At 41.3% G+C, this 72,089-nt stretch overlaps 1 protein-coding gene across 1 annotated transcript; it reads right to left on the bottom strand.

The window, feature by feature from the left end:
* Positions 1-18,293: 18,293 nt before the first annotated feature.
* On the bottom strand, positions 18,294-53,859 carry fam20ca (FAM20C golgi associated secretory pathway kinase a). Its single transcript, XM_054607671.1, has 10 exons — positions 53,253-53,859; positions 52,393-52,577; positions 49,239-49,317; positions 24,074-24,166; positions 22,032-22,147; positions 21,397-21,577; positions 21,154-21,263; positions 20,921-21,002; positions 20,596-20,655; positions 18,294-19,535 (listed from the first exon to the last, which is right to left on the bottom strand). The coding sequence occupies exons 1-10, from the start codon at positions 53,801-53,803 to the stop codon at positions 19,277-19,279; spliced, it is 1,716 nt and encodes a 571-aa protein (XP_054463646.1). The 5' UTR covers positions 53,804-53,859; the 3' UTR covers positions 18,294-19,276.
* Between the last annotated feature and the right edge of the window lie 18,230 nt (positions 53,860-72,089).

The raw sequence follows: 72,089 nt of genomic DNA, 5'->3' as shown, positions 1-72,089 counted from the left end.
AACTGTTGCCAGCCTTGGCTTATTCCACCACCCAGATGACTCTCCTAGTTGTTTTTCAGCAAGAGCGATGTGTGTGATTGTTTGATGGTGCTTTTTGCTAAAAAACATTGACACAGATTGTGATATTAGCCAGCTAAGCTAATTCATTCTAATGCATCTCCTACTGCTCGACTGTGATCCAGCCCGGATAAGTGTGTAGCATGCTTTTCTGACTCGCGTTACAGATCTCTCTGGCCGTACAAACCCCTGTCCATTCTTCACTCCATCCCTCGCTTGTCTCATCCATCTCCTTCTTCACTCTGCGCCCCTCTATCCTGGTCTTTTTAGTATGCATTGCAGTGTAGCCTATGGCAGCAGGTGAGATTCCATGTGTATGCATGAGTCCCTGTCTGTGTGTGTGTGTGTGTGTGTGTGTGTTGTGTGTGTGTGTGTGTTTGCTGGCATGGGTTAGTGAGCATGCATGTGTTGGCAAAAATAGTGTGATGCATGTAAATCCAGGCCTGTGTGAGTGTGTTCCTGCATCATAAGGTGTGTTACGGTTGAGTGAGTTCGGACTTGATCTTGATTTTGCTTGCATGCACATGCATGCAGTCACAAACATGAGAGGAAATCCAAACTCACACACACACACACACACACACACACACACACACACACACACACACACACACACACACACACACACACACACACACACACACACACACACACACACACACACACACAGAGAACACACTCTTGTACACACTGCTATATTGTGGCAATACAGATGGCTTCTCCACAGCCCAGCTGTGCTTTGCGCATATTTGCGTGTGCGTGTATGTGTGTGTGCATTTCTGTGGGTGTCTATACATGCGTGCACATGTCTGATTGATTACTATTCTTACTCCCTCCCAGGTGCTTCAGCAGCTTTCACTATCTGTTCTCCTTTCTTTCTCTTTTTCCTTCCCTTCTTTGAGTAAAGCCTCCACACACATGGTTTTATCTCCACAAAAGGGATATTAAAGAGCAGAAAAGCCTGGCAGCTTTATTCTCCGCCTTCATTATGTTTTGTTCACTATGGTGGAAATACATCCTAACAAGTTAGATAATTGCTGATATCAAATTATAATTTAATTTAAAATTTTGGCTCAGGTCTATCCTTTCCTATCTAAGCCTAAGGTGACTTTGTGTTATGTGTGTGAATATGTGAATGTGTGTGCTTTCATCCTGGCTACCATGGCTACGGCTAGGTCAGTCGATAGACATCTGAGTGAGAGGTCATTAGCATCTCCTTCATGTTTTATCTGCATGAGAACATTAGCAATTAGACAGATCCCGAAAATGCGCCTGCCGCCCCTTGTCTAGGTGACTGAACACCACACCTTGGGATGTGGCTATCGTCTAGATCACCAGCCAACATGAAGTCCGTCTCTGACGTCTGAGCCATGATTGTTTGTATGTTTTTCACTTGGTGTTTTGTTCTTTGTCTGGAAGTGTTTGGTTGGATAGGCACAGCTCACCATGTGAGTTGTGTACTATTGGGCCCGCTTTTTTGTTTTGTGCCAAACCTTGACTGTTAGTTGTTAGAATTTGACGTGCGTTTGACGTGTGTCTCTGTGTGTGTGTGTGTGTGTGTGTGTGTGTGTGTGTGTGTGTGTGTGTGTGTGTGTGTGTGTGTGTGTGTGTGTGTGTGTGTGTGTGGGGTGCATATGTGTGTGTTTCCAAGGTGATGGGCCAGCTCTGACAATAACACTCTGATAAAAAAAAATCTCCTCTGCCCCCGCATTACACCCACCTCCGCAATGCCGCAACCTCGTTCACAGAGAGACACATGAGAGAAGAGAGGAGGAAGGCAAACACAGAGAGAGAGAGAGATAGAGAGACAGATAGAGAGATAGAGAGATAAGAGAAGGAAAGCAAACAGAGAGAGAACAAGGGATGAAAAGTGGAGAGATACTGAGCAGTAAACAAAAATAGCGACGGAGGAAGAGAAACAGTAGGAAAACAAACTAAAGGAGCGTCAAACAGATCATTATCACACTGAATGCTGCTTTTGACTTTGTTTACCATCCACATACCATTGCACATTGTTACCCCCGCACACACACACACACACACACACACACCTCCTATCACCAGCACCGCAACGCCCCATTGTCTGTGCCCGTCAGCGTAGCCAGAGTGGCCCCCATACCCAGATCTGGCATCGGGCCTGTGCCCACTACCAGAGCGGCGTTCATTCACTTCACTGCCTATCTGGCTGGCTGGCTGGCTGTGTGGCACTGGTTGCTATGGAAGCTAATTCACAGGCAGAGAACTCACTTTGTGTCCATATCACGGAGGCAGTCAAGCAAGACGCACACACACATGCAGGCACGCACGCACACATACATGTTAGCAGACACGCATATGCAACCTAGCAACAGCACTGAATGTTGGGTATGGGTGATGTACTCAGTGGGGACTCGAGAAGGGATGCAACGATTTTTGTGGAAATCATTCACGTTGCCATCACAGACTTAAAGGCTGCGATTGATTAACGGCTGGTTTCAAGTTCAAGAAAAGATAATTATGTATGCGTGTGTGTTTGTGTGTGTGTATGAGGAATGTTTCTGCACCTGAGCCACGCAGCCCATTGACCTTATACCTGCCCGCTGGATGGATGCACGCGCTTCTGCTTGAACTCCTCTGTTACACATATCTGTTCACCTGCACGTGGGGGGGCTGAAGAGGTTTAATAATATCATTTCATAATGAATTCATAAATGGAACTAAGTGTCTTAGAAAAGGTTAATTGTGGGCATCCATCTTATATCTAAATGTAAGGGAGGGTTCGATGTAAGGTTGTGTGTATGCATGTAAGTGTATGTTCATGCCTGTTCATAGGACCGGGAATGAAATGAGAGACGCATCCATCTAAGCCTCAAGTGCTTTCCCCTGAGAGTCTCTTCTGTTCTAATACACATCCTCAGACAAAACACAAATAGATGGCACTCACGCACTCACACACAAATATATTCACGTGCGGATTAATACACTCAACAACTTAACATACATACAATCACATCCTTCACCCCTGCACTGACTTTCAGTGTACTCACACAGACTCAGTTCAGTTGGGGTCATGGAGGTTCTTCTGTCTGTTCTGTGTTTTTATCATTACTAACATTAATTATAGTAATGAAAACATACGCTGCATAATTGATGAAATGCCAAAGAAACATAAAATGTGTTTATGTATGTCTGCACGTGGATACTTATTCAGGCTATAGTGGGTGTTTAATGTGTCATATCATGGCAGAGGATACATTCCTCCCTCTTGGTTCTTCTATCTGTCTCTGTCTCTGATCTCGCTTTTTTTCTCAAGGTTTCTTTCTGGATTATGTAACTCCAGCAGCTGTTTGAAGGCACAGGAGGGGGGTAGGTGGGTAGAAAAACTTTTCAAAGGACCGTTGTTGCTGCGTGATCAGAACACAGGAGAGACAGAGCAGGTGACAGTTTTTGGTTCCAGTACGATTCGTGACAATTGCCTCGTCCCATCACACGCTTCCTGTGCACTCCTTGTGTTCCACTTCTCGCTTTTCGCCTCTCTCTCACTCAAAACATGCACGAAACAATCTGCATCTTCCACTTTTCGCTGTCCCTGCATTTGTTCCCCAGATTCATCTTTCACTCCCTCTACAGCTCCCTGATCTCTGCTTGGGCTTCAATCTGTATTTCTTCCCCCTAACCTTATCTCTTCTTGCTTCCTCCATCTGCTTCTCTGCCCTTCTTCTTCACTCCTTCCAGTGTGACTTTCATCTCTCTCCCCTGAAATCTCTCTTCTCTCTTTGCCTAATTTGTTTCTTCTCTCTCTCTCTTTCATTCTCTGTCTTTCTGGCAGACAGCTAAACAGCAGCGGGACAGGCTTTACATAGCAAGGCACTCACTTAGCTAAATGCACACACACACACACACACACACACACACACACACACACACACACACACACACACACACACACACACACACACACACACACACACACACACACACACACACACACACACACACTCAAGTCTCTTAAAGTACGCCTCAACTAAAATTACGGCCTTGCTTGCCGGTTAAAGAGCTGAGCAGCTGTGCAGGCAAATAAAACTTGCTCCGCAATTGCACACTCACCCCGAAAACTTTAATAATAATAAGCACGTATCATTCTCCATATGCTTGCATAAGAGCGAGTGCGACTGGAGTCACTGTATTCTAGAAAGCCCTGATTATGCATTTCTTCTGCGTCACTGCTGCACACTCATATACACAGCATAGCTAGTCTGTGCAGTCAACAAACACTTACCTGTTTGTGTGATTTCCCACTGTGGCAGATGTGTGATTTTTTTTTTGTTTTGCTTTGAATATAAAATAGCCGGCCAGCAGTCTCATAAGCACTATTTCGCAAACAAACACTTGAAGTGAGACTTCATACTCACACATACACTTATTAGTATGGATGCGTGCAAATGTGTTCATTACTGATCTTTTACAAGCATGATATATTCGTCTCTAATGAGGCACATTTGATCAAATACTCATCAGTGATGAAAGATGCTCCCCTGCCTTCCCTAAGTTCCCCCCCCTTTCCATCTATCAGGACCACCGGTGCAAAGCAGTTTTTTTTTTGTTGCAGTGATGCTGGGACACTGGGAGGAGTGCAGAGAAGGAAGCGGGACAGAAGGAGAGGGAAGAAAGGGGGGAGAGGACAGATGATGAGAGGAGGACGAGGATGAGAGACATGAAGGACAGTTGATGAACTGCACAGAGCTGGACCGCAGCCAGATCCTTTTAATGAGCAAAGTGCTGCATCCAACACCTCGCAACTAATTACACACACACATACATACACACACACACACACACACTTTCTGTCGCACACAAACACACTCTTGCAGGAACCTTATTTTTCGCTTTCCCTACTCTGCAGCATCCTACCATCCAGCACTAAGTACTCCCTCCAGATCAAACAAGCGGCACACAGTAACCAGCATACAGATGAGCCTCTCCTCTCTCTCTCCCCCCCCCCCTTGCTTTCTCTCTCCCTCTCATCACAACCTCTGTCTTCTCCCTGCAGTAACCCCTTGCTCTTCCTCTCCAGTTCCTCCCCCTCCGTCTCTCTCTGATGTTCCTCACTGACGGAGAGGGAAATACATCAGCCCTCCGTAGACAAACACACTGCGCTGACACTGTCCTGGCTAGTCCAATAAAAACATATTACCAGCAAACTGCATTAGGCCCAAGTGCAGACACACACATACATACATGTATGGACACACACACACACACACACACACACACACACACACACACACACACACACACACACACACACACACACACACACACACACACACACACACACACACACACACAGTTGTTCATGCAAGGAGCTACTGTGTGTAATAAGATCTAGGTTAGCAGCCGTTCTCGCTGGAACAGTTTGTACCCGCTCTCTCACGGTGCACTCAAGCTCCTGATGTGTGTGTGTTGGGTTGTATGATGCACATGCAGCAACGGAGCATCACTTGTGTTTGTGTGCGTGTGTACATGTAGTGATGTTGGAGAAAGATGATAGAGAAGAATCAGTGTTTGTATTCTGTGGTGTCTGTTTGTATTTGTATCAGGGATTGGGTGTGACATCATGTTGCAGACCGTATGTTTACACCTTTGTGAGCATGCGTTGGTTTCTGTGTGTGTGTCTGCTGTTTGCCACAGATAATCCACAACAATCCAAGCAGGTACTGGAAATGACAGAAAGGCAGAATCTTATAACTTTCCGACAAACATACAGAGTGCGTTATTTTTCATAAACACAGTGGTCGCTCGTCCGATTACCCAAATTATACCACAACTGCGACACACTTATATTCATATTTTTGAGGCAAAATGTTATTATGATGTCCATATTTTGAAGTAGTTTGAACTTGCTATAGCCGAACCGAGATCCAGTGATAAGGCCTCTACATCAAAGTATCTGAAAATATTGCACACCTGTCTTCTGGCCATTTAGAATTGAATTTAACTGAATGTCAAGTGCAATGTTAAATGTAAAAGCAAGTCTGGAATACAGTTTAGGCAATTGACTAGGGGCCACAGATTATCAAGGGCCTTGAAAGCCACAATTTGTGTGGTAATATACACCACTATAGAAAAATCTCTAAGAGTCCTAAGATGCCCCCTGCACATTTTCCCATGGGGGCAAAAATGAGCTATTTCACCCTCTAGCAGATTAATCCGGCACTGTGTATATGATATGTATGTGTTCGTGCTAAGCTACCGTGCTGCTGTTGAATCATACAGTTATGGTCTCTGCATCAGTTAAGATAGTTAACAAAAACAATGACATCAATGGTTTCAGGGAACACTTCCTACTATTTATAAAAGGAAACAGGGACTGTCATCCAATATGAATACGAACGGCATACTATGAGTCATAGGTGGAGTGTCCACATTCATTAGCAGCTAACTGTGTGCGTGTGTGTGTGCGTGTGTGTGTGTGTGTGTGTGTGTGTGTGTGTGTGTGTGTGTGTGTGTGTGTGTGTGTGTGTGTGTGTGTGTGTGTGTTTTGTAATGACGGTGCTGAGGTCCGGTCGCTCCCTACAGCCCTGCTTGTGTTCGTGGCAGTTCTCTTTAATGAGGGACAAACAGTCTCTCTCTCCGTCTCTCTCCCTCTGTCTGCCTAATAACCCCCCACAGTAAATAACCATGAGCCTCCGGGGCAATTAGGTGGGCACTTGAGGCTTATAGTCTGGTGCTCATAAGCACGCACGCGCACACAAACAGTAAATACGACAATCTAGTTAAAAATGGCGCTGGAGTAATTGAGAAATTGGATATAAACAAAAGGGAGAGATCAATGCAGAGACGGCAAGATTAAAAGTCAGAGAGAAACATAGAAAGAAAGACGACCATGTGATGTTTCAAGTCTCTAATGATGATCCTGCCTTGTCCTCCTTTTCCTTATCTGTTTTTAATTTGAGCTGTTGTTTCTCAATCTCTCTATCATTGTGCCTGGTTCTGCATTTTTTCCTTCCATCCTCTCCTTGACCTCATATATTTGTTTTGGTCTGAGACCGAGAGACAAGAGGGGAAGGAAGGCAGAGGAAGGGAGACGGGGGAGAGACTCAGAGGGGAGCTTTCACCTTTCATTTCACCACAGCAATGAGTTGCCAATTTCAGTATGCCCTTTACTGACCATCATGCACAACTACACACACACACACACACACACACACACACACACACACACACACACACGCACACTGAAACCTGTTCTCCACACGCCTCCCAATCTCCATGATAATCAGCTTCCTTTCATTGTGTTGCATCATGCAGGAAACCCGCTGCTAGTCTGAATATGTGTGTGTGTGTGTGTGTGTGTGGAGAAAAGTCAGAGGAAAAGGAGAGTGTGCTTTAGTTTGTGTGCATGTGTGTGTGTGTGTGTGTGTGTGTGTGTGTGTGTGTGTGTGTGTGTGTGCAGCCCCTTGTCTCTGTAGCAGCAATTGCGTATTCGAGAAACGTTGCCTTGCCAGGCCATGCTGTGCCAAGCCAATGGGCTGGCTCTTGTCTTATCTGTTTCTTTTGACGAAAGAAATATTGCTTTTACACACACGTAGTTAAAGACAAACAAACACACACACACACACACACACACACACACAAAAAAAATTCATAGACACAGTGCAGTATACAAAGGACTCTACTGTCAGCTAAAAGCATCATATCTTCTGGAAAAGTGATTTATATACATATTGTAGGTATTTGTGTACTATTGTACTTGAAATTCTAAATATATTGTTTGCTTTAACTATATGCAAAGATAGATTTCACACACACACACACACACACACACACACACACACACACACACACACACACACACACACACACACACACACACACACACACACACACACTGTTTATCCTGGTGCAGATGTTTACGTGTTGATGGCGGCCATGTCGCCGCATTGCAATAGGGGATCAGTCTCTCATCTTCCATTCATATATTCTTCCTTCCCTTCACCTCTTATCACACTCCCTCTCCTGCTCTATCGTTCTTTCTCTTTTGTGCACATTGTCACACACACACACACATCTTTCTAGGCAAATACAAACACACACATACACACACACACACACACACACACACACACACACACACACCACCGCTGTTCTCTATCTCACCTCTGTTTTCTCTCCCTGACACCTCTCTGCGTTATCTCTGTCGTAACCCCCTCCTCTCTCTCTCCCTCCCTCTTCCCCTCTCCCTCTTTTTCTCTCTCCCTCCCCCTCTCCCAAACAAACTCACAAACAGACCAGCATACGTACACACACACACACACACACACACACACACACACACACACACACACACACACACACACACACCCTTTTGCTTTTTTTACTCTCCCTCTCTCTCCCTCTCTCTCTCTCTCTCTCTCTCTGTCACACCTCTCTCTGTCAACCCTCCTACCCACCTCCCTCCCTCTGTCTCACTCTCTATCCATCTCTTTCATCCTCTCTCTCTCCCTTTCCTCGGGCCGAGCGAGGCTGTTGGTAGCATCAGTTTCAGTCAGCAGTGACACTGCAGTCTCAGTGCATCTTTTAATGGCACACTGTAGTAAAGCCGCCTCTGAAGTGAGCCTATGCAGCATATTAGACACACACACATACACACACTCTCTCTCTCTCGCATTTAAACACACACACACACACACACACACACACACACACACACACACACACACACACACACACACACACACACACACACACACACACACACAGGATAAGTAAGCATCTATAACTTGCAGCATGTATCCCTGGTCAGCACACATCAGGCGAACTATAAATAGCATATATACGCTTTTAAAGCAATGAAGAAGATGCTCAGTATCACAATGTTTATCACAGATTTTTGACAATTCACCACTTTCTTTTTTTACTCATACAGCACAACATACAAAATACAGCAATACATATAGAGTAACGGATCCATTTACAAAGAGTAAACACAGATTAGAAGAACCAGAATCTATCTTCGTCACTGCTTTCATAAGATTAGTGTGTGTGTGTGTGTGTGTGTGTGTGTGTACAAGTGTGTGTGTATCTTTCAGATTTCTCCTTATGCAATAAGCAGAGTAAACAGCATGCCATGACACATCGTTGCTCTGACATAGCGTCCTGTTCTAGCACTACGTAACACATCCTTGGGCTCAGGATGGAAAAAAAAACAAACAGACAAACAGAAAGGTTGCAGCTCATGTTTACCTGAATGTTCTCCAATGTGTTTTGCAAGCAGATGCAGTATTTTGTAGTACATTTTTTTTGTGTGTGCCTGTTGTTTGGACAGATGCTGGTGGAAATCAGGGTTGAGGCAGGTGTCTGGTATTGGGAGTGCGTGTTTGTGTTTGTGTGTGTGGGAGGCGAATGTTCCTCCCATATGAAAAGCAACCAGTGAGTGAAAATAGAACACAATCCCAGGAGGGTCCCTGCTGTCCTCTATTCAGCATGGACACACAGACGCACACATAGACTAAAACACACACACACACACACACACACACACACACACACACACACACACACACACACACACATACACGCCCCCCTCTTCCATTCTCCCCTTGCTCTCACTTCCATCTGCACAGCACTGCTGTCCATCTTGTAAACCTGCTAGAGGAGAAACAAATGACAGAGGAAAGCATGGTACCTGTGTTAGGGGGTCAGCCGTTCTCTCCTCCTTTTGTTGTCCCTCCAATCCACCTCTTGTTCAGCTGTTTTGAGCCGAGCTGAGCTGAACTGAGCCGAGCCGAGCCGAGCGTACAGCGGCGAGGCTCAATCCTTTTACCCTGCGATGCTGAAAATGGCACCAGTATTCCCTGATAGCGGCAGCCTGCCTGCCTGCCTGCCTGCCTCTCTCTCTCTCTCTCTCTCTCTCTCTCTCTCTCTATCCCTCTCTCTCTCCCTGCTCTCTAGCTCGCCTCCCTCCTCTGCTTGTCTGCTGCCATGTTGAGTGCACGCAGGGCGAGGGGCGGGCTGAAATGAGAGGGGGGTGATGGTGCTGGAGGAGAGGAGGAGGAGGGGGAGGTGGAGGCGGAGGAGGAGGAGGAGAGAGCGAGGGGGACTCAGGGGGATAAGAAAGCAATTAGAAGACAGCCCCTCTTCCTTCCAGTCGGGAATGTATAATGGAATTAGCTTGGGGGACGATGGTGGTGGGTGTTTTGAGGGGAGGTGAGGGGGGGGTGTTGGGGTGCTCGGTCCTGCAGCCTCTGCTGCGGAGTCAAGCAGACTGTCCGACAGCCACCGCGCCCATATGTGTGTGTGTGTGTGTGTGTGTGTGTGTGTGTGTGTGTGTGTGTGTGTGTGTGTTTGTATGGGAGAGAGGGAGTGCAGATGGGGGGTGGTGGTGTGGAGTGATTGCCGTCGCACTGAGCGTTTGTGTATGTGTGTCAGGGCTAGAGAGGGAGAGAGAGAGAGAGAGAGAGAGAGAGATTGCTGATGTACTGATGGGAGGGAGGTATGGAGTGGTTGAGCTGTGGGACCACCTGCTCCTTGCTTCCCTGTCTAACTCTCTCTCTCTCTCTCTCTCTCTCTCTCTCTCTCTCTCTCTCTCTCACTCCTCATGCTCTCAGAAGCACCAGGCAGGAGAGAGAAAGGGCGAGCGGCAGCTTCAAATCCCTTTTCTGTCTCAGGTTTGCTCTCGCTCCTCCTCCCCTCCCTCTCTCCCTCACTTTCTCTCTGCCTCGGTCTCTCTCTGAGTGGGTGGCGAGGAAGCTGCTTGTGTGTCTAGAAAAAAAACATAAACGGTGTGTGTGTGTGTGTGTGTGTCTGTGTGTGTCTGTGTGTGTTTGTGAGTCATACTCTGAGTGTGTTTACTCATGTATGAAAAGAGATGACCAAAAAATCCCTGTGTGAAAGACAGCGATAGGAAAAGATGAAGGGCCGCAGTGTGTGTTTTTGTGTTTATGAGAAAATTAGATAACAAAAGGAAGAAGGACAGAATGGGTTTGTAAAGGTGTGTCTGCATGTGTGTGTGTGTGTGTGTGTGTGTGTGTGTGTGTGTGTGTGTGTGTGTGTGTGTCTGCTGCGTGTGTGTGTGTGTGTGTGAGGGAGATAGGGAGAGGGCAGTCTTTTGATGGAAAGGGACTGAGGCAGCCACTGCATGGGGGAGATATGTGTAGGCCTATGCGTATGTCACTGATTGTGTCATGAATGAAAATAAGGAGCAAGGGAGGGGGAGGGGGAGGAGGAAGAGGAAGAGGGGGAGGAGGAAGAGGAAGAGGGGGGGAGTTGGACTGTGATTCTCCTCCCACTCAGCCATCTCCTCCTCTCCTTTCCTCTCCTCCTCCTCCTCCTCCTCTGGAGTGACAGATGAGGGACCACGAGCAGCCTGCTCGGGCGCGCGTCAGTAATTAGCATCCTCTCCTTGTGTTCACTTGCTGTGTCGTGCAAAGAAGTGCTTTTGTCGCAACGCACCAAGCCGCCAGAGCGTCACCTATCTCCGGCCACTCTGAACGTCTCTCCTGCAGCCGAGGGGGGTTCACGGCCCCCCCCACACACCCTACTTCTCTTCCTCCATGCCGTACATGCAATGGCCCGTGATCGCCCCTGGCATGCACGCACACACACGCATGGCAGGAAGGACAGATGTGTACACACACACACACACACACACACACACACACACACACACACACAACCTTGGCTTTCTCACTTTCCACAAACAAATGTGTGCCGGCGCGCATTGGCAGTTAGTCAGTGGCACAGACAGACAGACAGTCACACGAGCACACGCACGGTGGTTCAAGGGCAATTGATTTGGAGTTTAATTTCTCTCCCGGTGCTCTTGACGCAAAAAAAAAAAAGAAAAAGAAAAAAGGATGCGCCTCCGTCTGACCTTGACGACAGACAGAGAGAGTTTTGTCTCTGTCGCCCAGCTCACTCTGAAGCTCTGGCACACACACACACACACACACACACACACACACACACACACACACACACACACACACACACACACACACACACACACACACACATCTTCACCTGGAAACGTTAAATCCTATGTACTGTTATAAATGAACGCTTTCCATCTGCTTTCTTATTATAGCCAACATAAGGCTATTCCTAATTTTAGCTGCAGCCGCGAAATAGTCGCCTTTCAATAATTCATGAGTTCAGACACAGAGCCGGCTCCTTACTGGCAAGCTTATGGGGGTGTGTGTGTGTGTGTGTGTGTGTGTGTGTGGGGGGGGGGGGGTCTAGGCCTGGGTTTTCAGAAAAGGGACAGTGAATTGTTTCATTATACATGAGAGCGGGTGAAGCTCGTAAAGTTCTCAGTAAAAATGAAACAAACACGCTCACTTGATGCTTTAAGGAGAGGACTCTCTGACAGACAGATATGGGCCTCCACCTTCCACCTTGTTGCCTGCTCGGCTTAAACGCTGGAAACAACGTCAGTCATATATATATATTTTTTAAAGTGTTGATTAGTATTTGACAGTTTTGAGAGAAGCACCACCAGATGCATGAAGCCAAACTATGCATATATATATGTACGTGCTCGAACCGTTTGGGTGAGCTGTCCTCCCCGGGATGCATTTGTTTTGATCAATGCAGATCTGAGTGAAGAGTGATTTTGCCTACAGCGCTGACATCAATGGAGATGGACAGGGGTTAAAACCGACTGCCTCTGAAAGAGCGTTTGAAAGCTCCTCTCATCTCAGCTCGCCATACGCTCTGACGCACAGGCCTGTTCGTGTGTATATAGTTTGTTGGGGTGTGTGTGTGTGTGTGTGTGTGTGTGTGTGTGTGTGTGTGTGTGTGCATGTTGCATGTTCTCAGGTGTGTTTTCCACTCAGATATATCAGCAGGAGAGCTGTCCTCTGTGTGGTGAGGCCTTAGAAATATTAAGAGGTGTTCAACAGTTTCTTTCTTTACACAAAGTCATTTGATGTCGGTGTTGTATTTTTAAGGTCTTTTAACGTTGAAGTAGTCCATGTAAATTTGGCTACTTATTAGTGAATTTGAGGGGCCTCATGATATTTTTGCGTATCTTTTTTTTGTTGTGAATCTTTTTCATTTTTGAGATTTACTGCAACTATTTTTGTTTTCAAGAAATGTGTGTGCCAAGTGATCGAGGAGTGGGGGAGGTGTAAGGTTCAGGGTCACCGAGGATTCAGCCACACACCTTGGATCAATGGGAGGCAGGGCAGGAAGGGGGTTGCTCTCTGTTGCCATAGAGACCGGAGGACAGTGGTGTTGGATACTGTTACTAGGCAGGAGAGGCTGCCTCTGAATCAGCTGAGAGAATGTGGGGTGGTCTGCTGCTGTGGAGGGTAAACAACATTAGGGCTGAGGGGGGAGTGCTCAGGAATAGTGTCAATATTCATGCTTGGATTATTAAATCTAAAAAAATAATTCATATTTGGTGAAAAAGAGAGATTTTGGAAAATTGTTCAAGTGTGTGCTATGTAAAAAAAAAAAAGTACCAATTAATACAGTCAAATCTGACTTATTAGAACATAGAATGATAATGGCAAGGGCTTTTGTTATGGTTATTTTTTTCAAATCAATCAATAACACCTGTTTAGTTTTGCCTGTTCCTAGTGCACAACCCAGTGGTCATTGCTTTGAAGTGCATGAAACGTTTATGCTGTTATAGCCTCTCGGCCCTCTGAAGCCCTGTGTCCTTAAGTTAAGGTGAAGGTTAACTGTCAAAATATTCTAGTAATTGCCTCAAAAATCTGCTAATAACCTTAATTCAGATCAACAAATCTATGACAGAGCTGCAAGCCTTTCAAACGTGACCACAACATTTTGAGTGCTTAGTGATTTAGGTTAAACCCTTTAAAGCCTCTTGTGCCCGAGCTCTCCACTCAGAGCTGCGGTACACTTGTGCCCTCTCCTGGGGAAATATCAGTTTACTTTCTTTTACTGTGAACAAACCAGGAATAATGAATGCAGTGCTAAAACAATGCCTGAAAGTTTACTGTTCTTTAACACTGTTGCATGAAGCATATGAGGGAGATTTTTTTTTTCTCCTTGTGACTTAATAGTTGTACACCAGTTGAAACCAGTTAAATCTCACGAACGCCTGAAGGGAATTTCTTCTAATTTAGCACCAACGGCTAATGTGTGTGTTGCAAATGGTTGTTGCTTGTTTCCCTTGCTTTGTGATAATGTACTGTACAGACTACATACATGATTCTGTTTATATAGTTTCTCTTGCTTAAATCTGGTTTGTTAGGTAATTAATCTCTGCGTTAGAAACACAGTTTCATTATTTATGTTTTTATTTACAACACACGATGCGCCTTCTTCTGTCATATCCGCACATTGGCAACTGGTTTGATACTGCAAAATTATTATTGTTTAGCAGAATCATGTAATTTTTGGAGGTGGAAATATGCTACTTATTTACTCAATGATTTACATTTTTGCAGATCTATATTCATAGTTTCTACAGTGGTTAATTAACCTCTATTTGTTCTGTAACATTTTTCAATATAGCATTGTGATTGCTGGAATAATATTGGACATATATTGGAAAAAAACCTGATTTAAATATATAAATATATAAATAGTATAAATAGTTCAAAACAAGTGGTGTGTTCGTGTGTCTTTCTTCTTGAAGCAATTCATAGGCTAGAGCTATTTTTAAAATGTCTCTCTTTTTAATGTGATACAAGCTTAATTGATTAATTCAAAATATTGATTAATGACTAAATAAATGGAAATTAATTGAAAGATAACTTATCACCAAAGTTGCTTTGAATGTGGTTCAACTTGAAATTAATTGAACTCAAAATTCGGATGAACTTATTTCATCGATTGGATGGATGCAGGTAGACTGGTATTAACACGGTCAGTGGGAACAATGGAAGTCTTTAGGTTTGTCCATCTTCTGCTTATCTTTGTCATTTTATTCATAAACATTACGCAATTATCCACTTTACAGTGTTCATTTTAACTACACAACAATAAATGATATATGAGTGTATTATTGTTGTGTGTGGTTTTTTTTTACCTTGACTGTCAGTTGTGTTGCATGTCAAGATAGGTGCTTTTCTTTGTCACACACTTTTAGATATGTGACCTCAATGGAGGACATCTGGCGAAAACAGCAACATTATACAGACCTTAGAGAGAAGATCTCCTCTGTGATGAAGCTCTGAGGAGGGATATTCAATTCATTACCAGCTGTGTGGTATTTAATGGTGTTGAATATTGAAAGCATAAAAAACTATTTGAAATTCAGTGGTCTCTTTAGCTTTTTTCAGTGGTCTCTTTAGCTTTTTTTTTTTACATCCTCTGATGTTCAGAAATCCAGAATACCTCAAACTGACTTAACAACTTAAAAAGCTAATTTCTGTAATTTTTGTAAAAGACACAAAGCTTTGGGGGGGAGCAGTAGAGAGGATAGAGAATAGAGAATAAGACATCAAAGAGAGGAAAGATTGACCTGAAAAACAATACCGTCTGTACACAGCAGGGAACTGCAACAATTCTATACATGAATTATTGTGTCTGTATGAGTTCCCACCCTCCAGAAAACGCTGGAGGAGCAGCTTAAGAACCACAGGGAGGCTCAGCTAGGACTCCTCAGAAACTCAAGGAGAGTAAGGAAACACCAGTAAAGCATAATATTGTATTTCTTTATTTATTTGTTATTGAAAGTATTGTATGCCAAAACAATTTCATAATATATGTCATAAAAAGGGCATAAAAAAAGTAAATATAGTTTGCTAAAATAATGACTTGAAACTTCATTCAAAAGTATAAGAGTTTTTTACTTTCATGTGATATGAAATATTGACATACTATGGTTTTACTTTATGGGACATACTACACTCTGACTTGTTATTACTATTGTCCTAATTCTACGTATTATTCTGTGACTTTTTGATTTATTTTCGACATACTATACTATGACTTTTAATTACTTTTTAAACAGACTTCTTGATTTCTTTTTTCAACATTCCATACTATGAGTTTTTCATATTTATTGTCCACACAGTATATTGTGACTTTGTGATATACTATGTTTTGACTTTCAATGCTTTTTTTTACATACTTTTTTGTCGTACTATGTTATAACTTTTCTGACATACTATGCTTGGACTTTTAAATCAAACTTAAAAAAATTCTATAATATGACTTTTTAACCGATAGAAAATTAAGAATATTACTTACTGTGACTTTTTTCGACATATCATACTATGACTCTTTTTAACGTAGTATAAGATAGTTTTTTAGACATACTTTGACATCACAGAATGAACCTGGGATGCTTGGGTGAGAGACTGACATCTTAACCACTAGACCATGGTGAAAGTACTATTGTACTTTTCGAGATAGTTCAGTATCACTTTTTTATACTATACTATGCTTTTTTTCGACATACTATACCATTACTTTTTTATTACTTTTTTGACATTCAATATAATTGCTTTAAAATGACTTTTTTCAATGTAATATTCTATAAAAAAAATTCGACATACTGTACCATCACTCGTTTTTCAACATTCTAAACTATGACTTCTTTTGACATACGAGTTTGTGTGATTTTTTTTTAGACCTACTATGCTAGGATTTTTTGACATACTGTACCATGACTTTGTGTTACTGTTTTACACCTACTGTACAACAACTCTTTTTGACACACTATACTTTGGCTTTTAATAATTTATTTTGACATACCATAATATTACTTTTCATGACTTATATACTATAACTTTTTTAGATTCAATATCATTTTTTTTCGTGACTTTTTTTTGCCATCCTGTAATATGACTTTATTTGACTTACTATTCAAATTTTTCAAAATACAACACTTAAAATTTTGAGCTATGATTTGTTTGAAGATACTATACTTTGACTTCTTTAACATACTATACTATCATTTTTATATTACTTTTATAGCTATACTATATTACAACTTTTTTATTTACATTTTTCGATAGACTATACCTTTTTGAAATGCCACACTATGACTTTTTTGATGTATTATACCATGTCTTTTTCATGACTTTTTTGACTTACTTTATTGTGACTTTTTTGACATATTTATAATACTATGATAACTTTCAAAAAAAAAATTTTTTTTCCACTAAACTTAACTATGACGTTTTAATTTTCTTTTTGGACATGCTATTCTATGATCTTTTTAGGATAGGATAGTATGTAAGCGTAGGTAGCTAGCAACCTTGTGTTGTTTGTTTGTTCAGTCTCTGACTGACCTCATAATTCACAAGAAACTCCATTTCTCTCTGTTGTTTTTCGCCAGCTTCTCTCCTTTCACATCTTGTCCTCCATTATATTTATGAAGCAGGTTCATAAAAGACAAAGGCAACGGTTGCTGCTGAGCAACAGACACAACAAACAATTTCCAATTTTCCTGAATGTGTCTTTTTTAATGTCTTCTATCCTCCATCTTCTGTAGTTTGGGGGTTTTAGAGTTGGACATTAAACCATTCTTCTGAGCTGATGGAGAGTAAGGCTAGAGGTGTTTGAAGTGGACAGGGAGCTTGAGCGGAGGGGTCCAATGCTGCTTTCTGAAAAAAAAGTGTGTATGTATTATAGAATATTGTTGATCCTCACTTGTTACTCGTTACTCACACCTTAAAACAGGACACATGCATCTCCACCCACACATATAATCATGTCCACAGCCACTTACACAATGAGCATTCTGTCCTCACTTTTGTTTTTATTGCACACTTTATTCATTAAGTAAACAGATCTTCACAGTAACAATGCAATAGCAGAAAACAGAAGCAAATCACTGTTCAGCTTTTTAGGTCTTTAAAGTATTTATGGGTATGTACAATGAGAATGTGAAAATCAAACAGTGAGGTTCACCCTGTAATGTGATGAGGCATTTTCAAACCCTTTATCAGCCCAAAAGGCCCAAAGCACCTCCATGACTCGAGTCCAACAACTCAGGCTTTACACCATTTGAAGCTCTATGAATCCTGTCCATACTGCCAACCCAAAAACATTCAAGTACTGTAATTCTCTCATTGCACAGGTACCTGGTCGGTCAGTGCACAGGACTCTTAGGTGGAAACTAAATGGCACAACTTAATGTCAGAAATCATATAGCTGTGTTGTTATCCTATGATGTGAACAAAAAATTGTATTTAAAGGAATGACAATTTAAATAGCATCCAAAATGCTAAGGTAACTAAGGTAAATATATCCCAAAATATAAAACAACGTAACATAGAATTCATTAAACCACTCTTATTCTTTGTGACACACCAATAAATAGTCATTTGAACATGAAATATCATAACAACTGTAACATACAAACTGTAACATTTTGTAATGCATTCATTGTAAAATGATATCATAACAGACAACTCCAGATGTTTCAGGTCTTCGTGTAAGAAAAATTTGAATTTGATGGAAATTACCATTTAATGAATGAGCACTGGTCTCTTTGCATTATTTTTGGTTCGGAAAATACTATTATAATGTAGTGCTGTTGTACTGCATGTTGCGCAAGCTAGACTTGCAGAGAAGATGGGAAAGTAAAAAAGAGAGATACAATATCAGAATAAGGCAAAGTGAACGTACTGTCTGAACTACAGTGTCAAATATACTTGCACTCAGATTTATGCTGTTCAGAAGTATGTGATTTTCAATCGGTCTGTTCCGAGTGTGTGCCAAGACAAAAATGCTTATGAATATAGATAAAGAGGATACACTGTTTGGAAACTCTTATTCTCCTGGTTGAAGTTGGTTTGTCCCAGGCCTGACATGTTTTACAAAGAGAAAATAAAAAACCTTCCACACTTTTTCTCAACCTTTTCATCCATCGTAATAACTGATAAAGCTTTTTTTACTGACCATATGCTGCCCAAGTCAGAGTACGTTCTCATTTGGTTATGCAATAATATTATAAAACACATAAAACAAACTGATACCCTCCATTTTCAAAACAAACAGGATAAAATCTGAACACAGCAGTGGTTCCTTTCTGTCCCATACAACAAAAATACATCTGTATCTAACAAATACAAAGCCTCTGTGTGAGCACAGTCTTTCATGGCATCTGTGGTCCCTTCCTTCTTTTTTAAACACACTTGAAAGCAGTTACCAGAGAGGCAATGATGGCAAGTCTTGGAATTCACTGAATTCAGCTTGATATCAGAGGCGGGACTTTTGGTGCAATCCCATTGGTCGAGCAGCCACCGACGTGGTCCATTGTTCATGTGTCAATGGTGGTTTCTGTCCCCTCAGAGTCTCGCCCTCACTACCTGTGGCCTGGGCTCCTGTGGGTGGCTGTGTCCCCGCCTAGATCTTCCTCCACAACATTAACATAACCTTCTTTCTCTATGCAGCCTGCCAGGACCTGCAGCACCAGCCGGAGCCTGCGGTCCAAGGCATGGAGGTGACGCTGGATGAGGATCGGGGACAGTCGGTCACGGAGCAGGGACTCCCCCATCAGGGAGCTCAGCTGGTACTCCTCTTTGGCCAGCAGCTGGAGACGCAGGTAAGAAGATTTCCTCACCCTGGAAAGTGTAATTAAAGAGGATATTTTAAATTAAACTCTACTCTCTAGTATTGCTGTATTTATTCCTACCGTGAACATGTATATTAGTTTAACTTTCTTGCCATTTTTGCCTTTACTCGATAGATGCGTGTGCATGGAATTAACAGATGTATTTCTGCAGCACACAGTAATTGTTTTACAGTCCTTTACATCGAAAAAAATCTGATCTACACCTACAACTGAAGTGTAAACTCATGGCTTCAGCAGAGAGAGAACTAGGGGTGCAGCACCTTTATATCAGATATATCAGATGACCCGCCTCTAAAGCATTGTTTCCCATTAGGAAACAATGCTTTGAAGAAATGTTTATGTTGTCTCATTTTTGTCTTATTTTCTTTATGGCGTGTAAATGATCTTATTACTGCTGTGATGCAGTAAAATGACCCTAAACTAAGCTTTGTACCCTGGTGATGTACAGATTTCAGTGAAATATAAACAAATGCATCGTTTCACTTTTTCTAATGTCATGGTTACTTTAGCAAAAGTCAGCAAGATGTAAAAAAGGTTAATTTATTTACTGTACTCTAAAACCCATTTTCATGCGCCCCTCGGCGAGCGCTGTGCCCAAAGTTCAATCCGGTTGAATTTTGAACCGCGCTCAGTGTGAAAGGCCCATTAGGAGGTTTTCTCTGATGTTAAGCATAGTGTCATTTTTTACCATTGAGACAATATTTTGTAAATTAAGTTGAGAAGCCTAAGGGTAGTGCAAGACAAAATCTCACAGTGTCCAAAATTGGAAAAGGGTTTAACACATTTCATAGTAATCTTCACATTATACATAAGACATAACTTTTGTAGATTCGGGACTGATGGTGGTGATGGAGCAGCAGGCAGGTCACAAATACATTACAAATCATTGTCTGTGCGATATTGATTTCCAAAGAAGATCAAGGCAAGGAGAAGTAAATAGAAGAGATATCTTGCTCTGGTGTGGAAAGGCTGAAGGAAGGACTGACTGACTGAAACAATAACCCAACTAAAAGCACCTAAGAAACTCCCAAACAACAAACAAGTCTGACCTGCAGCACTGGCTGAGAGGCACCAAGATGGAAAGCTCATCATGGGAGTGTTTTCCAAAACTACAAGGGAGAAAGTAAGGATCAAAAGATGGCTGCAGAAATCATCACAAACACAATGTTAGACTTTGCTATTCATCCTATTCCTTCACTGATTCTGATGAAGCTTCTCGAGCTTCATGAGAAATGTTTAAAGTGTGTAGATAGGGAACATTTTAATTAATCAATATTTTACTATAATATCTCATAATTTGCAATGTCACATGTTAAACTGATGTTAAACACAGCCATTTTCAGTGGGTGAAATATTTTGCCGTTTTTTCTTTACCCTCTTCCATTGTCTAGGTGAATAATGAAGGTGTCATTTCCAAATTTCTCAAAAGTTTCATAATGGTGTCGATCCATGTTACCTGAACAAGGAGAGAGCAAAGTGGGGAGTTAATGTGAAGACACTGTAGTTAATGATATCATGATTAAATAGAGGCCTAAACATGCCAATGATTAATCTGTGAATGCAGTATATTTATATTTATGTAATGTCATTCCCAAATTTCCTCTTACCCATCAAGAAGTCAAAGATGGTCATATCCATGACATCCAGCAGTCGAGTGCCTCGGTCATACGGAGGAGTCTGCTTAACCTCGTCACAGTAATCTGGGTCCACCTCCCACCTGAGAGCGTGCAAAAATATATTTAAAAATAATCAATGCTTCTATATTTAGTCATAGTAATCAGCAGAGTTGAAACTTTGACTCAGAGGGCCAGACGTGTGCTGACAGATCCATGAGTGTGTTGTTTCCTTACTCGGCTTTCTTGCGTTTGTGGTAGGAGCGTCTCCAGGGGTTTCTCCATGTCTTGCGTTTGGCCAGGTTCAGGTCCGGCAGGAAGGCTGCCAGCGAGCCTTCGATCTGGTCCGGTTTTCCGCACAGAGCATGCTCAGTGGAGCAGTAGTACGAGCACTCACCGTAGAAGCAGATGTTATTGGCTGAGGAGAGAAAAAACAAAACACTCTGATTTAGAAATTGTGTTAAAGGGGAATCAAAGAGGAAATATATACGTTTTATTGAGTGGTTGTATATAGGTGTGTATTTATATTTATCAAAACCCTCGTCAGGCTTAACTATGTAAAGCTTTGAGAATAAGCTGAATAACAGTGCCACCCGGTGAGGACTTTTGGCTATGGCTCTCTTTATCACCACATCCCACCCTCACATTCTTGCCATTTGTACTGCTTTGAAGAGCAGTCCAGGACATACGAACCCAGACTACCCTCAACTACAGAAAAATGCCCCACTTTGTAAATAATCCAGTTTACTTCAAGCTGCAGTGTCTCACATGTGAAGCCAGTGTTGTTCGGTGCTCTGTCCCTTAAGTACGAGTGATGCAGCCAACTAGCTGCATTATTGAGCCCAAGCAGCAGACGCTGGCAGAGCTTCTACCTGGTGAGATGAAGAAGGTCCTCCACAGCTTCTTGTCACGCGTCACATCCCTGATCTCCCTTGTCATGTTGACAAGTCGCCCAGCCACTGGGGGCACTCGCCGGAAGTCAAGGATCCTAAAGAAAGAGAGAGAGAGACATTTAAAGTTTAAACATTTAAAATAAACCAGGATTTGCAGACTTGAAAGTCAGATGCAGCTGCATAAGATATTTAGCCTCCAGCTCAGGAGGTGCAGAATTTAAGAGCATCCCCAGCCGACCAGGAGAGCTATGAACACAGAGTACCTGCACTTTGTGAGCTGCTCTGACCCAGTCCTCTTGATGTCTGCACCTTTCCTGCTTGCATTATCTATCTATTAATGCTCATCACCTGCATGCCTACACAACAACAGGATATAATTGTGCTCCCTTTATATCCATTACTGTAAAACAATAAAGACAGCTCAAAGAACAAGTGAGACATCAAGATACTCTTTCTTTACAGACGAATAATGTTTAGTGGTTTCCAATCCAGACTTGATCTGAATCATCGCAGCCCACAAGATGTTTAATAATTCATTATCTTTACAGCAGCACTGATTGACATCCAACATCCGAGTCAAAAATAAACAAGGATAAAAAAGGTGTGTGTGTCTACCTCCCACCTGTCCCACCAACACACACTCATACACAGACAAACACACCGTAAGCCTCTAATCTATATTTAGATGCTTGTGTTAGTTCTACACTTTATGCTCTCAAACTCTTGTGCTTCCTTTCGGTCTCCATCTCTCTCTCTCATTCTGCTCTTACGCTCTTATGTCTGAACACTATACCTGTTCAGCCCCTCTGTAGCCTGCCTTAGTGTATGTTGGCTGTCCAAATGACCCTGACCCATTTGAGACTGAAGCTAAGCCTCCTGGGAGCAGGCACACACACACACACACAGACAGACACACAGACCGGCTGAGTGCAACAGAGTTGGTGAAACTTTAGCCTACAGAGGACCGCATTCAGGAGCTGCAAACTGCACCGTCATGTCGGGCCCCGGCGACAAAGGAGCACTTTTGTGTGGGTGTGTGTGTGTGTGTGAGAGCACACTCAGGCTTTTATTTGTGTGCACTCTGCCTATTACACACCCCTGAGTCACAATGAGTTCACAGAGATGATAAACACAGTATGGCAAAGAACAGATGGTAAAACTCCCCCGGAGGTAGTTACTGGAAAGCAGTGATGCTGCCTTTTACCTTACGTCTTCAGGACATTTAGGTATATTACATCAGAACTGTCTAAAATTAGAAATCAAATTAAAAAAAGTTTTAACCTCAGACCTTTTCATTCCTGGTTCAACATAAAGCCAGACACTAGTAATAGTAATAGCTCAGACCGGTATCCAGAGGCTGCTGTGGTCAGGTTACTTGTCTTTAATTGGTAAGCAACCCGGCATGGTGCATGCAATCTAAAAAAAACACAACCCCGCATGGTGGTCATGCTGTGCCTGTCATTTCCTGTTTGGCTCCATCTTCCTGCCCACGCAAACACATGTCGCTGACCTCATCTCACAGAGAGTGAGAGTGTTTACTTGTGAGTATGTGAGAGGTAATTATAATGGCCTCAGCAGACCTCAAGACGACCTGTACACCATTAATCAGCCTCCCCCACAATCCCAAACTATCACTATCACATTTGACTCTTCTCTCTGTTGAGTTTTTTACCTCGTCAGCTGAAGTGTGTAGAATAAAAGGACCATGTGGAAATTAATATACTCAGCAGCAAGTAAAAGGAGATGATCCCAGCGCTCGGAGTGTTATCTAATCCCTCATGTACCAAATCGGATCCCATTCAGATTTTCACAGCTCAAGTCTATGTAGGAGCACATCTGGTTTATTAATGGTGTTGCTGTTTGTATGAACGGACATGTGCGACCGGTGATTCTTCCTGGAACAGACCGCGAAGGATGATTTGAAAACGTGCTCGGACAGGAAACAGATGAGTCAAACAGATGACACAAATCTCAACATAACAGGGTTTTTCAAGGGAAAAAAAAAAGATGCCAAAACTCACCTGTCCAAGTGAAAAGCAGCAATCTCAGCGTTGTGCCTCTCAAAGTCGGAGAAGTAGAAGAAGTCTGGAGGGGTTTCCTGCTCCCGAGTCTGCCTGAACGAAAGTGGTTTAAAAAACATTAAACATAACATCAGCAGGACCATTTTCAGTCAAGGCCTTTCATTTCTCAACTTTAGATAAGAGTAACAAGAGGAGACATGATAAGAATGAACATTTCTACATTTCTATCTGCCCTAAACCGAAAAAATACGTGTTAAATTTGGGGCTGTAAGATGAGAAAGTTGAAAATGTGAATTCACACAATGTTTGCTTGTTCCATCCTCTCAGTAAGGCATCAGTAGGGTACTTCAAAACAAAATCTCTTTATGACTGTGTGTTTCAAAGTTAAGTACGCCATCTTTTCATTTGAGACATTTCAGCTCTTCTCCGCGCCAATCTCCTCAGCTTTCATTGGATTTTCGTCTCCTGCGGGTCGAAACTCATCCCAGCGTCTGCATCCCTTTCTAGGACAGAAGTTGCCACACTAGACCAAAGTCTATGTGGACAAGCTGGATAAGAGTCTTGCTCACATCCCACAGTTCCTCTCAGCAAACAAACACACACACACACACACACACACACACACACACACACACACACACACACACACACACACACACACACACACACACACACACACACACACACACACACACACACACACACACACACACACACAGACAAACACACACAGAAAGACACCCAGGAGATGTGAATCCCTGCCAACCAAGCCATGGATCTGAGTCAGGAACTGCCAGAAGCCTCTTTGTGTCTGTCTTTCTGCTTGTTGTCTGGCAGTAGGAAATCAACTCTCCACATTCCCAAACTTTCTTTGTCTCACACACACGCACGCACACACACACACACACACACACACACACACACACACACACACACACACACACACACACACACACACACACACACACACACACACACACATGCATACACACCATACCTAGAGATTGAGCTAAACCTGACACACCCACATTTAATCATTGCTGCCTCTTACTGTATCCCTTCCTGCTCCACCCCTCCTCCCCTATATTATTTTGGATTGGACTTCTGGGTGCACTGTTTTCACGTCTCCTTCTCTCCAAATGCTCTCTGACAACAGAAACTAACATGTCTTATGCTTTCAAATGTCAAGGAAGCAGCCTTTTACACATAAAGCAACTGCTGCTAGTGGTCTCTTCTTTCTCACCCAGAGCAATGAGGGGACTAATGGTGTTTTTGTTCAGGTTGCAGGGCGGGGGATATAAGATACTGTGAAGATAAGGAGGGCTAGAATAAAAGGGAGCAAGAGCCCTTGCTTTTAAAAGGTGACCTTATGAGCCGGAGCACTCAGTGCACCTATTAGCACTCAAATATGCCTTTTTATCAAAGCACCTTATCACAGGTTGGTTATCAGTGTTGCTAAAAAAGACTAAGTGGCACAAGACATTCAAGTTTGAACACTGAGAGGTGAAATGTAGGCTTTTTCCTCACAATAACAATAACTCGTACTTTAATAAGTCACTTTCTCTGGGAAGTCAGTAAAAAAGAAAGTGAGAGAGTGAAGTTGAAGCTTGTCTGCCTTCAGTCAGTTGCTGTAATGATGCCGCTTCCATGCTATTCCCCCATGTATGATTTTTTTCTTCTTCCCTGATTGCACTTTACTCTTTAGAGAATGTGTAACATAAACCTGACTGACAGGCATTACGGGGTGCTGGTTGCCATGGTTACCAAGATGTAAAATGCAATTTCCTGTCAGGGAAGAAGCTTAGAGTTTGAAATGTACTGCAATTGCAGGTTTGTGATGTGAAAAGCCATACCACTAGAACACACACTCTCAAATACGCACGCACACACACACACACACACATACACATACACATACACACACACACACACACACACACACACACACACACACATACACATACACACACCCTTTATGAATGAGTGTCCTTGACAATAAAAGGCCCTTTATCTGAAGTAGACTGTGATTAGGCTACAGCCGACGTACTGTAGCTCAGCAGAATCTTCAGGAGTGTGAGTGCGGCTTGTGAGGTGAGGAAACTGAACTGCTTGCCTATGTGAACTCAATTTGTGCTGACTCAGCAATTTTAATACTCTTTCATGAGCTGAGACCCGCACAGTGGAGGGTTATATTAGAGGGATGGGAGAGGGACGGGGGCAAACACGGCAACAACAGCTGTGGCCCAGACTCTGCATGCACACTCCTTCTTTTGCAATCAGAAGTGAAACGAGGAGCTGGCGCTAAGTGAAATGGAACGCTGAATAAGGGATTTTCAAGGCGACCAAACATTTCACAATTAACTTTCATGAACGGAGCACACACTGTGAAAGGGTTAAAGTTGTATGATTAAAACACGGACAACACACAGACCGGGCCATGCCGCGGTAATGACCTGTCAATCACAAAGGTAGCCCCGCCCTAAAGTACATCTAGCTTTCAAGTGTATTTTATTCGAAATAGAACCATAATTTACAAAATAAACATCATGCTGTATTGAAAAAGACTTGAAAGTTGCGATTGACACCGTAAACTCTTGTTGACAATGTTTACTGAAGTAAGATGAAGAGAGATGTAGGGTCATTTTCTAATAGACTTCTATAGACTTGAACAACCAACACTCCAACTGGATGTTGCCATCATGCGCAAGCAAACTTTTAATTAAAACAATTGTATCTCTGGCTTAAATTAGTGATAGCACATATATAAAGAAAACATATTCCCTTTTGCTGTAATGGCATCTTGCTACTGATCCAACTTAGAGAACAAGAACAGAAAGGGTACATGGGAGATTTTTCATCTATTGGTAATCCACAGCAGATTTCAGCCCCCCACTGACAGGCGTCTTTGTCTCTGTCTGGCCCTCAGTCCTCTGTGTGTGTTTGTGTGTGTGTGTGTGTGTGTGTGTGTGTGTGTGTGTGTGTGTGTGTGTGTGTGTGTGTGTGTGTGTGTGTGTGTGTGTGTGTGTGTGTGTGTTTGTGTGTGTGTGTAGCTGAGAAGACATGGGGAGTGCTTTTCTCTGAGATCTGAGTCAAAGCACATGCAACATTTGTACACTCACACACATAAATAAAACAAACACAAATTGTTTGCTATCGGCGACTAAGTCATGTAAGAACCAATTTTGTGTAGTAACAAAATGTTGTAGCATTTTGCAAGGGACTATAAACTAAATATATGTTTTAATATCAATGTATCAATTGACAATGTGAAAACAGCGTGTGATTGTGAAAGAGATAGATCATCAATGTTTAGCTGTCTAGCCAACAAATTTGCAGTTTTGGTTTTCTCTCTCCGCTGTTTCCAGCCCAAAAAAAGCTCTAAAAACTCACTGTACACAACCTGCTGAACACCAAACAGCAGACAGACACAGTTAGCAGCTAGCTGGTGAAAACAGTGGAACATTTAGCAGTTAAAGACAGCGATAGTTGGAGTAGAGGAATTGGATGAGACCAAAAACAGAGCTAAAAGAGAGTGAATATTAGACTTACATCCATTAGGGGACCAGAAACACGACTCCATGTGAATAATAATGTTGCTCTGTAATTATTGGCTGTGTAAATAAACAACTATTTATATCAACTACTTAAAGTGATGATACGTCTGTGTTATGTGTTCACAACTTGATTCTGCTGCCCTAAAGTAGGCAGATGTAAATTATGTAATGTGGTAATAGTATCTAATAACGTGGAGAAAGAACCACTGATGGCCATTTATTGTTAATGAGCATATTTTTTTCTAATGCAGATGACTTTTGAATAGAACTTAAAGACTTTTCAAACTTCGATCACTATTAGAAGATGTTTTCTTCACTTTCACATTAACTAAACAGTTCCCTTGTGCTCTCTTCTAGTCAACCATATCAACTACGTGACTATAACTCCAAGATGTTCTAATGCGTCCTTGGGGCTTAACTAAGTTCTGATCCATAACAAGTTATTTCATCCTCCAAACAAGAAGAGGAACTGTAGCTGTCAAAGCGTACCAGTTAAAAGTCAAATAAATACAAAAAGAGAATAACTAATGAGAATAACAAAAAAAAGTTGTCATGCAGCTTGCAGTCCGAAGAAATCTAGTTTTCCCACATAAGGAGGAGAGAGAAGGATAAAAGGTTATTTATTAATACTAAACCCTGATTGTTTTTTTTTCTAACCTGCTTTGATTAACCAATTATGTTTGGGCACTGTGCAGCCTGACCCCATTTAACACCAGTTATACTGTATATCATCCACCAGCTTCTCTCCTCTCTTTTTCTTCCACTTATTCCTTCCCTGTACTCATGTCTATGACATTGTCTTCCCTTCTCTTGCTCTTCTCTCTCCTGACCAATTTTCCCCACCGATATTGTTACAAAACAAATTTCACTAAGGTATACACATACATTTCCCCTCCCTCTTGACACTAGGAAAGCAGTACTATGGAATGCCTTTTCTACAGTACTGAAAGTCTTTTTTTTTGTGCATGAAGGTTTTGGAGAAAAACTAGTGATTAGTGCCATACATTCAGGACACTTTAAGGTAAATGGCACCTTGTAGAGTACACACAACACCTCTGAAGGTGACAGACAGGTGGAGGATTGGAGGACTAGATAAAACCCCTTCAGCCTTGTGATTTGTGTCAGAGGTGCTTGTCTGTCACCAGCAAAACATTCAGAAGTATCTTGGAGAGCTGTGTGTGTGTAAGTGCTTGTGTTTACATCGGCAAGCAGCAACATACTGTGAGTGTATTAATACATTTTGTGTGTATTCCTGTCTTCTGAGTCCTCTTTATTTTCCTCCACGCTTCTTCGCTTCCTCCAGCTGCTGTATCGGAGTAGGATCTAAGCATCGTCCGAGGGCCCCAAGGTAGCTGTCTAGATTGAATTTCAAATCAATGTTACACAAGTTGTGTTCTAGCCTCAGCTATTTTCAACACACAGGGTGAAGCACCGCCAGGAGGGAAAGGCAAGTTATCTGCATGTGTGGGAAGCAATACGGGCGATATTATCATAAGAATGCTGAGGAAAAGACTAGCCTTGAAGAAGATGGATGATGGCCTCAGTCAGTGCTTCAATTTCAAAGTTATTAGATACTCATGAGCTGGGAGAGAGTGTGGCATTGATATGAAGGCAGAGCAAGATTATAGCCTTCCTGCTGCATAAAGTATTCAGTATGTGTGGGTGTAGAGGTGCAATTATCTATTGATTGATCTTTTATCAGAGAAGGGGGCCCTGGGGAGAGATGTATTAACATTGATTATGTGCATTCAAGATATTAGTTATTAAAATAAGGTTATGTGATTTATATATATAGGGGCCATTTTTAAGGAAATGCAACATAAATTACATGCTGGTAGGGATTTGTTTTTTATAGATGGCCAATGAGAATTCATAATTCTGGTTGGCTGGACACCTATAGTGCTTGTGTTGCTTGCAGAAACACTGAGCTTTAACTAACAAGAGTAATGAGTTACTGATTCTTTTTTGTACTTAATATCTTTATATCTTATGTCATATTGTCATATATTATAAGATTCGACAGGTTCTTATTGTAAACAAATGATCATATTCTATATCATAATCATATTCAATGTTTCTCACTAAATACAATTGTTCAATCTAAAGGCATTACAATTCTTTTAAATGTTTTTACACCTGCATTAAATACCACATCAGTTTGCAGTATACTTCTTCTCCCCTTTTATTTTACTCCTGCTACATTTCATGGCCCTGCATCGCCGCCAATTTTAAGTATGCATTTTCACCCTTTATAGTCGGCAGAAATGTTCACCACATCTCAAAATGTGTAGTTACTGTATGTCGCAAAGCTGCTTTATTAAATACAAAGAAAGCCCCTGTAACCCGACTTTCTCTTAATAAGTCATCCAGTGTGTTCTGTTCTCTATCTTCCATCTATCTCAAACTGTTTAATCTCACGTATTCCTTCTTTCCCAATTATCTCCACTTCCTTCAGTCTTTCTTGGCTGTCTGACCTTCTGTCCATAATAAAACCTGCAGGCAGAAACTGAGAACTTGAATTTGGACTATAAATGCACTGCTTTGAGGGAAGCTGTGTAGCTGTGAGCTAGGTCACTATCTGCGACCACCAGAGCTCTCCGGCAACCCTTGAGATTACAGAAACCCTCAGAGCTATAGTGTAAATTGTGTCAGTGTGTGTGTGTGTGGAGTCGTGTTGAGTCACGATTGAGAGTCAAAGAGAGAGAATGTGCCCGTCCAACTGTCTCATCTGGCCAGATGGCTGGGAGTCCCTGTCTGTTTATGTCAGGGATCAGACCATGGCTTATGGGTCCGCAAAGCCCTGCTGCTCTCCATCTACCCTCTGTGTGTGCAGACTGCACAGAGTGCTGGAAATAAAAACACGTACTATATGACTACTGACAGGTTGGGGATCAGGGACTACAATAGGAGCTCAACTTCAAGATGAAAATATGAACATTAAAAGCTCTTATCAAAATATGATTGTCAATGATTGTCAATGACCCTTTAATGCCTGGAGGGGGATTAGTGTATTTACAATAATCGACACAGTACAGTACTACATGAATAGAAGAAGAGTAATTTCACAATCCCTGCACACAATTTCTCTCCATTCATTTTAGTCTGGCAATGTTAAGTACGCACTTTGCTTTGTAGAGTAAAATAAATGACTGACAGTTCTCTCTTTCATAGTGAGAAATAAAAAACAACAACATTGTTACCTAGAAATATCAAATTCCTCAAATGAATAAATAAGATAAGCGATTGCACTCAGCTTACAACGTTCACCTAGTTTTCGAGATCCCATTCTAGAATAATGATTTATGTTTCTTCCACAAACAAGTTACCTCAATTACCCGATTCAAATTTCATAAAATTACATCTCTTTCTTCTCCCTCTTTGAACAATCTAGAATATATATGCAAATTTAGTTCATTTTCAAAAAAAGATGTCTCCTGCTGGTTTTCAAGTTCACACATCACATTTGTGTAAATGACATACTGGATTTTGATTGCCTCTAAACTCATTGTAATTTCAAAAAATCCTTCTTGTACGTTCATGCATTTAAGATGAACACAGTGAAACTTTCCCCCTGCAGCAGCTGAACGTGAAAACATCCTTCTAGCTTCAAACTCTGCTCATACATCATTCTGTACAGTGAAGCTCGAACATCAAAGTGAATAAACAACCAGCAAAACACATTCTTTTTTTAAGTTGGGACGGGGCTTTAAATAGTTGTTTATGAAGTCCAGGTTTTGCAAGTCATGCCATCGTCTACACACCCGGATTGGTCCAGTACCACTCGGGTCAGAATAAACTGTTGAGTAAATGTTAAATCTTAACTCACACATGATTGTGTATACTGACCTTCATTTAGTCTGGCTTTGGGAGGATATTATGAAGTGTCTGGGATGACGGTGCAGATGGAGCGAGTCAGTGTGAAGTCCATTTGGCTGATTAATGTTCAGTAATGTGGTCAGTAATTTTCAGAAAATCCCTAATGCCTGGTCAACATGTAGGATTGTGTACGTATCAAATAACTCCCCAAGTTGCAGCTGTGAGGCTGAATCTCACTTCCTTCTCCTCTGCTCTACATTACTCTGAGAGATGTTTCTTAAGTGGCTGTCAACTTTCCTTTTTTTTTTCTTCTCTGCTAGACCTAATTGACAAGTGTGACACATTCTGTCGTGTTCCCCTGGGCATATCGCTCCATAGAGCTCACTGTTTAAAGACCTGAAATTACTTTAAAGACCTGATGCAAAGCTGCAGAATTATATCTGGGCTTTTGGGATCCCTTCCCTACAATCATCTTAACGGGCTCCCCTGAGTCGTGAGCGCACTTAGACTTTGTGTGAAAAAAAGAAGCTGGAAATCTTATTAGTATCACTGCGTATTTGTCATTTCCACAAAGCCACATTTTAATGAATGCATTAACGCTTTTCCATGTCAAAATAAGTGTTTGGCTCGTTACTAGATAAGCGTATTCACTGGTGGCTTTCAGTAAGAAGTGCTAGCAAACGGCAGCTCTCTGATATCAATAGACTTAATGTTTTATGACTCAACTGCTTTTCAATTGCATTTCATTCAATAACCAGAAAATAAAATTCATACAGCTGTTGTGACATAACAAGAGCTTAACATTAGAAGGACTTTTTTTTTACAGCAACAGATGTTGGAGAAAATGATTAAAAGGATTATTTTAGTCAGCGTTGTTATAAAAATTGATGTCTTTTCATTTTTAAAATAGACATGTGTCATTTTGTATCACGAATTTTCACACTTTTTACATTTACATTTTTAATATATATATATGTGTATAACAGCAACAACCTATGGATTTTGTCGGTGTCTGGTGAATTAAATGTAAATATATTAAATGAATACATGTTCTAAATGTATTCAATGGTCACCTTGTAAACGACAAAAATGAAGCGTGCCATACTTGTTTTATTATTTTGAGCTTTGGCCTCAAATATAAAGTCAGTAACTACAGCTTCATGTACGTGAGAGGCATCTGAAGAGAATACTTGGCAAAAGGGGACATTTGCTTTGCAGAACGTAACATTACTCCAACCTGGCAGACTTTCATCAGACTAGCTGAAGCTTTGAGGGTACCGATGGATGGAAGCGAAATGCAGAGAACATGAACACTTTGTGCAAGGAAAGACGGTTGGCGGTGGTTTGAAGGAGTTGGATCCTAAGGGAGTGACATTAAGGCAAGCAAGACGTCTCAGCAGGCCGAGGCCACTTGTCAACTGGGCTGAAATTCATCTGGCTGTTGGGCTCGTATGATAAACTGAAGTCATACAGCATTTGTATTAGTGGTAATATCTTGTCAAGTAAAATCAAGGAGGGTGGGAGAGAGACAGAGAAGGAATAAAATAACCTAAAATGACTTAAAAAACTAATTCCTTCAGCAAGCTGGAACTAGACTTAGGACTGTGTGTTGCTTTGGCAGAATCAAAGCATCCCCACATCTCACAAATATACATTTGCTAACACTGTATCACTCATATGTGTAGCATGAAGTGAAAAAGAGTGATGCAAATAGACAGAAAAGACTGATTAAAACAGTGCTGATGATGCAGCGTGGCGGTTATGTGCATGTGCTGTAGGGTCATGTACGGGAATAATACTGCTGTTTTTATGTATGCAGTGTGTGTGGAGTGTGTGTTCACTAAGGGGATTATATATACTTGAAGAATGGGACAGCTCTTTATGCTTATGGTTTGTCTCCCCTCTCTCCCACACCATCACACACAACAAACAAAACGCACATCGGTTTATCCTCAACAATCAGGAGCAACGCAGAGCCATTTATATTTACATATCCATCCACAGAGGATTAACCACTTTCAATGGCACAAGTCTGAGGCAATCCTTCACAGGCTGCGCAATTCATGACAGGCTTTGCACAGAATCCGAACTATGAATTATGCAGAACATACACAACGGGTATTCTTGGGTCAACAGCGGTTAGATGTCAAAATATGCAAGCTCGGAGATGTTTAGAACAATAAACTTCAAAATGTGTGTTGGCGCTGCACACTGACAGAATGTGATTCTTTTCTGAAGCTTTCCTCAATTTATTCTTCTACATAAATATTATGTATCTTGAACAATATTGCTTTTTAAGGCCAACCACCTGTTTCCAAAAAATACCAAACTGAATATCGTAACCAAGTTATCACCCATAAAAATGATGTATGCAAAGATTCACTGGGAATGCAAGAATGCAGTGGATTGTTTTTAACAGATTTCACAACCAGCCACCCAAGAGTGTCACAAAGAGCATTCATGATGTAAAAAAACAAAAACTAATACACATGAACAGGGGAGAAAAGTTCCTGTAAGATCTATTCCAGCAGGAAATTCCTCCAGAAAGCCTCTGCCAGTTGTCTCTATCCCTCACAGCTCCAGCAGTCGTGAGAGAAGGAGGGGGGAGTAGATGGGAAGTGAGTGTACTACAAAGAACCGACAGCCAGATTCAAACTACATAATGTGGGAAAAAGTGAAAGATGGCTCCCACCTTGACATTTCTGTTCTTACAGAGGCAACAAAAGATCAACAAAAGTTTGCAAAGGCCGACATTACTTCCATAATGAAAACAAACTGGATAACGCTCCGCCTGTTGGGATCAATGGGGATTTTAAGAGCTTTCCCTGTATGTGTGTTGGTGTGTGTGCGTGCAAGTTTCTGGCCGCACACAAAATCGATGGGTATTACCATGAGTCTTCATCTCACAGGGACTGAGTAACAAGCGCTGGTATTCAGCATGACATGTAAGCTGAAGCTGATGAGAGAAGGGTGGGAAAAAAAAACTGCAGGTCTAGCAAAACGTAGTCTCTCCACTCAGACTGAGGAGGATTTGGGAAAAGATAGTGAAAGCAGCTACACTTTCTCCTCTCAGTCTCAGTTCCCTCTGATTGTCCTCGGCATTTGACTGTCATCTGAAACACCACGGGTATGTTTTTAATGAGACGAGAAATTTATTTGAGGTTATAAAAGAATACAAGAAATTCTGTGACCAAGGCAAAAATACAATCATGTTCTCCTCTTCAGATAAAAATTCAAAGCAGATTCCCCGAGTGGAAATTGGCAGATGAGTGGGCCGGAATGAGTGCTGAGGAAGAGGAGACCGGAATACCTGCTGCCAAACCACATAAAACATCCATAAACTGAGAATCTTTACTGAGAGGATTTGCACGCAGGTCCATCCTCCAAGATAGCCTTTGGTACAGGCCATTAAGATTTATTTGATTATTGCTAAGTAGTTGCTGAACAGCAAACACCAATTACAGCAAATTATGTTAAATCCTGGGAAGCCATTTCCCAGACGCACCGTCCCAACACACACACACACGCACGCACGCACCACTCTCAGCAAGGACACGGAGGGTTTCTGTATGATTTGAGCCAAGAGAAGTTAATTGGATTGTGAGTAAGCATTGTGGACATCCTTTATTTTTACCCATCTGTTCCGGGGGAAAAAGACAATCCTATTATGTTGACCCAAAGATAAGAAAAAAACCCACATAAAAACGCACACACAAACCCACACTCTCTCTTTCAAATGTATAATGTTTCCCGTCAGGTTTTGTATCCACAAACACATCTCCATCACTTTCCCCCTCTTTCTTTTGCCTCTTATCACCTCCGTCCTTCTGATTTCCTTTTCCTTGAAGGGCAATGTGGCCGCTGGCCAGTCTCTCCAATCCCCATCTGTGTTTACTTAAACTGAACGTGGACAAACCACAAAAGCAGATGAAGACTGTCAGATGCAAAGATGCACACACTCACATGGCCACACACGTACTGTAAGCACACAGCCGCAGATCCACAGAGGCTTTCGTTTATTTTTGATTATCTCTGAAGACGTTTACGCTAATTAGTCCGATGTGAGTCTTGTTAAAATGCCATATTCCAACAGTGCATGACTGATGACAGAATAGCATTTGATTTAGGAGTGCCGTCTTTTGTTTTTAGCTCCCTAATGAATGTGTTTAATAATTACCTGAGAAGCTTTGGGGTAGTCGTGACAGCCTGTTCTGCTCAGCGCTAAAAGGTCTGGAAGTTTATCCATCACCACATTCAGCTCAGAGAGGGAACAGCTCAATTTTAGCTGTCAGTTATTTTCAACACCGCTTCTCCTCACCGTCCCAAAATGGATTCCACACCACCGAGTGAAACCTTACTGCATAAAACTAAAAAACATTGATACCTCGAACCAAAGAAAGCAATCAAACGAGTCTTTCCAGAAAGCTATTTTGCGGGCGAGGCCCCCAAATCGAGGCATGGATGTTTGTGCTTCGCTTCTCCCACAGCTGAACTTTTCTATTTAGGCCTGTCAACAGTCTTGTTGTGCTCGGTGGTTTGCGGTCAGATGCCGTTTCCTAAATAGAAACCATCTATCAGAGGCTAAGTGGTGGCTGAGAGATGTCATTGTGGTCATGAGTGGGTGATGGTGGTGAAGGAGGAAGTGGTGAAACCGCTGGAAAAACAGTTCCAAGGGTTGCATTTATCCTTGTGTAAGAGCTAAATGGGATGGAACGGTCCAGTGCACTTCAGAGGTAAATAGAGTTAATTTATAAGTGAAAGAAATACGGAGGGCTCTTCTCACTATAACCAGGTTTACATTTCTGACAAATTTATGTACTTTCAGTATCTATCAAAGACTTTCTAAAGATACACTAAAGCATTTATTCTAGTTCACTAATTGATGCTCACAATGAGAAGAGGCCAAATGAAACAGTGGCTCAAAAGTAAAAAGGCAAGAATCTGAAAGGCAACTTATTCTCTTCACTATTACTGGTCATACAGCATATCATGAGGCACTGTCCATGCATCATCGTGTGGCGGCTGCATTTTGTAATGTGACCTTCAATGTCACTGCAGACAGTTTCCCAATTAATTATCTCGTAATGATGATGTGTAGTTGGTGCATTGGTCCTCCTTGTGCATATACCTCACAATGAGGGACAAGATCGAATGCCGTGAAATTTTGAAAGGATATTTGTGGATCCTAACGTGTAACGACGGCTGATTTTGGTGATCTCAACCAACCAGTTGACACATTTCTTTAGAAGTACTGGATAAATAACCATGACATTTGGTATGTATATCCAAAGGAAGGTGCCCAAGGTATGAACAATAATGGCTTTGGTGATCCCCTGACTTTACGTCTAGTACGTATGTAAAAATATATGGAAGTACATGGATTTACACAAATATGTTGTACAGTTTTCTGAAGACTTTTATGATCCCCTGACTTTTCCTTGCACCACTAGGTTGAGGTTGTGGTTTTAAGTGGGATATCTTAACAACCTTCAGATAAAGTGTGTAACCGGCATTAATGATCCCTCAGGAGGAATTGCTATAACTTTGGTGATAGCTTAACTTTTTACTTTTTGCCACCATCAGGTCAGTCTAATCAGTCGAAGCTGTACCTTTTGTCTAGTACTAATTAGCAAAAGTTAGCAAACTAAAACACTAAAATAAGATGGTGAGCCTTCCAAATATCCCCATGTTAGCATTGTCAAAGTGAACATGTTGACATAAGCATTTAGCTTAAAGCGGCGCTTGGCCCAAGTCACAGAGCAGCCGGCATGGCTGTAGACTCTTGGTTTTGTACATTTTTCTATGATTTGGTAACAATTTATGATGAGTAAGGAAGAAAAATAACACATTTTTCTCATTTGTCTGCTGTATAAACCCATCACACAGATAGGCAATGCTAGCTGCACAATCAAGGAATAGAGGGTATTTTTATCTTTTAATACTTATGTTGCTAGACTCACCACATTACATTACAGTCATTTAGCAGACGCTTTTATCCAAAGCGACTTACAATCAGTAGTATATTACATATCATTCACCCATTCACACACTGATGACAGGCTACCATGCAAGGTGCCACCATCAGACTCTAACTAACATTCATTCACATCCAGTCCACACCGATGGCAAGCCTTCGGGAGCAACTTGGGGTTAAGTGTCTTGCCCAAGGACACATCGACTGCTGACCTTCTGATTGGAGAAACTACCTTGCTCTCCACTACGCCACAGCCGCCCCAACCACCAGCCCACAGGTTCACTCAGAGGACAGCTGATACTTGAGTCTGCTCCTGTCTATTGTTTCTTACTGCTCGGTCCATATCTAGTTATGCTACTGAGACCCTAAAAGGGTGTAGAAGATGGGGACATTGTTTTTTTTCTAAGATTAAAATAAGTAATATCATACATCTTGGGATTGAAAATGAAAGTCTACTCTGTCCTTTGTTCCATCTAACAATTAAAATAAGATCCAAGAGGAGATACCACATGCAGAAAACGCACACACCCTTCAATGCTTTATTTGTGAATCCCAGAGGTTTCGATAGCACTCCTTTTGTGAACAATCTTCTCAGCGGCAGCAACGCTGTCTGAGAGGCTCCCTGCACATCCAGCACAGAGGCTCTTCTGTTTGCATCACTGCTGCCCAGAGCTGCAAAAAGTAAGGTGGAAGGGGAGGGGTGACCCAGGCGAGCCCCTGGATCGGGTGGCCCGGTGATACCAGACCTGGCGACAGCAGCCCCTCCCACATCCTGCCCTGACAATGGGCAAAGCCAGGCAGAACCCTCTACTGGTTTAATTGGTAGACAATGATTGCATTCTCCTCCCCCTTCCACTGACCTCTGTCAGGGGGATAGGGGAGTCGCACATTGCCTAATTGCCACCTTGCATGGGACAGGCTTAGACATGTAAGGGCCTGACCCACAATGGATATATTAACCTCTGCGCATGTCACAAAAGGCCCAAGTTTCAGAGCCACAATGCTCTCCCTCTTTCTCTCTTTCGAAGAACTGTTGTTTCATTCATTCGACCTGGAGAGACTTTCAGGTGGACTGTGATAGATCTACCTGGGAAAAGTTGTTATCTAATTACTGAGCTCAGTTGTAAGGGCTGGTGCAGTGCGTGTGGTCCCATTGTTAACGGGCAACAGTTGATTAAGTGACAGAGTAACAATGAGGCATGTGTGCTCTGTCATTTTCAGACTGCTGTAAAGAGAAGAATCATCCCCTTTTGGTCCGTCTAAGCCCAAACGATTATCCACATTATAGCTTCTGAGACATGAACTTAAAAACACGAGGGCCATTAGCAAGATGTTATGTCACAAAGCAAGTTGGTGTCTAACTTGTCAGGGTAAATTGCTTAAATGCAAGGTCTTAATTGCAGATGGGGGGTTAACCAAAGCACTTGAAGAGTTATCCTTTTAAAATCCCCTTCATTCAAATGCAGCATTCCTAAGTACTCTGTATGATAACCTACCTGGGACATTTTGTGTAATTTCAGCAGAAACAGCTGCTGAAGGTACACAAATTATCCCTCTCATAAGTCAAGGTTTGGCCTGCTTTCCTCGCCTCATAAAAAGAGATTCTTGTTTGAGATGTCTACAATTCAGCTCCTGGAGGGAAATTAATTTTTAGCATTCCAGACAAATGCGGCAGCGACATTCCTAGCGGGAAAGCTTTTTCCCCCATACAGTATTTTGGACTATAATTATATGTTACGATGGGTGAGGAACATAACCACACAAAGCAGTGAAAATAACTGGTCCAGGAACCACAACAAGCATGCACAACTGGAAGAATGTTATTCACTTGGATGTGGTGTAGCACAGAGGAGCACACACGCTCTGGTCCCAACCACAGAGCCACAGGCATGGACACAAATTCACAAAAACACAGACATACACCGCTCCACGTTTCACATATCAGACTTTTGGTTTGAAGAACTAACACTCTTTTTGATCTAGTCATCGAATAAAAATCATTTCGGCCTACTGTATGTAGCTGATTTATTGTAGGAAAACAGTTTTGACTATTTCAAACCACCACATCACCAACCACCATGTTCGCACCTCAAAGGTACAAAAAATAAAAATACTTACACTCGTGTCGATAAGTATACATTTGTAAATGGATATTCTGAGTATTAAAAAGTTTTTAAGACAATCACAATAAGGGAAAATGTTTATTTCAAAACCCTTAATCCGCTTATCTGCTCTCTTTACAAGAGAAGATTGGTTAGCTTAGCATACTGGCTGGAAACAGGGGGAAACAGCTAGCCTGGCTCCGTCCAATGTTAACAAAACCCACATACTAGCACCTCTAAATCTCACAACTGAAAATGTGATATATAGTTTTTATAAGACTTACTATCCTGAAGTCTCTGCGGGTTGCCTAGCAACTGTGAAAACAGCACCACAGAACGTTATTGGGCAGGTTTTTCTAGCTACTGCAAACTACTCCTTTACTATTGCTCACATAAACTGTACGTACATAATGATGGCGGAAATTGAATAAGTGTGATAAAACTGCTCATGTTTCTCACTTCATCTATTGAACTCCATTTCCATAACAATATTGTTATAAACAATAGCAGTGATGACCAGAACTAAAGAACAATAACCCAGGTTGTAAAAAAGAATGGAAAATTGACATAATGTGGCACATTATTTTGTAATAAGATGCGATATTGAGGTATGAATGCTGATGATTGGGGTCATTGTCATTAACTCTACGCTACACACACACACATATACACATACACACTCATAATTAGTATCATCACGAGCAACTCAGCTGGCCTGTAATCACATTATGATTTGGCTACTCACAGCCTGGCCACATTACACTGTGAGTGCATAAACACTTGTTAGACGGAGAGAGAAAACGGGGAGAATCTAAAAATACAGAGCAGCGAGGCGAGGGGCAAGCCGAGGATTAGTACCGCCTCAGCGATTCAAACAAACAAAGTCCAAAAAGGAGCACGAACGGGAGGTGGAGACAGAGAGAGCGATGGACGGAGAGAAGGAAGGAAGGGAGGGATGGTGAAGAAAAAACGCTACTTCCTCAGGAGCTGACCTAGTAAAGCATTCATGAGAGATGTCTTTATGTGAAGTGTCTGAGAGTGGGGAGGGTGTGAGGGGAGTTTAAGGCTCAGGAGTCTAAAATAAGACAGTCCTCTGTGTTTCAGTGTCTGTGTGTCAAAAAAAAGAAGTGATTTGAGATTTGAGTTGGTATACAAGCACGTTCAGTGCAAGACGCCGCACTGCCGACCTCTCGAATCAAGAATAGATGACAGGCTGAGAAACAGACAGAGAAGAGTGAGACACAGACAGAAAGAGGAACATGAAAGATGTAACTTATTTTGAGAAGATTCCGCCGATGGAATAAGTATGAGTCCGTGGTAAGTATTGTATGACAGATGTGAATGATATGAAATGAATGCAGAAGATCCAGAGGCACACTTTAATGACGAGACATTAAAGATAACAAGCAGAGCACACATAAATGATTGACACTCCAATTAAAACATTACACATTGAAAATTTGCAGTAGGCTTTATGAATATTTCACTAAGCTTTATTAAAACGTCCTTCACTTATGCCAATTCTCTACTGAGATAAGTGTGTGCGCTGATGGCGAAACAGATGTGACAAACCAGCTGGTTACACGACTGTTTAAGCATCAGACTAATTAACTGGCTCATCTCACAGCCTTTAAGAGGTCAACGCATCACAGCGCCCACGCACTAACTACACTGGACACACACACACACACACACACACACACACACACACACACACACACACACACACACACACACACACACACACACACACACACACACAAACAAAACCTTGCATACATGCATGGTTAACCAGATATAAAACACTTCAAGTTCAAACACATGCAAACAACCCACATCATTTGCTAAGCAACGCCGCAGTGTGGAGCTGAGAGATCGAGTATTTCATTACTTGGTTATTTTTTTTACATTGATGTGTGAAACAGAAAAAGTATAAATTAGAGTGTAAATGAGGTAAAAAAAATAAAATAAATGAGAACGTACATACATGTTAGAAAGCCATGCTGAGACTATCGATGTTGCAACAGTATCAGTCTGAAGCTGATTGTCACAAAACATAGATTGAATAAAGGTGGCGAGAGTTCATGATGGGGATGAAAGGGGAGCACGTAAGGAAGGGGGAGGGGGAGAAACGAGGCTGTGTAAGATGAGCAGTCCTCAGCCACATTAGAGCACCTTAAAAAACAAATGAATCGTAAAGACCCGCAGAGGGAGTCTCTCGTGCCCAAAGCCTAAGGAAGAGCCGCTGGGTCTGGCCCTCTGCGGCTGCCTGGCTGAGAGTACAAAGCTGCATGAGAAACAGATGTTGTGAACGCCTGACACCACAACACTCTCACTCTGTGTGTGCGTGTGTTTGAGTGAGAAATATAGACAATAAAATGTAGAGGAGGAGCAAATGAGATAATATCTAACAGCAGACATTATTCCCCTGAAAGCAAAAGTTATTTCTGAAAAAGATCAAATTACAACTTTACAACTTCTTTTACTGCTGCAAAGAACTGTTACTCAAAGTAAATACCAGACTGTTAAAGGTACAACAGCTTTAATTCAAAACATCTGGGTATAACTATGGGTAAGCTTAGGGAAAGAGTGTGGCTGTCAGATAAACTCTGGTCAAAGTGTGTTTCAGGTAAGGCAAGACATTTGGTTAATGTAGAAAAGGCAAATGTTAATGCAGGTCTGTGATGAGATGCAAACTCCATTCATCCCATCCACCACACCCGTACTGTTTGCCTCACAATATAAAGAGGAAAAGTACACCCTGTACTGCACATTCATTATGAGAAATGGAACAATACGGATGAAATTCCACGCTGCTATTCCACAAACTAACATGATTTAGCCTTAATTTAATCATGTCTGATATGAAATAAACAGTCGCCCCTTCATTCATCAAGTTCTGAAAGGTTTTTTATAAGGAATCAAATTCAAAAACTAGTCCTAGTCTACACTGTTAACAAAAACAATGAGGATTTGCTCTAACTATGCACTTATTGCATTCAAAATGTAACCTTTTGAAATAAACACATTAACTACAATATAAACTACATAACTACAGCAGTTTCATAACTTCAGCATGATAAAGTAAAGACTAACCCCGACACGGAAGTTCAACACACTCAAACTGTTTTGTTACGGTTAAGTGTTGTACAACACGCTTAGGCAACTCTTTCTCTGTCTACATCTGTCAGACAGTGCTGACAGGTTTTTCTTACACATCTTACATTATCCTGTATTTTTTCTTCTTTCATTCTCTTTTACTTTATTCTCTTTCTCCAGACACACATCTGCAAATATGGAAACAAGTCAAACAAGTCTCTGACACGCTTTGCGAGGACACTCAAAAGAGAATCAAAAACACTTCCTGGATGAACAGAGAAAAACTGCAAACACTTCTCTGCCAACAAACCACATCTTCTTGCTACAGCTTGTCATTGATTTCAGCCAGATCAGACAACTTGGCACCTCGAGCTGCTCTGTCCCCTGCCAGCTTTATATATACTTCACTTAATGAGGAAGTCACATTGATATCATCATTGATATGCTGTTAAACAACAGCATGATAGGTTTTAAATAAATTATTTCCGAAATATCCTTGGCTGTAAGGTCTTGTGTGCTTGTGTGACTCAGTGGTGACGGCTGTGAGTAAAATCTGATGCCAGGAGGTCCGTTCAACCAGAAAGGATACATAGTTACAGTTTACATAACCTATCAGCACGTGAAAAGATAGTTATGATGATTCAGCTTTTTATAGTATGCAAGATTGAGGTCACAAAACTTCCTCATGGTCGGAAAGACGAGGATGTTAAAATTGAAAAGAGTTGACGTTTCATCACATTTGAAGCCTCTTTATGTGCTTCAAGGCTCTTTGACTTGTCAGGGTGGAAATCATTAGGGAAGTGTTAAATGGTGAACGGTCGGGACTGAGTGAGCTAGTTTTCTATTGTGTGTGTGCAGGCAGAGTGTGGGCTTGCAGTCTTCACCTTCTGTGTGATATACCCACAGCTCTGAGTGAGCAGCTACAGCTGCGACTTGGCTCGCTGCTCGCGGATTTTCCAGTACCAGCCCCGGGTGATGGAGGGTGCACGAACCTCGTAACCCCCACAGCATCATTCTCTTTGCAGCATGTGTTCACATGTAGGTGTATGTGTTTGTCTGTGTATGTGTGTATGTGTGTGTGTGTGTGTGTGTGTGTGTGTGTGTGTAAAGCGCAGCTGTGGGAACAGCTGTCTATAGTAACATGCTTCATTTGTGCACACTCCCAAAGATGAGCTCAGACTGCACCTCTCAAAAGTGTGTCTAACATATGAGAGCCAGCGGCATTCTTATGGCCCATGTGGGGGCTCTTTAGGGAAACAGTGTTATACAAGTGACTACCAAAGAAGAGGACTACTTTTTTTTTGTCTTCAAGGTTTAAGATAATGAAAAAAGATGTTAAGAGATGAAGATGATTTCAAAGAGGGAAATAATTTTGTCTTAAAGGTCCAAGATAATGAAAAAAGACTGCACAAATATACCAAATACCCCTTCTGAATTCATCATCATGTTCTAACATGATGATGAATTCAGAAGGGGTATTTGGTATATTTGTGCAGTGCATGCTACATATGTATAGATTTACATGTATATGTAAATTTACAGTGTGCTTAAAAGCATGTATGCAATGCAATCATGCTGTATTCAACCTTGAAATGAGATGGTTGTGAAGCTCCATGTTATTGCTTTTTTTCCCCCAGAATGTGAGACCATTTTCCTTTCATCTGGTTTCTATTCATGATTCATGTAACTGCTGGTGTGAGGACAGGGACAACTCAATCTATGACGTATGTGTCAGTTTTTATTTAAATGTAGACCACAGGTGCTTGTTATCTTGACAAGAGATAATATGCAAACTAATCTGAAATACCTGACCCAACGAATCAACAGGTAAACGTGGGGACCTAGGAGTGCCAACCCTGTGGAATAACAGACCGGCTCTAGGAACGTTGAATGTCACCTCTCTGGTGTGGAAGGAAGACGAAGAGAAGCGGCACCAACTAGGTATAGTTGGTTGGTTGCTGGTGGTTCCCATTTTTAAAAAAAGGGGATCAGGGAATGTTCTCCAATTATCTCACTCTGCTCAGACTCCCCCCTTTGAAAGTTTATTCCAGAGTGCTGGAAGGGAGGCTGTGAGGTTGTGGCGGACCATTGTGGTGAAGAGGGAGCTGAGCCGCAAGGCAAATGTCTAAATTTACCAGTCCATCTACGTTCTGTTCCTTTGGGTCATGAGCTTTTGGTAGTGACTGAAATAACGAGATTGCTGATGCCCCCGCCCGAAATTAGCTTGATTTGTAGGGTGGCTGGGCTCAGCCTTAGAGATAGAGTGAGGGGCTCAGACATCCGGAGGGCCCTCAGAGTACAGCCGTCCTTTTTTGTGTTCAAAGGGACCAGCTGAGGTGGTTCGGGCGTCTGATCAGGATTCCTCCAAGACGCCTCCCCTTAGAGGTTTTCCAGGCCGGTCCAACTGGTGGACCAAGAACAAGCTGGAGGGATATTATATCTAGTCTATCTCGGTCCCCCAGGTAGAGCTGTTTAAGTGTTGCTTGGGAGAGGGATGTCTGAAATAACCTGCAAAGCCTGCTGCCCCCGGGACCCAGCCCCGGATAAGCAGGTAGTAAATAGATAAATGGATGGATGGATGGATGGATGGATGGATTAACTGGTAGTTCTCGTCTATAGAAAATAATTGTAAGCAGCAGATGAATTCTCCAGCATCAAGCTTACCATAAAGACCACGAGCCATCAAAAACACTTTATGAACAGCTCGGTTTCCTCTTGCACTTTACACAAATGCATGCAAATCATTAAAAAAAAATCATCAATCTTTCATGAGAGGATCAATAACCAGAGCAGGGAGAGGCTTCCTCCAAACAACATTAGATGGGTTCAGCCCTAATAGAATCCCCCATCTACAGAGAGGATCCATGGAGGAATGTCAGTCGTAACCCAACTGGGGCACAGCGGATATGACGAGGCCTTCAAATGAACTTTTGGTTATGAAACAGCCAGCAGATGATAAAAACGTAACAGCCTCTTGGGTGTTGCAGCTAAGAAACCATCCCCACTGGCTTTACCAGCGCTAGAGCTTGTCATAACTGATCTGGTTCATGCAGATGAGCATTTCTCTTGATTTCCCACGATGCTAAAGGACAGCCATGTGTGCCCTCTATATATATATATTTTGTAGCACATGTGTTTACATGCAACAAACCCTGTGCGTTGATATAACAGCTCTTGGCACAACAATAAACAGGGACGATCAAAGTTATTTTTGCTTTTCCTGCACTGCATCATTTTGAACTGTGAGACTTATCAACAAAATCAAAGTGAGGGGGGGGGGGGAAACAGGCTTGTCAAACAGCATATGATGGAGAAATTAATTCTTTCTTTGCATATCTGAGGCTTACACCTCCTTCAATCCCTCAACCCTCTGTCTGACAAATCCAATTAGCATGACATGAACATTGTGGTTCTGTATACACACCACAACCAGGATCTTGGCAGGGGATGGGTAAGATGGGGCACCAGGGACCGGAGCCAGACAGACAAAGAGGCCTGGCAATGGAGGGTCTCCGCTCAGCCTGTAACCTGCCTCCAGCTGGAGGACCCGGTTCCTTGACAGGTTGGCAGTGCTAACTGCTCTCCTACCCTCTGGTCTATCTCTGCCTGTCATCTGTCTTCCAACACCAGCCCTCTCTCTGTTCACATGCCACTTCATTCCTTGCCATCCTTATTCCCAACCATCTGATATCTGCATCTTTCGTTCAAATTTAATTTGAATTCATTTTTGTTTGCTAAAGATTTTTCTCATGGTGACACCACTATAATTCATCCTCTTTCTACTAAATGTAGTCAAGGCATCAGTGCAGAGACCTGCAGTTTTGCATGAACTGACCTCTGAAAATGATTCACAATATCCACATCTGGTAAACTATATTTGTACTTGTTTGGTTGTCAGATTCAAATTCTTGGGAGAATCATGAACATTTGGCCCGCACCAATTTCAGAGGAGATACTTTTTTGTTTGGGGAAAAACAGTGTGCCGTGACCTTAATGACTTAACCAAATTGCAGTTTGAAAAACTAAACGAGCGTCTTCTACCCCATTGTGGCGCACACTTTAAATCACCAAACATGATCATAGAGCTTGTCAGACAAATGAAACCGAGCATCATACTCTTTTTTCCCCAGAGCTGCACAGAGAAAAACATCGCGTGGAGGTGTCTGGCAAGCTGTCAGCTTGTGCAGTCTCCTGGTCCATGCCAGTGTACAGATTTGCATTCAGCTCAAAGAAGGCCTGAAACATCAAAGCCTCTTTGAAGCACCACTTGATGCTGCACAATAGGACAGGTGAAGAAAAAACAATGCAACAAAGCAAGGCTCTGAACTACTGTACCCAGAATGCACCACAGATCCTAAAAATAAAAGTGGAACACCTCAATGCCATCGTAGATACAACAAAACTTCATGATGTGCGTTAACAAAAGTAGAACAAAGGTTATCTTTCTACATTATTTTTTCCCAGACAACTGATATTTTCTTTCTATTTACGCTCTGAAGACTTTTGTATAATATCTGTAAACATTGGAGACAGATGATTGTGACAGTCAAAGCAAGGAGTTTGAATACAATATGACAGGCTAAATAAAGAGCTGCAGGAATCTGTAGCATATAATTCAGAACCTGACATGTAATTACTGTCAAAAGAGTTTCTGACAGCAACTGAGAAAGAATGTTTTACTTATATCTACTGTAAGAAATGGGACCTTTTCTTTTTCATTTTATTGGAGTGTTAGGTATCCAATCGCTGCTAAGTTTACGACATAATTTCAATTTTGAAATTAAACTTGAACACAAACAATTAAATAATTTACTTTCTAGATTCTCATAACTCTGAACCTGAGGCTTCAGTCTTTCAATCAGCTAAAGGAGTGTGGTAACAGACATACTTTCTTCATTCTCAGGCATAAAAGTAAAGTACTAGTAGTATTTTAAGTCCAAAGACATACATAAAGATGTACACTGCATATATTTTGTCATGCAGACATTTCACACATTGACAACCTTTACTCCTAAGGAACTCACTCAATCTTTGTTCTGAAACCAACAATGTCTATATAACAAGACATTGCATGACTGCTGATAATGCATGACTTTCCCTGATACTATTAATACCAGATGACACTCAGAGCATCAGCCAACAGCCTGACCACACCTCACAACACTCTCCTTCTTTATCCCATCCTGACGTCACATGACTCATGCATGGGCACATATTGTCCATGTTGCCTAGAAGCAGCCTGTGAATGCCTCATCCAATCAAACATGTATTCAAATCAAAACAGACGCACACACACACACACACACACACACACACACACACACACACACACACACACACACACACACACACACACACACACACACACACACACACACACAAAACCACATAGGATATTATCTGTTCCTGTCAAATATGACTATTCCATTGATGCCTGCTGGATTCTGTTGTTGGCGTGAAAGATTTGCATGTATGGAACCTAAAATTAGTACTCAGCTTGTCATTGTTTGGACCATATATTCTCTGCGCCCAAGTTTGTAAACTATGCCTCATGTTCTAAAAATCCATTCGCCTATTGACCTTGAAATTAAATGCCAAGTTAGGACACAGAAAAAGGACTCTAAACTGTCACTGCTGCTGTTTTTGAGTATATATAAAGAGAGCTGTAAAGTTGCACTACTTTCAGGTAAAGAGGAGCTGAATAAGGGGACACGGACACCAAACATTAGGTGAATAAACTGTGAAAAAACGGTGCAGCCTCACCATAAATCAGGCCCTGACAGGGAAAAGATATAATGTTTCATCATTCATTTCCAAGCTGATGTTGACCTAGCAGGCATAAACTCCGTATCCTCCCATTAGAGTGGCTTTGGCTGCTATGGTAAGGGAAGTGGTTCACTTGAAATAAAGAATCGCCACAAACTAGACCTGTGCAGGTTGTCAAGGTGTGACACTTTGAGCTTTCACAAGTATTAATCACCAGTTCTGCACGAAAAACTCACACAGCCACCCCCTCTGTCAGTCTCCTTGTCCCTCTCCCAGGATCTTACACTCTCCACTGGGGCTCTCATGTAGAAACCCATTATACATTTCATAGCAATCAGACCAGGCTCCTGAGCAATTACTTCCAGTTGGCCTGGACGCTGTTTATTTGCGTCGGCATGGGAATTCATCGGGCAAATCTCAGACAGCTGAGAGGGAGGGTATTTCTTTTTCATGTGCCAAGTGCCTTTGCTAGCATATATGCCTCCCCAAAGACGTCTTGATGATGGCTGGATGCTCATTTTAATTAACACATAAGCCTGTTGATGTTAATTAAAAAGCAGACAAAAAAAGATCACACAGAGGGGAGAGCTGTATATCCAAACACACTGAAACATGCAGCGGCAGTGCTTGGCACTTATTCAGATGAGATTTCATGTAGCCCTTCTTGAAACATATGCATTACAAGTGGGCACATCAAACCGAGTATAACAAACAGATTTTTGATGTTTGATGAGAAATGCATTTAAAGCAGAGAAACTGCTTTTTAGATACTGTGACGCTGATAATATCTGCGATACCCAGACCATTTGGTGTAGAGTAATGTAATGTAAATGTAGTCCATCAGTGCTACTTACTTCATGGGCTTGAACAGAGCTTGTCCATAGTTCTGGAAAGTCATGATCAACTTCAGCTGGGTGCCTCCTGATTTCATGGCTGAGAGAAAAACAATTGAGATGTTAGATGAGTATTTGCAGCAAACACACACACACACACACACACACACACACACACACACACACACACACACACACACACACACACACACACACACACACACACACACACACACACACACACACACACACACAAATATAAACCCCAAAACACTGAAATACACTTCCACATATGCACAGCTGTTTCATTATTTGCCAATTTGGAGGACGTAATTTGGCATGACTGCATAATAGAGCTATCACATCTGCTGACCAATTTGCCAGACACTGTACAATCAAAGTGGCAGTTAGGAGGTGGGTGTGACTGAGAGACAGAAATGGCGTGAAAAGCATCTGCTGACAACTACCGCTAGTTCTGAGTTTGATGAAACTGAAAAAATGGACAGTTTGAATGAGTGTAAGAGTGACTCTGTCTTTACAACATGTGTCGCTTTTGAGAGAGCCAAAAAAAAGAAAGCACCGTGATAAGAAGTACCCTCATTTTTGGCACATTCAGTCCACTGACACTACAATTCAGCAGCCTATTATTATTATTGTACAATTACATTTTAATAAGCCCCTTGTGTCAATACTTGGCTGATACTTCATTTCCTAAATCAAATCAAAAAGAAACTGCGTGTTTCCATCCATGTGTGTATATGTGCACATAACAGCACTGTTCATGAACAGATTAATCCCAGTACACGGAAGTGCTTGTGCACATTAGACTCTCCATGACCACTTCTCCTCTCACTCCCACCAAACTGACACCCATGAGCAAAACATGGGCCAGGGCACAAGTCTCTGACTATCAGTCATGTCCACAGTGTCTCCCAGAGGCTGATGGAGCCGTAGCTTCTTGCCTGCCTCCGACTCAAACAAAGGCACCGCCAGGCCCGTCTAAATGCCTTGTGTTTCCGTCATAATGGACAGGCTTTCGGGGGATTTGCCCATTTATTACAGCGCATTAACTTGAGCATATTACACAACACAGCGCTTCTGCCTAACCCCAATATCAACATAAGCCCCATGTAGTGGACTCACTTATTGAATAGCTTGCCGGCTGAGTAGCTGGCTGCACTCTGCCAACTACACAGAACTGTCTTTTGTGTTTTATCTTGGTGTTTCTCTCCTCTTTTTTTCTCCTTCCTTGTTTGTACATGTCATCCTTTTATTCATATTGTCTCTGCTATGCTCTGTCTGTCTCACTTTGCTTTACTCACCGCTGGCAAGCCTCCCCATTTACCGTGACTCATTTTCAAAGCAACTGTATTTTACATCCACTGGTGCACAGAGTTAAACCCACATAACCTGAGGTGAGCGACTCTTCTTCACGACAGAAGATGGATATTGAAAGTAGATTGGAATGAAAAGCCAGTGAATGCACCAAGAGCATTATGCCTACACATGTGCCAGATTTGCTGCAGCCAGGTCAAGTGGATAGTGCCCCAGAGTAATCTTTAAACTTGGGAAAGCTATACAGCAAACCTAAAAACAACTGGACTATGTTTTAATACCTTGACCTTTGACCTTGAACCCATAAGCCACAATCCTTGAGGGGCTGACCTCAATTCTTTACTCTGTGCTGGACGTTTATAAAATTTTGTTTCTAATTGGAAACTACAATAGTTAATCCCCCGTGAAAAACCCCAGCAGAGCTCGGCTGATTGTTTCTATGGATTGAATCGGCGCTGACATGCGATCAAACATGACTTGAACAACAGCAAACTTCAACAAGACATTCTTTTGATTCTCCGAAAGGCCATCTGTCTCGGTATCAGAGCGAGGATGTATGGGCCTCTGTTGATCTATCCATCCATCTCTCGCTGTGTTTCTCAAAGCATCCACAAATGAATCGATGTAGTCTTTTCTGAGCCTTCATGTTCTCTGGTCTTTCAATAAGCTCCAGGCCTCGCCCACCACCATCACATCGCCTTCCCATCCCATGATGATAAATCCACCCCGCTCTCACCTGTGCCACCTCACGGCACTGCGCGTATGATTTATGAGTCCAGCTGGAGACTGAACAAAAGGCCGCAGAGGGACAGACACAGAGGAGGGAGGCACTGCTGCACAGAAAACGCTGATCAGAGAGACTTGAGACAGATATGAGGCGCATTTGTGCTTTAATTGCGGGGCACAAAAGCTATAATGCGTGCTTCCAGGCACACATAATGCACTAGGTTCTCATTTCAGAAGACAGACGTGTGTTTTTCTAGGTGTGTCTGGGCACAGATTGATGGTTTATATATTATAAACTGAGGCGACCAAAAACACACAAACTATTAAGCTTAGGGTGAGATGTGTATAGCATGAATGATGAATGATTGTGAGCTGCCAGAGGGACTCATAACAAAGAGTGGTGACAGCGTCAATAAGAAATACAATGACAGTGATGCATGAAGAGATAGAGAAAACAACAGGCCCCTGTGGAGGATATTTTGGTATTCATTGTCCAGTTTTTATGAAGCCATTATAGCAAAGAATGATAACGTATTTTCACACTGAGATCTATTTCACAAAGATTTGTTCAAGATTGTATCAGTGCAATGAGAAATAAAAAAAAAAAAAAACTACAATAAAGTCATTTACAGCAGTGGAGAAAAATATATATCAGTCTTACAGCAGACCTGTCTCTTAAAAAAAAAAATATTTGACCTGTCAAATCATTTGCAGAAAAGACTTATTCTTAATGGAATCTTTGCACCCTGACATATTTTTAGAACATATTTTCTCAAAGCTTGCCTTGATGCACAAGTTCTCCTACTCTTGCATTGAATTTGCACTTATTTATCATCTGATCTTAAAGCAAAGTGTCTACAAGTGAAAAACATTGATGGATATTTAGGAATGAAAGCAATTTTTGGACATTCAGACTTGGTCGAGGGAAATTATTCTCTATGGTTCACTCCATCTTTCCTGCCAATAAGTTTGCCAGAAGATGTTCAGCTGTGACATTTTTTTTTAAAGCATGTGTGATCCTTCTTTTCTACCAATCTGTTATCCATCCTTACTTTTAATTTAGTAACACAGCACATGTTTTCATTCAAGGTGTACGATTTGGTGACTGACTCACCGACGCTGGTAATCCTCTGTGTGACCAGGTCCTTCAGGAGGGCGTCCAGAACAAGACTGTGTCTGGAGTACAACTCATAGCGGTTGATGCCGATGTGAAAACGTAACCAGTTGGGGTAAGATTCTGCCATCACCTCTCCCGTTGGAGAGAACTCCTCCTCCTCTTCGTTCCCCTCCTCATTGTGCCTGGAAAACAGATAGAGTAGAAGAGGTTTAACAAGCAGTTGCGGTGCAAGCAGATTCCTGTTGAGATTCTTTTCAGTCTTTTGTAATTGATGGGTACAATATTTGTTGCAGTCTCAATATCGACTAACCGTATCGGAAAAATTCTTGCAGAAGGGAGGCTTTTTGCACAGAGCACTTCATTCTAGTAACATATTGATTTGTTACTATTATAAGGTTAAATTCAGTTTTAATGATAGGTACATAAAATAATCCAGCTTGATGGTAACTCATAAAGTGTGTGCCTTCAAGGGGAAATAGGTGGGTGGAGGCAGCAGATGCATCTGTGGACATTATGGTGGAGGCAGAGAAAACAGACAGATTTATGAACCTGTCTGCTGGTTTAAGTATTATTAAATCAGACAGACGAACAGACATACATATATTTTCACAGGCAGGTGTATCATGATTTGCAGGCCTGCATGGACACGAGCTACATGAATTCAACAACTTCAACGTAGATATCAGATTACTAATATAACATAAACATGTAATATCACCTACTTTTGGTCCCCTTCTTCCATCCCATTCCTATCAACAGCCAAATAGGTTAAAGCAGTCTGTACAAGGTCCCACTTGTAACCCTTTAAGTTTTTTCTGTTTTTTTTTTTTTTTTTTTACACATTTCCATCAGCTTACCATCCTTGGTTCCCCGTTGCTTTGGGATAAAACCTGATGTCAGTGTTGACGTTGAACAAAGTGTCATCGTTTTTGAGGGGAGGCAGGTCGACCTTGTAGAAAGGATGCTCAAACAGAGCAGCCAGGCGGGACACACCGCGGGCAGGCACGGTCCGACCCCCGCTCGCGTCTCCGATCAGCAGCTTGTGGTCCTCCGCCTTCCCCGCCGACGGTCTCATCCGCCTGAAGGACTCCGCTCGGTCCCCGGCTGCCGTGATCTTTTCCAGGGAGTGCGACGTGAGGTTGGAGCTCGGCTCGTTGCTGAAATCCTGCAGGATTCTCAGCGTGTGTTTGTTAGGCCAGCCCGCTTCGGCCGCGGACATGGCGCGTTGCTTCCCCCAGCCCTGCGACTCCACGCCCGGGTGCTGAGCGCACTGACAGCCGCCGTCCCCGCCGTCCGCTCCCGCCGCCCGCTTTTCTAGTTTCGGTAACAAGTCTATCATGATGTGCATGGTGCACGCGACCAAAAACACCATGAGGATCAGCACTCTGAATTTACGAAACAATATCATCTTTATATATGTTGGTTTTTTTTCTTTTCCTAATAGGATCTAAGCGCAGCGCACCTTACAGCACCGACACTGATGTCCAACACTGTTATGCGATGACAAAGCAGCAGTGTCAGGTTGAAGATGTACTGTGATCATTATTATTATTCTATTCTATTCTTGTTTTTTTTTTTTTTTTTTTTTTACAATAGTCCAAATTGTTTATTCCCAGACAGGTGGACTGACCGACACATTGTGAGCTGTGGACACTTCACTGGCAGCGCTCTCCATTCATTGTGGACCAGAATGCCGCGTTGAGGAGGAGGAAGGACCGAGAGGAACCGGGGAGGAAAAGGACAAGAGGCTTCTTGTTAAACACACCGATATTCTTCCTCAAATCTGCTTCCTCGTGTTGCTGCCAGCACGGAGTGAGATGTAAATTGTGTCATAACTGAAGAAGAAAAAAAAAAAAAAAAAAAAAAAAAGTTACAGAAGAGATCGGTATAGTCCACAGCCTTCCTTGTATTTATGACGAATTGATAATTAAAGAAGAAAGGGAGAATTCCATAAAACAGCTGATCCGCTGAGATGCTGTCCCGCTCCTGCTGTGCCTCGTTGGGATCGGATCAGAGACTGGGCTGGCAGGTGTAGGGATCCTGGATGTCATTTGTCGCCCCCCGACCCCCACCACCACCACCACCTCCCTTAACACCGCCTTGTCTTCCTTCCAAGTGTTCATCCACGGTGTGGGTGTGTTAAATATTATGATCGGAGCCCTCCGAGCCCAGCCTCGGTTGCGTCACGAGGAAGAGGTTGGCTGCGTCTGCACATACAGGCACTGTGGCACTAGTGACATGAAAGGCGAGCTTCAGGGAGGAAAAATATGTGGACCGAAAGCCTTTGAGGCTGCAACTCCGCTGCACGCAGCCAGAGGGCGTTGGCACAACCTGAAACACTGTGCTGGCTTTGTGCTGTGATATACGATCTGAAGAACAATGAGTATGTATACTACATGCAATTCTTCAAAGTCCTCAATAAGGTACTGATGGTACCTTATTACCTTATGGTAAGTGGGCTCCTTGAGGATGAGCCAAGGGGGTTCAGCAGCGAACCAGGAATATTTGGAATTCATTCAACATTTATGAGGCTGACGCAAGGACAGATGACAGATATACTATTATATATATTAATACCAGACAGAAAAGCCTGTTTCTTGAGACAAAATAAAACACGCTGGCCAAAACACACACACACACACACACACACACACACACACACACACACACACACACACACACACTCTTACACCGACACACCTATCTAATTTTAAGGACATAGATTGTTGGAATCTATATTAAGCTCCCGAGAGAAAAGGAGGCAGCTGATTTATAAACTTGCACACATAAGCAGAAATGAAGATAAAGGGCCAGATGTGTGTTTCTGTGGCCTCCTTCTCACACACAGTCATACTGTACCACAGGAACTTTAGTTACGTATTGTAACTCCAGATTCTAGAAGACTAGGTGTAGCCCTCCAAAAGCTACCCTATTGGGTTTATCCCTATGTGCATGCACAGTCATGAAGATTTTTGTTGTCGCCCATGGTTCTGCTTAGGCCCCCCTTACAACATACAACAGCCAGGCGACCATAGTTCTGCTCCTGATTCAAACAAGCATTTCTTTAGCTGGTGTAGGTGGAGCCATAGGGGCCTTAATCTTAGAGAATATAATGTAAGGTACAATATGTAGCTAATAGTATTGGCCTTCGCTATGTGGTTTAGGGTGAAGCTGATGTAGTCTATGCCCCACTGTGACACAAAGGTCTACAAGCAGACTGCACCGTGTATTCGGTAACCATGAATTAGCTGTCCGTTATGCAGAATGACCGTTATATTGTCTTCTGGAATGCACGCTTAAAGGTGAGGGATCAGAGGAACTGGTGGGGGGAATCTAAGAAGGAGAGATCTGCAGCAAAGTTGGTGAGAGAATGCATCTACTACTAGTGGACGGTAGTCTTGTGTTTTTATTGAGAATCACAGTACGCATTGTGCATTCAACCATCGCTTCCCAAACCTGTCACACAAGAACGAGTGTGGGACAGACCTCCTCCAGACATTGTTTTAGAGCCTTGCTTGTTTGTTTAACATGTCTAATTTATGAAAGCCAAACTGTATTCAATTTACTATCATATTTAACAGAGAAAAGCAGCTAATTATCAAATTTGAGTAACTGAAATACGATATATTTGACATTTTTGCTTCATAACAAACCTAACTAGAGACCATCGTACAATGGGCTTCACCGCAGCCGTTACTCAAAGTCGGGCCAGAGTTCTGTGGTAGTTTCCTCCACAGTAGGTGTCTCCAGGACCTCATTTTGCCATGATGACTCACACACAGACTCACAAGGTGAAAACAATACCAGCCTCACACTGTTGCAGCTGGCAATTATTATCAATCAATACAACTGTCATCTTATTTTCTGTGGAGAGAAAATAGACCCCTTTTTTTAAGCACCAACTGTATGTCACAAAACTGCAATGCATAATTAGATAGATACATAAATAAATGAAACATTTAGAATATATACATCTAATGTGTATGTGTGTCTTTACCTCCTTTGGATGCTTGACTTTCTTCACCAGACAGTTGGCTTGTCTGTGCTTGTTTTCTGTAAATGTTTGTCTACGGTTTAATTTGATTGATGTGAGCATAAAACACTCCAAAACACAGACATACTCACACACACACACACACACACACACACACACACACACACATATATATATATATATATATATATATATATATATATATATATATATACATATATAGAGAAAAAGAGAGACAGATGTGAACTTGTTAAGTGTGAGTGAATTTCACAACACACAGTTATTTCATTCTGTGTTAATATCAAGAATATAAAGTATTTTGTGAGTTTATCTGTGTTTTAACTGTGTGTCTCTTGGAATCTCATGCTACGCTATCACCCTAAACTTTATTTTAGACATTTACAATTCTATTTTAATCCAAGGGTTTCTTGTCAGATTATTTGTTGTCCACAAACATACATCCTCTTTAACGGAAGTGTTGCTGTCAAACACACCTGCCTGCCTTCTCAGAAGTTATTTTTTTATTTTGCTGATGAAGTGAAACACACCTTTCATTTACTGTTAACTGCAGGGGGACGAAACACAGACAGCAATTACTAAAGCCAGCACTTATAGCTGGGCCTGGACTAGATTTCTCTGAGACTCCGTAGGATTAAATGAGTAACATTTGAAGTGCCATGGAGTTCATTCAAGCCGCCAGACCCAAATATACAAACAAACTCAGAAAATCTATTTAACCATTTTGTCACAAAGCAGAAGGGTTTTACGATGTCATATGGGAAGCTTGTAATGTCAGCTCAGTGGAAACACAGAGTAATAAAATGAACAAATGATACATTTTCTTTTGGCTTGTGTTGTGTGTGTATTCTGCACAAGGCTCACTAAGTGGGCCCGATTGGAAGAGCTTCACTTGGCTCGTGCTGCTCCTCCCAGAGGCTTTGAGTTGGAGTTCATGCCACTGCCAGATTTGTGCATCTAAATAAAAACATGATCCTAAAGATAACAAGCAAACAAATTGTTCTCCCAAAGGCGAGCTTACTGTCCCAATTCATCTTGTGCTCCAAACAACATAAATTGGCACCTTCAGACACGATGGAATTCACTGATACTAAAAAGGTATTTCATGGATTATATAATTTGCTTGGACTCAAAGTGTATAAATAAGAGGTTAAACACATATGATAGATTTTTGTACATTTAACAGTGGGAGCAGTCTGAGTCTGTCAGCATGTTACAGTTGTTTTTGGCACAAATCATCAACATGTATTTCCAGTGAGCACAGCTAACCTATTTTAGCTAATGAAGCATATTTGTAATTGTTTGCTAGCAACAGTAGTTGTGTTCTCTCTGATCCATTTAGGTTATTATTCCCCACTGTCCAGAACTTAATATTTAAAAAACATTTTTAGTGAAAAGAGGTTTTGTTTTCACCCACTTTAGTGCAAACAGTGACTGAGAGATTAAGCACCTAATTGTGTTGTAATGAAGAAAATGTTTTCATCCATGCTCTTTGCAACAAAGAAATTAAAAGCACTTGTGGAAAGGAAAATTGAAGGATTCAGAATGCACGGCATTTTCATTTGAATGAATGTGGAGTTATAAAAAAAGTGATATGCATCAAATTGACGGGCCTAAAGAAAGAAACGACATCCCTTTAGCTTCGGATTCAGGCCATGGAGTCATGTTCATTTAAAAGTTAAAAGGGCTCCAGAATGAGCCATAACTATTTTGACATTTTATGAAACATCAGGAGGGAAATTCAGATATCAGGATGGTCTTTTTTCATCCAGAAAGATTAAGTGAAGCCACTCTGTATGGGCTCTTATTAATTCACTTTCTGCTGCAAGACAATAAATACACATGCTGCTTTTGTCATAGATTTTTTTTTCTTTGTTTTTTTTCTTTTTTTCATGAAATAAATTATTAAAAAAAGGTAAGTAAAGTATACATACATACAAACGCATCTAACATCACATCTGGGCCATTTTGTCTTCATGTTAGTAATGTAAAGAAGGTAAAGAGAAAACTGACACTATCACTACAGCAATAATCCTCTAATGGATATGATAACGTACTTATTTTGTAATAGGCTGTGCAGAGACTTCATACATTGATAAAAAAATAATCAGAGTTTGGAAAGTCGGACATACTTTCCCAATAAATTGTTTCCGTTTTTCCCTTGATATATGCGGTTAATAATAAGCAATCTGTTTTTTAGCCCCTAGTATCAATCAATTCTTGTAAATGATAAGGCAATAGTGACTGAAAGTTAGAGCTACGTTCCCAGGGAAATATATCTGCATCATTGACCCCAGGAAGGAAAAGTGACTGAAGATGGAGCAGTTTAGCGACATGGGGACCAAAAGTCATTCTGCATTTTGTAGCTGAAGCTGGTCTCATACCATTTTGACTAGCCTTGGGTATTAGAGGATGATTTATCTTGTGTTTAAAATACGATGTGAAGGGAGGAGAGGGGGAAGCATATGAGGTACTGTAAGGATACAAAAAAAAAAATCAATACTTACCTTGGATTCAGGTCGGGTTTGGACCATTGGAATCCTCAGAAGAATATTTTTGTGTCTGAGGGGCTCGTCTGTTCCTCCAGTTGGAAGCAGACTTTGTTAAGTTCAGTAGCTTCCAGACCTCACCAATGTCAAACTAGTCAGCAGGAGTCAAGGTTATAAAACAATGTAACTTTAGCACCAGATTAAGGCAAAACATTTTTATAATCAAATTAATCAAACATTCACAATATTTCTCTGGGAAAAATCAATTTTTATCGCTGCGTTCCATAAAAGGCCATAAGCTCAGTCACATCAAGCCCAGTTTTATGAGCGTGATGATTTGTTAACAGCTAATTTTAAGTATAGAAGTTAATATTAGAGAATAATGCAAGCGAATAATAGCATTAAAAATGTTGTTATGACAAATGGCTTGTCATTGGGCACCGCTGGCACGGTAAAATAAAAGAGGGTGAAGAACTAGTGAGGGAGAGAGACGAAATGAGTGTGTGAGGGAGGGTGTTGAGTAATGACACATTTATTCACTTGACTGAGAACAAGCTGCAAATGGACTTCTTAGGGGACATGTGAGGGACATTGTGTGAAAAGAGCCCATCACTGAATGCAAGTGCTCTGTGCAATTATTATTTTTTTTTTTTGAAAAACCATACTATTTTCTGACAAAAAGAAAAATACTTGTTTTCCTTCATGTGGCAACTTAAATTTGTAACTTTGAATTTAATTACACGCCTTCACTTTTAATTACTCTACAATAGTGTTAAGTGGAATTTGCTGAAAACACTGATGTTACAGGCCATACTCTTTTTAGTATAAAGCATCACTCCGGCACATAGACTGTATTAGTATTTCATTTGGAGCATGTGCCAATCACAGCACGACACAGAATTAGAATAATGAGACTACTGGCGTAATGCACAGCGGTACAGGGCTCCTGCTGGGTTGATCTCTTTATCTCAAAGACTCAAACAGTAAAACTGAGCTTGGGGATTTTTAAATGAGGGGGGTGGCTGGCTGTGACCTTGGAAGTTAAGGCACAGAAGAGATGGTTGTATGTGCTTTGTGTGATTTGGTGTGTATGAAAGCACTATTCCTAAAAGAGACATGGCAGTGTTACAGCAGCTGGCGGCCCATCTGTCATCGGAGTGCTCAGGTGGTGAATTCTTGTCTGTCCATCATCGGCTGACAAAGTAGTTGACACCTTGTTGTCACCCAAGGTCCCACTTCACACAGCTATCAAAGGCCAGATGATAGATGTCCGCCTTTTCCTTTTACTCTGGGGTGACTATCAATATGAAATGAGCTCAGCTTCCGCATTAATGCATCTTTGTCATTTTATATGCAAATACATAAATGCCAATCACAGTTTTCTATGTGGAGATGGTTCTCATCTGTGTCTGAGTTTCATTCCACACTATCAACTGCATCTCAGATGAACTGGGGATTTAAATAGCCTGCATGTTTAAATATGAGGGTTAATGTCCGTATGTTGGGCTGTTGACTTTGTGCTATCTTGCCTTCACCAAGGGCATGCTGGGATACGCTCCAATATCTTACCAAATGGTGGGGAAGAAGACATTATGCAACTTGACAAAAAATGAGCTGCACTCATGTTTACCAATCCTGCTGAGAGATTTGTTTACAGAAAAAGAAACCAAAAGTAGAGTCTGCCTCTCACTCTATGGAGAGCTTCCTCACTGAGAGACCTTGTTTAGATTAAAATTGCCCTTGCCTCAACATTTCCTGCTACAAGAATAACACACTCAACACTATAATGTAGTTTAGGCATGCACGATAAATCTAAGCAATGGACTTGTAGTTGCTGTTTGTGATTTAGGCCGATGTCTTCAAAATGCCTGAAGGCGTTTTCTCCACTGAGCCACTCGCCTTTAAGGACAGCTAACCAGGCTGAACGGCTGAGACACACATATTGGCTATTTAGCATGTAGCACCTGAGACCGCTCAGTATCAAGACAGTTTATCTTACTAATTTCCTGCTCAACACAAAAACAAAGACACTGGAGCTAGTCAGTCTAAACTGATGTGAATTATTTGATTGTATGAAGTAAGCACTAGTCAGGGTTAATGATCTTGCCATGAAGATATAGAACTATATACAAAGACTATAAGCTGTTGAGTAAGTGTTACCTTTTCCCTGCTGATGTGGATTGGATATTGACCAATGTATCAGAGAGTTAAGGTTAAATTACTTGATTATTGATTGTTAGAAATCAAACATCCAGTATGCCTCCCAAGAGCTTATTGTCTGTTGATGATAGAGTCTCTTGACTAAACATCTCAAACTCTAATTGTTAAAACTAATAGCTGACTAATTAGGAACTAAAGCATCATCTTTTCCTCTATTCACATCCGATTTTATCTTCCCTAGTGATTCACATTTGTAAGTTTTAGTATGTGGGTGTTTGTTTGTGACCAATGTATGTGTGTGGAGGGTGGGGGGGTTTGTGAGCCGACAACCTGTGCCCTCAATTAAGCAGCCTGCAAACGAACAACAAACATGAGGTGAAAAGAATATGTTTTCAATTTCCACTTGACTTATTAACCATTACCCTTATCACAGAACCCTTTTTTAATGACTTTGCACTTGAGCATATAGGGGAAAGTGATTTATTATTGTTGCACCTCCAGCTCCTCATTCACAATGCATATTGTTAACACGGAAATAACAATTTCTGAAGATCGCGTTCAGCGGCTCGGAAGGTTAAATAAAAACCTTGTCCAAAGCTATGACAACGATCCCCTAACGGTGAGAGAGGACAGGCCTGCAACCGCTTACTGTAGCAGAACAGAGTCTTATATTTCAGCAAGGTTATTGGTAAGCTGGGTTGCAGTGGTAATATGCTGTCATATTAGCTCTCTGGATGTCAGAGTGTGATGCCTCAGAGGGAGATCATGGGCTGTATCTCCTCCAGCAGGGCTGAAGCTGGAATACTGCTCAACCAAACAAAAGTAATGCACATGAGTGAATAATGGTGATATTGTTAGTGAGGTGTCATGTCCAATAATACATGCTTTGGATGTTGCCTTTAGGTTTGCGTTAGAGTCACAGTATTTCGGCCTTTGTTTTGGATGTTAGGGGAATATAAAATGCAGCACACAGTACAAAATTATGAATTGCTCCCTATGGCCAATAAGCAGATCGATACCAAACCAATGTCCATCTGGTATATGGGTAATTAATGGATTAATGCACATATGCAGTTCCATAAGATGTGAGTATGGCCAAATAAAAAGGTCAATGAGGTCATATAAATAAGGTAGTTGTGCTATGGCTATTCGATGGTAGGGTCAACAAAACAATGGTAGGGTCAACAACAGTCTACCACTTTGCTGCGGGAGACTGTTATTAATTTACCGTTTCCAACCAACAGATAACGTTGGTTTCTTTTAACCATGACCTCGAAGGTTTCACAACCTTAACCGAGTAGTGATTATTGTAACAACAATGATGAAGGTCCCCTAACCATAATCTAACCGAAGCTTAATGTTAACCCAAAACAAAATGTTTCTTTAACCATAACCAAGGAGTGTTTATGCCAAAATCTTACCAAACCTCAACCAGACTGTTGTCACATCATAAACTGTGTATATTTTTCAACTGTGATGTGTAACAGCTTTGAAAAGCACAGACAACTGTGATGTCGTCCTGTCGATAGTGGCGTTAGATAAGAATGCATTTCTATTTGTCTTTCTGGAAGTCGGTTACAAACAACATATATTGTCATTTAACACTGATTACAGTTTAGTGAAACCGAAACTGCATACTCAGCTTAAAAATAGCTTAAAACCGGTTGTGGAGACAACAGACAACAACTCTTTGTTCTAAAGCTGGTTCAAAGGAAGGGAGATCAAATATCAAGATATTCTTTATTTTTTCTGTTGTGTCTGGTGTAAAAGTGGAAACTTTGGACTAGTGGTGCTAAAAAGGTAATGTGGGATCATCAAAAATATTTGAATTTATCCTCTTGGGACCATAAATCCTATTTTGACCTGACCACATTCACTTGACCAGTGTGGCCAAGTGAATGTGGATTCACTTGGCCAGTAATTCTGAGTTAACTTATCCTTGACTTAAATGTGAATAGACCAGCCCACTGACTGACAGACAGACCAACAAAAAACATCACCTATTGTAAAAACAACTATGCAAACAAACTATGTTCATTTCCTGATACGATAACCTGGAGATAGTTTTACCTGCAGTGCCTGGTTAGACTGACATATTATGGCTCACCGGAAAGGGCAACCAAGACAATGTCAGTATGATGATGTGGCAATCCTCTCTACTATTTTCATCATACGTGCAGGATCTGTCTGCAACAGGGCAGCCAGTGGCCCTCACTTCCTCCTCTTGGCTCTGGCTGATTTAACAGGCTGTTTGTTACAAAAGAGTTTGACGCGGCTCTAGTCCTGTTGCTGCGTCCCTCGTGGGCCACATCCTGTTACCGCTCTGCACCCACTCGCTTGTTGACACATAGGTCATTGCAGGGCGTTGGCTATGCTTCCAAACATTCAGACTTAAAAAAGACATCGCAGACACACATATACGTATAAGAAAACACACTGAGCTCAGCTTGTCAAGTGAGCAACAGGCAGACATTTCTCTTCTCATTACAGTGCCAGTGTGTGTGTGTGTGGGATATGTTGTGTTTGGCCATGACTTTTCTTCCTGGAAGCCCATAATTAGACAGCGCTGGATGCTGGTGAGGAAGGATGAGGTTAAGGAGTAGGAGCAGCGGCCTGTTTTCACCAACACCACGAGGAGCTTTTAGAGGCTTGATTACCGAAGTGACACGCCCGCTGGATGACATGCTTCCTGTGATTAGAGGAAATTATCAGTATCGATTGTTAGAGGCGGAGTAGAGTCATGTTTAATTGCATTAGAATAATTGCCTATTGATGGCTGAGGTGAGTGATGTCGCTGTCGATGGCGAGGCAGCAGTGTGTCTGATGTGACCCCTGTTCACACCACAATGCTCCGAAAGCTGTTTAACGCTATAGAGCTGCAATATATCTGAGACTTTTCTTTTCAGTGTTTGTGTAAATTATAACCCATTGTTTTGGCACCATATTGTTTGCGGATGTTTCCTGATGCATATATACTGATTGAACACAATCCATCCTCCAGGTCTTCCAATACCAACCAATTACACTTGCGTTTGAGTATGATCGATATATTTAATTTTGACCTTTGGGTCACTTCGGGCGACTGTTGAAGGCTCTGCAATTCCCCTCGCACAACCAATCCATCCATCCTCCACCCTCCTATCAATAAATATAAACAAAACCTTATGCTAACTCGTAAATATATGTGTTCTGCTGACTCTGCTGTTGCTCAAGATATTCATCATCCCACTCTTAATCAGTTTTACACTGAACACCTCAACTCATGCTTGATAAAAAAGGAAAACCATAGAGGGCAATAGCAGGAAAACAATAAAACACATAGCATCTCCTGAGAGATGATGCTGTGGTTCTCCAGTAAATAACATAAGTGTATAAATCATCAGAAATAACAGAGTGGGCACTTTTTGGAACCGCACTTACAAATGTGATTTGTGCTGTCACCGACATCTTTTTTGTCCCTGTCTGTTTCTCTCTCTTTTCTCCTACAGTGTTTGTGTCCTCGTCTCTCGCCGGTCGTGAACCCAGACGACCTTGATCTTCAGCCAGAGACAGAGGTTTCAGGTCAGTCAAGGCCGCGGAAAGTCACCCTGCTCCCAGGTCACTGTGGTCTGGAAGCAAACATGGAATCGCTAAGTAAACAAGCGGTTTTAGTCAGGGGGGGCAGCTCAGGACAGCCGATACAAGGGCGTGTGTTTGCTATGTTTGTGTGTGAGCATGTGCCAAGAAGTCTTAAAAGTTTGGACGGGCCCATTGCTTGCTGTCTCCTGGAGCTTTTTTAGAAAAATGTCTCAGCTGGTGATGCATGTTAGGATGAAATATTCATTATTGGAGATCATCCGGCCTGTATGTGCTGGGGGGTGGGAGGGCTGTTTAAACACATCTCATCAATATCATTCCTCAACGCTGCCACTGACAGGCATTAGTGTACCGTCAGAAGAAATGACTGTATTAAACTGTCCCTCATGCATATTCATGCATGTACATCACAATAGCAACAAACAAAATGAGCTCTGTGTCACCAAATTAACATGCAACTCAAACAGACAGAATGATTTTGATATAATCAGCTTAAATATGACACTGTCAATTTAAGGAATTACTGCATGATGCCGCATTTGCATAATGTGTGTCCTCAAACAAATGTAACAATTTCAGATTATGTCAATCTATTTGTTGAAATACGATGAAAATCAGGACATGTGTCTTGCTTTTTAAAGGACAATTCCACCCCAAGATAAACTTCTAATATAACATGTCATCAATATGACAGGACGGGATGAGTCAAAGCTTTTAGTTTCAAACCAACACAGTGGAGATTTTTTGTTTCGTCTTGTTTTCTTTTTAAAGTTGGAGCTAAAGCTAACACTGCTCATATTAAGTGATCTATCTGTTGTGTTTTGTTTGCTCATGTGACAGTTAGCTGATGAGTTAAATTCCCTTCCCATCTCATATCGCCAGGGCTGATTTGAAATGTTGAAAATGGGTTTCTGTAACAAAATTTGCAATAACCCCACATTACAATTATAGCATTTTTGTTTTGATATGTTTTTATAAAAATCACAGAAAGTTAATGAAAGAAATAAAGAAATCTAAAAAAAATACCAGTGGGAAAGAATTCTTACATTACTACGACTGAGTTAGAGAAAAAAAGATACGAAGAATTTGAAATTCAAAAGTCATCACGTTTAAAGAATGAAGCCACGGTGTTAAGGGATTCCTATGAAAACAAACTATTGCATGTTATGCTCGAATAAAGTGGTTTGGATTGTATGTTTTAGCATCTCCTCATAGTCCATGCTGTGGCCTACAATTACTATTTTCCCTATGAGATGTATATATTGCTCTGGTCTGTGTCGCTTTGTCACTCCAAAAAGTAACAATATCTAGATTTTATTCTCGAAATCTGAAATAAATCTTTTAAACACCATCCATCAAACCTTATAGAAGGTTATGCACTGGAAATAGTAGTTTTAACAATTTGCAATTTAAGGCCTGGCTTTTCTTTCTCAAAATTGTCAAAATATCCAATGTCAACTTTTGCTCGGCCTATTGCACATCTACATTAGATTACAGTTATCATAAGAGCACAGCAACATGTTAAGCAATTGTAAAGCCCTCTGAGGCAAATTTGTAATTTGTGATTCTGGGCTATACAAAATAAACTGAATTGAATTGAATTAAGCAAATATATAATCTCCTCCTAAAATAATCTAATAATCGGCCCTCAGCAGTCTATGCTTGTGTCATTTCTTCCTAAATTTAGGGAATCAGTTATATTTTTAAAAGGGAATTATTACTATTATTATTATTATTGTGAATTGATGTAGCCTAAAAGATGAGAAATGGCATGAGAAATTTGTAACGTGTGGAGTTGAAATAATAAGCTAGCAGAAATTTGTCAGCCCATTTATTCGTCTAAGTACAAGTGCAGAAGACTAAATCTTGAAGGAAGAGGTATTTAAAAATGTATTTAACTTACATTGATTGGAACACATTATTCAACAATCGTTAGACGAATAATTTCTGTCCCCAGTTATTATTATTGTTGTTGTGAATGTTCATTGTTACATTTTAATTCACCAAGACATACACAGCTGCTAAGCATGCAATTACAGTAGTCCTGAGCACATTTTCATTCTCCCTTTATATTTCTACAAAAGATCTGAGCAATTGAACAAGGGATCTCTCATTCTTCTTTATTGTGCAGTAAAAAAAAATAATGATAATGATGTTACCTCTTAACAAATTCTGTTAAAGCTACTCAGTCTGATGGCCACTGAAGCAGAACAATGTGGAGGGATCATGTGTCTACATCTCTTTTCCCTTAAAAGCACAGCCTTTGTTTGTGTAACAGTAAAGGTCAAAATATGATAGCGGCATTGGCTACAAGCCAGCAGTGCAGCAAACTATGTTATCACCCGTTGCACCATATTACTTTGACATGATATATAGGCTATTCATAATGTGTATAGTTAATATTTCAAACATTGCAGCGCATCATACATATTTCATGTACAACATTCGCTAATGCATCTCAAATTAGCTTTATGCAACTTGCCGACAGAATGGGAAATGCCCTCCACCCACCACCCTCCTCCATGGTTGTCCTACAGGACTGGCCCTAAATGCCTTTATTCACCAGCACTGTAGGCTGTCCTTATGCTCTGTGTCCCGTTCCTCCTATCCCGTCGCCTCTGGCACAAAGCTGAGTGAGCTGTACTAATGTTTCATCAGTCCACTGGGAGGGAATGTGATAGACTGGACAATGAGTCAGGCCATAAGAAACTGTGTGTATGTGCGCTCTGAGGATAGAAGCGGAGTCCTTTAAATGGACTGACAAAATCACAAGAGTATTCCATAACATTTTACAGAGTAATGCTTTCTTGATATAGAAGTAAATGCAATGTAAATAAGTGTTTGGCCTCCTCAGATTCATTTTCTCAGCTCCACTCTCCACTTAAACTTTGCTGGAAGGCACATTAGATTGTGTTTTTCTTTTTGGAACAAGTCTGCGATGAGTCTAATTAGCATGTACAGATTCATTGAGGAACCTGATTACAGCTCTTTAAAGTCTGCAGCTGGTCATTATGCTAATCCAAGAGCATTCAGTATGTACTTATATAACCCTGCTACAAAATGAGTGGTGTTTCATGATAGGGGAATAAAGCAGGAGTGAACTAAGTGCTCTTTAACCAGAAAACTCCCATAGTTCTTTGCTGTGGGACTTAAAAACAAAAGGCACCTCTGGCAAAGTTCATGTATGGTCAAGCCATAAAGTGTAACTTTGTTTTTTTGTTCAACCTAGACTCTATTTTCCCAAGTTTTTGTGTCTAAGTGACTATTGGGGACAATTTTTTTAAATATTTTGGTCCAATATTGATTATACATTTTCGATATCAGTTTAATATTTAGCCATGAGAGTGAAAATCTTTAAGATAAAACAAAGATACGCTTCCTGTACTCCAACTGACTCTAAACCCAACAAACTCTGACACCGACAATAAACTGATTGAATCAAGCAAAAGGTAGGAAAAAAACATTGTATTTCTCTGTATAGGGTCCTTTCCATTAGAGTCAGACACACAGTCAGTGGCAAAAACAAACCCTTTTAGTGGATGTAAATTGATGCTGAGGAATTTGTCCAAATGGTCAAATTGTTTATTTATCAGCTCCCTTTTGCAGCATTATCCCTCAATACAAATACAAAAAAAAAATTGTAATCGCCATAAGTCACATAGACACAAACGTGGATTTTTAAGGTCTAGGTTGAAAAACACCAAAGTTACCCTTTGAGTCAGTAATTAACTGTGGTGAAGCAGCAGCTGATAATAGAAATGAAACTACAGAAACCAAAAAGATGAATTGATTAATACATTACCACAGGCTGCAATTATATGTCTGATATGCTTCTCTAAAAAACAAATCTATATTGATAACCCTCAAGGCTCAACTCAAGCAGCTCAAAAAAGCATTTTAAGAGATGTGAGCTGATTAATAAAACAGCATTTTTTTTCGATTGGTTTGCTTGTTTTTATTCTGCCTTACCACATAAACCCTCCAATCAAACAATATCTATCCAATGGTGCTGCTGCAATTACATTTTGGTCTAATATAGACTCTGTACAGCCATAGAACAGGGTTGAACATGCAGCATGGATACTTCTTCACCCCAGGCTAAGTTCTTTAATTTTTAAACAAGATGTGCATGACAGAGAATTCATTTTCTGCGTAAACAAGTTACAGGGGTTGTTTGGCTGGCTTTTCTTGTTGGGAGCTGCACATGATTATTAATGCCATCCTAAACCTTCTGTTGTGGGAATTAACAGGAATAAAATGTTGAAAATGAGCATGGGTGTAAGAGAGTGGACTTGGTTGTGTGTGTATGTGTTTGGCTAAAGAGGAAGATCCTTGTGCATTCACTCATTACATATTTCCCAGTTCAAACACATGTGCCTTTGCATTGTGTCCTCTTGAATGTCACCGGTGTGCAATGGACCATGTGTCCCTCCACACTGCAGATAATGAGCATATTAATATGTACATACCCAGCCAGGTCAATGCCTGCCTGGCACTCCAATTTCACGGCCCAATCTCGGGTCTTTGCGGTTTCCACAGCATACATAAACGTCTCTCTATCAGATGAAGGAAGAAAAAAATATAGTTCTGAATTATTGAAGAGATGCATGACTGACAGGTTGGCTAATGAAACTGAAGGGAAGGGAAACAGAAAAGGAACAAAGAACAAAAATTGGTATAGTGATGTCATTTGATGCCAGAGATTTGGACTTCATGTGAGGGGGCTGATAGTAAAAAATACTGACACAAATATGGCTACAAGGGTTATGGTGGATTGGACAAAATTGCTGAAATTGCTCTTCAGTGCTCTATCTTCTTCCAGTTTTAAAAGCTCCAAAAGTTATTCCAGGCAATCCTGCAGCGTTACCTTAATAACTTTCAATACAAACTCATGATATCTATATTTGACAGTGGAGCTCATCACTTTTTTGCCGCTGCTTTGGGGAGACAAACTGTGTCTTAGAGCAGATAACGTAGAAAAGCTGGCTGCCTATTGAATACAGACATATTCCCTGAAAGGTAAATATTTTGAGATGAGCTAATTTCCGTAGTATCCGCTAATATTTGTCAGCCATTAAACGTCAGAGAACATTTCGCCATAAAAGTCATTGCAAATGTCAGAGAGATAAAACAGCTACCATCCAAGGAGCCGTCTGACAGACGGTGTGATCGGCTAGATGATGGGATGTTGTGATTGTGTGTGTGTGTGTGTGTGTTGTCCTGCCTGGCTCTGTCCTAGCTTTACAGTATGTCTGTGTGTTTTCTCAAGCTGAGACCTAGACATACCTTATATCTTTTATACCCATTTTAAATCAGATGTCAACACACTACAGACAATATTTTTTGTAAGTAGAAGATATAATTTTTTTAATCTCTGCTGTTGTGGAACTAAATAAACAATTTGATTCACTGCCTCAGCATCTCATAACCGTTTGATATGTAATTAAATAAAAGTTCTACATTACCATTTTTTTGATGGATTAACTTCTTACGCATGTTCGTTTGATATATTTTAGTGTTGCGGTGAAAAGCTATTCTGATTCCAATCGTCACTTAGCATTGTCCCTATGTGACGTTTTCAGAACACCTCAAGGCTGCTGTAGAGAACTTTGTATGAATAGAAACAAGAATATGTTTGCAGATCTTTTTCCAGATTATTTTTCTTCTGCAAGCAACAACAGTACACAGGGTCAAAGTTCTGGAGCAATTTCGATGAATGGAAGCTTCATGAAAGGACACTTTTGAATCCTAACACAATGAAAAATAAACATCTTCAGGGAAAATGTTATTAAAGTTCATCGTTAACAACTTCAACAAACCACAAATTCCTATTTTAGAAAAAAAGACCACTTCTTTGCTTCAACACCAGATTGTAAAATGGAAGTTGGCAGTGTAAAATCAAGCTTAATCAGCCTTAGGAAAATCAGAATTGTTGTTGTGTGATAAGTAAAAACAAAATGTTGCATGGGGGACCAAATATCCCAGGAAAGCCTTGAGTAAGCCAAACCTAGATGTATTCAGATGGTGTCTGTAATGAGTATTTCATCATCGGCTGACTAATGTAATGCCAAGTAATGTTAATTTATTCCCACCAAGGACAATTATCAGGTGATAAAGAGCAGGAAGCCAGTTTCAGACTTCATTTTAAGTCACAGGATTAATGAGACTTGTTTCCCAAAATATAACTTCACACAAGTTAAGATGCAGCAGACTAAACAATCTAAGAAGACGTAGGAGGTGGATGCAGAATAAAAACTTGTGAGGTTTTCCTACAGTAGGGTGTCCATGTATGTACTGTTACCACATATCTCATGACAAATATAAATCACTGCCTATCCAAACAAAAAACATCACTACACATTACTTACTGATAATTCATCAGATCTGCACTAATAACTCTTTATGATTTAAAACCTCTTAATTTATACTCAAAGGAAGTCACCGCTCAAAATCTTTCTTGTTTCAGTCTGAACAGGAAGTGACATAAAACCTCATGGCTGCTTGGCAACGGTTACCAACCCATGAGTCATACTCATGTCATCAGTCATACTCTTGAGAACAGAGCGGTTTGCAATAAAAGGTATGATGTTTCTGAACACACATGAACATCATCACCTACACAAAGCATTTTTAGTCCAGACACTTTAAGTCTGTGAGTCAGAACCCCCACTGTATTTCCAACAGTACAGCTTTCCGTGTATGTCATCCTAATCAGGAAACTCCAATAAAAAAACACAACCTCCGCTGAAACATTAGCGGTGATGTCAACACTCTCCATGACTACACAGAAGTTCATGGCAGCCTCTTGCAGGAACACAGACTGTGTCGCTTGTGAATAGCAGACAACAAAGATCTTCAAATCTTTGTAACTATTGCAAACATTATGAAACATGAACACTTTTAATTTTTCCTCCAGCTGTGTCATCAGGTTTCAGATGGATTACTAATGTACAAAAGCAAAGTGAACAAATAATTGGGGCAAATAAGTCTAATGAGTCATGACTGGTGAGTACGGGTCTGTGACAAATGGCATTCAGCCTTCTTGTACAACGGCATTGCAGAGACGCAGCAACAGCTCGCTTTGAGAAACTCGGAGGCAGTGTGTCCAGCATTTCAATGCCTCCTGAAGGACAGTGTGGAATTGGCTTTTTGAAAGCACATATGGCGATTTGTACAAGCGTTCTGCATCAGGTTATATGCATCTCCTCAACTGTGGGTTGAGTAGATGCATATAACAGTGCAATTCCATTCAGACATAGCATATCAACCATTGGTACATTTGTTTGTGTCGTTTGTTTGTATCTCGCTTCAGTTTTATGACATATCTTTTAAACTTTGGAATTTACCATCTTAGTAGAACTTTTGTATCAAACTAGGAAAATGTTTTTTGTATGGCAACAAATTAGTTTCTGCACATAACAGCTTGTATCCTGATCACTAAAATAACTAATACCTGA

Source organism: Anoplopoma fimbria, chromosome 11 (genome assembly GCF_027596085.1).
Source record: "Anoplopoma fimbria isolate UVic2021 breed Golden Eagle Sablefish chromosome 11, Afim_UVic_2022, whole genome shotgun sequence".
NCBI lineage: Eukaryota > Metazoa > Chordata > Actinopteri > Perciformes > Anoplopomatidae > Anoplopoma > Anoplopoma fimbria.
Note: the sequence above shows the minus strand (reverse complement) of the source record. Positions and strands in the feature narration are given on the sequence as shown.

Excerpts from the sequence above, each read along its gene's own strand:
- fam20ca (XM_054607671.1), bottom strand. The coding sequence starts at position 53,803 with ATGATATTGTTTCGTAAATTCAGAGTGCTGATCCTCATGGTGTTTTTG. Across the intron at positions 22,148-24,073 it reads GCTGCTTTTCACTTGGACAG|GATCCTTGACTTCCGGCGAG; the intron begins GTGAGTTTTGGC and ends CTCTTTCTTTAG. Across the intron at positions 19,536-20,595 it reads CCTCTCAGCCAGTGCTGCAG|GGTGAGGAAATCTTCTTACC; the intron begins GTCAGACTTGTT and ends TACACTTTCCAG.